This window comes from Daphnia magna, linkage group LG2 (genome assembly GCF_020631705.1).
Source record: "Daphnia magna isolate NIES linkage group LG2, ASM2063170v1.1, whole genome shotgun sequence".
In the NCBI taxonomy this organism is placed as follows: Eukaryota; Metazoa; Arthropoda; class Branchiopoda; order Diplostraca; family Daphniidae; genus Daphnia; species Daphnia magna.
Window position 1 is genome coordinate 17,374,283 of NC_059183.1, and position 67,608 is coordinate 17,441,890.

General features: G+C 40.4%; 10 protein-coding genes and 2 long non-coding RNA genes across 17 annotated transcripts in view; 6 read left to right on the top strand and 6 right to left on the bottom strand.

Moving 5' to 3' along the window:
• LOC116917208 (mucin-5AC) overlaps window positions 1-1,345 on the bottom strand; it is a 1,662-nt gene extending 317 nt beyond the window's left edge. The window contains exons 1-2 of the mRNA XM_032922584.2: window positions 1,251-1,345; window positions 1-1,088 (exon numbers count right to left, since the gene is read on the bottom strand). The exon at window positions 1-1,088 is cut by the window's left edge and continues 317 nt beyond it. Of these exons, the coding sequence (XP_032778475.2) occupies window positions 1-1,088; window positions 1,251-1,277 (1,115 nt within the window). The 5' untranslated portion in view covers window positions 1,278-1,345. The remainder of the gene's footprint in view (window positions 1,089-1,250) is intronic.
• A 2,816-nt stretch (window positions 1,346-4,161) lies between these two features.
• LOC116917209 (putative fatty acyl-CoA reductase CG5065) lies at window positions 4,162-10,971 on the top strand. Its single transcript, XM_032922585.2, has 10 exons — window positions 4,162-5,061; window positions 5,480-5,918; window positions 6,657-6,923; window positions 8,119-8,367; window positions 8,443-8,588; window positions 9,066-9,235; window positions 9,314-9,446; window positions 9,513-9,756; window positions 9,830-10,080; window positions 10,154-10,971. Exons 3-10 carry the CDS (start codon window positions 6,723-6,725, stop codon window positions 10,260-10,262), a joined length of 1,503 nt encoding a protein of 500 aa, XP_032778476.1. The 5' UTR covers window positions 4,162-5,061; window positions 5,480-5,918; window positions 6,657-6,722; the 3' UTR covers window positions 10,263-10,971.
• Window positions 10,972-13,232: 2,261 nt separating this feature from the next.
• LOC116917211 (serine/threonine-protein kinase Nek7) lies at window positions 13,233-16,858 on the top strand. Its single transcript, XM_032922588.2, is given in 11 exon segments — window positions 13,233-13,555; window positions 13,724-13,825; window positions 13,827-13,847; window positions 14,492-14,610; window positions 14,895-15,001; window positions 15,277-15,326; window positions 15,328-15,359; window positions 15,514-15,561; window positions 15,659-15,731; window positions 16,069-16,182; window positions 16,252-16,858. Coding segments are annotated over 11 exon segments (945 nt in total). The 5' UTR covers window positions 13,233-13,402; the 3' UTR covers window positions 16,378-16,858.
• Window positions 16,859-17,804: 946 nt separating this feature from the next.
• Window positions 17,805-22,604, top strand: LOC116917210 (putative fatty acyl-CoA reductase CG5065). Of its 2 annotated transcripts, XM_045169474.1 has the most exons (9): window positions 17,805-18,422; window positions 18,599-18,847; window positions 18,958-19,103; window positions 19,277-19,446; window positions 20,835-20,967; window positions 21,065-21,335; window positions 21,456-21,709; window positions 21,848-22,091; window positions 22,169-22,604. In XM_045169474.1, the coding sequence occupies exons 1-8, from the start codon at window positions 18,228-18,230 to the stop codon at window positions 22,065-22,067; spliced, it is 1,638 nt and encodes a 545-aa protein (XP_045025409.1). In that variant the 5' UTR covers window positions 17,805-18,227; the 3' UTR covers window positions 22,068-22,091; window positions 22,169-22,604. The 2 variants fall into 2 exon arrangements, with proteins under 2 accessions (XP_045025409.1, XP_045025408.1); XM_045169473.1 differs by having other exon boundaries at window positions 21,848-22,604.
• A 4,573-nt stretch (window positions 22,605-27,177) lies between these two features.
• Window positions 27,178-35,376, bottom strand: LOC116916571 (general transcription factor 3C polypeptide 1). Of its 2 annotated transcripts, none has more exons than XM_045169476.1 (27): window positions 35,226-35,376; window positions 34,969-35,162; window positions 34,766-34,908; window positions 34,462-34,708; window positions 34,281-34,403; window positions 34,101-34,220; window positions 33,995-34,034; window positions 33,560-33,935; window positions 33,330-33,498; window positions 33,030-33,221; window positions 32,847-32,968; window positions 32,505-32,786; window positions 32,222-32,450; window positions 31,828-32,145; window positions 31,596-31,747; window positions 31,238-31,457; window positions 30,846-31,170; window positions 30,616-30,779; window positions 30,215-30,501; window positions 29,784-30,146; window positions 29,557-29,723; window positions 29,347-29,483; window positions 28,090-29,288; window positions 27,909-27,997; window positions 27,734-27,837; window positions 27,572-27,662; window positions 27,178-27,489 (listed from the first exon to the last, which is right to left on the bottom strand). In XM_045169476.1, the coding sequence occupies exons 1-27, from the start codon at window positions 35,302-35,304 to the stop codon at window positions 27,341-27,343; spliced, it is 6,081 nt and encodes a 2,026-aa protein (XP_045025411.1). In that variant the 5' UTR covers window positions 35,305-35,376; the 3' UTR covers window positions 27,178-27,340. The 2 variants fall into 2 exon arrangements, with proteins under 2 accessions (XP_045025411.1, XP_045025410.1); XM_045169475.1 differs by having other exon boundaries at window positions 29,347-29,486.
• A 264-nt stretch (window positions 35,377-35,640) lies between these two features.
• Window positions 35,641-39,566, bottom strand: LOC116916574 (putative fatty acyl-CoA reductase CG5065). Its single transcript, XM_045169477.1, is given in 10 exon segments — window positions 35,641-35,871; window positions 35,935-35,946; window positions 35,948-36,186; window positions 36,248-36,364; window positions 36,428-36,554; window positions 36,632-36,937; window positions 37,006-37,151; window positions 37,261-37,509; window positions 37,747-37,997; window positions 39,312-39,566. Coding segments are annotated over 9 exon segments (1,518 nt in total). The 5' UTR covers window positions 37,942-37,997; window positions 39,312-39,566; the 3' UTR covers window positions 35,641-35,744.
• Window positions 39,567-40,769: 1,203 nt separating this feature from the next.
• On the top strand, window positions 40,770-45,051 carry LOC116916573 (serine/threonine-protein kinase/endoribonuclease IRE1). The gene is given in 11 exon segments (XM_032921833.2): window positions 40,770-41,701; window positions 41,703-41,875; window positions 41,956-42,227; window positions 42,301-42,641; window positions 42,708-42,925; window positions 42,998-43,151; window positions 43,213-43,453; window positions 43,514-43,911; window positions 43,968-44,153; window positions 44,225-44,272; window positions 44,274-45,051. Coding segments are annotated over 11 exon segments (3,303 nt in total). The 5' UTR covers window positions 40,770-40,948; the 3' UTR covers window positions 44,793-45,051.
• Window positions 45,052-45,066: 15 nt separating this feature from the next.
• On the bottom strand, window positions 45,067-46,838 carry LOC116916576. The gene is made up of 2 exons (XR_004390689.2): window positions 45,773-46,838; window positions 45,067-45,690 (listed from the first exon to the last, which is right to left on the bottom strand). It is a non-coding gene; the product is annotated as an uncharacterized LOC116916576 (long non-coding RNA).
• A 160-nt stretch (window positions 46,839-46,998) lies between these two features.
• On the top strand, window positions 46,999-49,543 carry LOC116916575 (putative fatty acyl-CoA reductase CG5065). The gene is given in 9 exon segments (XM_032921835.2): window positions 46,999-47,449; window positions 47,520-47,768; window positions 47,841-47,986; window positions 48,056-48,225; window positions 48,293-48,425; window positions 48,504-48,747; window positions 48,831-48,953; window positions 48,955-49,085; window positions 49,145-49,543. Coding segments are annotated over 9 exon segments (1,506 nt in total). The 5' UTR covers window positions 46,999-47,254; the 3' UTR covers window positions 49,260-49,543.
• A 3,308-nt stretch (window positions 49,544-52,851) lies between these two features.
• LOC116916577 (putative fatty acyl-CoA reductase CG5065) lies at window positions 52,852-55,251 on the top strand. The gene is made up of 9 exons (XM_032921837.2): window positions 52,852-53,166; window positions 53,242-53,490; window positions 53,547-53,692; window positions 53,762-53,801; window positions 53,880-54,015; window positions 54,088-54,226; window positions 54,303-54,549; window positions 54,603-54,856; window positions 54,941-55,251. Exons 1-9 carry the CDS (start codon window positions 52,972-52,974, stop codon window positions 55,017-55,019), a joined length of 1,485 nt encoding a protein of 494 aa, XP_032777728.1. The 5' UTR covers window positions 52,852-52,971; the 3' UTR covers window positions 55,020-55,251.
• A 470-nt stretch (window positions 55,252-55,721) lies between these two features.
• On the bottom strand, window positions 55,722-57,919 carry LOC116916580. Of its 2 annotated transcripts, XR_004390692.2 has the most exons (4): window positions 57,426-57,917; window positions 57,016-57,240; window positions 56,456-56,903; window positions 55,722-56,389 (listed from the first exon to the last, which is right to left on the bottom strand). It is a non-coding gene; the product is annotated as an uncharacterized LOC116916580 (long non-coding RNA). The 2 variants fall into 2 exon arrangements; XR_006643378.1 differs by having other exon boundaries at window positions 56,456-57,240; window positions 57,426-57,919.
• A 3,680-nt stretch (window positions 57,920-61,599) lies between these two features.
• On the bottom strand, window positions 61,600-63,022 carry LOC116916579. Of its 3 annotated transcripts, none has more exons than XM_032921839.2 (3): window positions 62,872-63,022; window positions 62,368-62,539; window positions 61,600-62,205 (listed from the first exon to the last, which is right to left on the bottom strand). In XM_032921839.2, exons 2-3 carry the CDS (start codon window positions 62,468-62,470, stop codon window positions 61,724-61,726), a joined length of 585 nt encoding a protein of 194 aa, XP_032777730.2. In that variant the 5' UTR covers window positions 62,471-62,539; window positions 62,872-63,022; the 3' UTR covers window positions 61,600-61,723. The 3 variants fall into 3 exon arrangements, with proteins under 3 accessions (XP_032777730.2, XP_045025413.1, XP_032777731.2); XM_045169478.1 differs by having other exon boundaries at window positions 62,893-63,021; XM_032921840.2 differs by lacking the exon at window positions 62,872-63,022 and adding an exon at window positions 62,671-62,810.
• Between the last annotated feature and the right edge of the window lie 4,586 nt (window positions 63,023-67,608).

Sequence of the window (67,608 nt, forward strand, 5' to 3'; positions counted from 1 at the left end):
GTCAAGATGGTAGACGACGGTTTAACTTTTTGTTTCGCATTGGTCGATGCCTGAGCTGTGGCCGGAACTCGATTTTGGTACATCGTCTGGAACTGTTGCTGCTGTTGGAAGGCAGGATTGCGCACCATTTGCTGGACCATGGCTGGATGTTGCATCATAGGTTGATGTTGCTGCACGTTGGGCACTGCCATTGGGGCGAAATTCGGTACCTGGACTTGCTGGCGTGGCCAATTGCTCGCGGCTGTTTGCACCTGATTAGTTGTTTGCTGGATTGCAGTGGCACCGCCAACCGCCATCTGCTGTTGCTGTGGTTGATTAAATACCACGGCCGGCGGGATAGCTGATGGTGCTTGCTGTTGGCCCAATCCTGTAAAGTTTGGCTGCCACTGTTCATTAAAAGGTGCTGGACTGGTGGCGGTCTGTTGCACCAAAGTAGCGGCCGGACTAGGAATCGGTTTTTGTTGCATCGTAGCCGAGCTGGGATTGGCCGTCGTTTGAGTGACAACAGCCGTAGGCTTTGTTTGCATATCTGTCTTTTGCGATGTTTCAATCTCGTTTAACCCGGCCGGTTTGTTTATGGCTTGTAATTTTTCAACGGAAGCCACTGGAGTAGCAATAACAGGAGCCGATGTTTGCTCTTTTTGGACTCGAGGAAGAATTGTTGTCGTCTCTTCGATTATTGCGGGAGTCGTGTTAATAGCTGTCGTAGGTTTCCTAGTAGTTGTCGTTGTCACGGTCGGGATGAACTTGGCGGTGGCCACGCCAGAAGTTGCGGATACGTTGTTTACGATGGAAGGCTTCGTAGTAGTCTTGGCTGACGTCGATGGCGGTAGAGTCGAAGTCGATGGCGTGTTGACTAAGAAACTCTTGGTAGATGCCGCCACGGTCGGCATTGCTGTGCTCAAGCGGAGGAAATCGGTCATCATATCGGGATAGTCGCTGTCGGCGAATTCATTCAATTGTTCCAGTTCTTCCACTTTCAAAGAAGGACGCGAGGCACCTGTGGTTGCAGTGTTGCTACTATCAGGCACCGGATGGCACCAGAATGCAGCGATGCACACAGCTAATGTTAGCCAACATTTGGCCATCTGGCATGAAAGAAAACATAAACAGGCATTCACATAACCACACTTTCCATAGAGATGACAAGCGCTTCAATAAAGCGATAAAGAATACACTAATCGATAACAGATGTCGGACGACTGGCCACAATTAAAAATATAAAAAAAATAAAGAATAATAAAACTTACCAGACGGGAACTGCCGAGTGGTGACATGTTGATAGAACCTGTGAGAGATCGTCAGTTGAAATGATTCATCATCTGATCAGGTGCTGTGTCTTAAATACAAAAAAGATCCTGGACCTACCCATCCTCATCAATTAAGCAAGGCCAATGGGAAACGTTTTGAATGAGAAGACCTTCCAACTCCGGGTCAAAGCAGTTCGTCGGGGTATGTCCCATGGGTAGTTTTGCCAACCCTCGCAACGATTAGGAGATCCACGTTTAATCCCGTAATTGACAGGTGCACTTACATTCGCTTTATTCATGCTAAACAGCAATCGCTTGCAGCCCTTTCAGTTCGTGGTACGATTGTTCTTTTCCCCTCTCTCGTAATCGGATTATGGTGGCGTAATAACCAACCAAGGATGAATTCATAGTTAATAGTAATGTGGAAGTGGCGCGCACCTGATAATGCTCGATCAGTTCTTTCCTTAATCATTAGCAAGTTATTAAACGGCCAATCATCGGATCCAATCGAGCAGGAAATGGGCCAGTGTTTTCACCATTAAACAATAGGGAAGAGAATGCTCTTAAAACAAAAATTACATTTACAATTTGGTATTCATTTGTTTTCTTTTTTAATTTTAAAATTCGCTTGAAATCCATTACTGGTGTGTTCGTGATTTCACCCCAACATCTGCGATTCGGCAATGTTCCGCGATATCGCCAACAGTTCCAGGAAATCAAAGTGCTATTTTAAATATGCATGAAATTTCCGCAGGGGCTTTCCCTGCATCTCGATTGGCATTGTCGGATAAATAAGACGCACCTCATCCATTCTTATCGTTTGCGTATTCCAAAGTTAGTCCAGTGTGTTACAGCCATCTGGCTTGAAGCCACCACCCACCGTGCGGTCGTACTTGTTCAGCAGAACGATGATGAAGTAGCAGGCCAACTTCACTCACTTATCAAAAGAAATAAGAAAGAGTGGGCGTCCTGAACAATCCTGAACAAGAAAGAAAAAAAAAACGATCGATTCATTACCAATTTTAATTTTACGAACTGCGCAATTCAGCTGAGAGGCTAAATTTGAATGAACGAGTCGGTAACTAACTCCTACACACTGTGTCGTGCGCAGGTCGTTTCACGCCTGACACACGCACGTTTATAATAGCAATACACGACAAAACTAAATTTTTTTACAATATTTATCATTCAAGTATATATTGTCCCAAAAGTAGTTAATGTTATTGAATTAATTTGCCTTTTTATTATTCGTTTTTATTGGATCTATATAACTTGACAGATTCGAGCTCTCTTTTTCTTTTATTGCCTTCCTGCACGATGCAGTTGCGAGACGTTGTGTAACAAGACAACAGTATTTATATTGGCTCGTCCTTTCTCTCTGTCGCTTTTAGCAGCTATTGTTTGGCATCGCTCAATGCCCAAAAGAACATTTAGAGGATAGCATTCACGAACCACGTAAGCCAGTCAATCGTTTTCTGATCGGATAAGAAAGAACGAGGGGAAACAGGAGAGGCAAGACCCTATATACATCGTTTAAAGTTTTGCGTGGAATTCAATCTCTTCAAACTCGTTTTTCTTTGAGTAAATAGTCGGCCTAAGTACTTGTCTGTTTGCTTCAAAAGAACTGCAACTCACGTCTGTAATTGAGATGTTTCTTCAGCTAACAGTATAATGAGATTTTCAGTATTTGCCTACGTCTAATCCATTCACTTCACTTGGTGCTTGATCATGTAGGACGTCATTTTTGCTGTCCGCTTTTAAATGGATGCCAGAACATTTTTAGAATAAAAGCACACACTGTTTTGTTAAAAAAAAATGAACCCTAATTCATTTCTTGCTGTCGATTTATGGTTGGTCAAAGGAGGGCAAGATGGAGAGAAAGAAAGTAGAAGGAGAAATGTTGGCTGATGGCATCCAGTATGGGATACGGTGCCAAGAAAGCTATCGGCATGCGATAATTTTCCCTACGTGATTTATTCCGACTGTCATCGTGGAATTGTCAATTCTTTTTTCGGATGAGATCCTTTTGCTTCTTTTCTCTTAGCACGTGTTTTTTGTTTTGTGGTCTGGCTCTATGTTTGTCGTTAGGCCAAATGCGGATAAGAAAATGGTAATATCGTAAACACCTGTTGAGAAAAACAAAAAGAAGGAAGTCGAACGAAGCAAGAAGAGAGAAAGGTGAGAGGCCTCAGGGCTATCTGCCTACTCCAGAGGCGAAGGTAAAAAAAAAAAAAAGAGAAACGAAAGACCGAACCGATATTCAACGTGGAAGAGAAAATATGTTTTGATAAAGAAAAGAAAAAAAAGAAGAAGAGAAAGGCCGAAAAGGAATGAAGAAGAAAAAAAAAAAAAGGAAGAAGAGAAAGAAAGAATTCATATGCCCCCCTTTTTCTTCTCTTCGTCTCTCTCTTGCCGTCTGTTTCGGGCACAGGTATTTGCTTTTCTCTCTCTCTTATTTCGTTCTACGTGTAGCGCTCACACAAGGCGCCACGACGACCTGCAGCAAACGTACGGTACATTGGGCGTGTGGGGTGATGGGAGCGCACCAGGCCTCCTTTCATGGTATCCGAAGAGCACATTAAGCGCGCGCGCTTATAGTTTTGGGCTCTCGTACGATACGAGTGTGCCAACTTTCTTTCTTTCATTTGTTCTCTTGTCTACTCGCTATCTTTACTGTAGTTCTTAATTCTTTTTTCTTCTCCCCCTTCTTTACCTCTGGCTAAAATTGGCCATCCAACGTCCTCCTTTTCTTTCTTTTTTGAATTCTTCTTCGCTGTGTTTTCTTATTCTCTTTCTTACTTCTTCCAGGTTCTTCTCTCTTTTTTTTTTCTTCCGTTCTTCTTATATAATTTTTAGTCGATTCCTTTTTTTTTCGTAGCATCGGGTTGTGGCGTGAGTCGTCTGAACACTAGACTAAGGCAGTTAAGAGCCAGCCCGGGCCGTCGACGGTCACGGTTCATTGTCGATTGTTGTGCTGTCCAAAAACGGTGAAGAAAAATCCAAAAAGCTTGGACAAAACGAAATCAAGAGCGTGAAAAATAAAGAAGGCTATTCAACTGAAAATCAAAGTGAATTCAAACACGTTCATCAATCAAGATTCTTGTCGTCCTTTGTGTTAACAGACAATTACGTAAAAAGAGCGGACGCAAATTGAGTGTTTCAAAAGAGAACAGGTTTTTCTTGATTGTCTGCCTTAATTTGCGTGTTGGACCAATTGGCAGCACGTCAAGTGGGAGGAAGTGAAAAATAGAAAAAAACAAAAACAAAACAAGAACAAAACCACAATCACGGAGGAAAAGTCTGTCGGCGGGATACTGGAAAACAAATGAAAACAGTCCATCCTTTCCTAATGTGGCCAAAGTGTCAGCAAAACATTCGGGCCGAGAAACCGTGATCGATCCTGCTTGGTCCAATAGACCTTCTCCATCTTTCGACCGAGAAAACTAGAACTTAAAAAACACAAAAATCATAAAGAAATAAAAAAACCACCCACCCACACAGGCCTGCCCCTCCCTGCTTTCTTCCTCCTACCTTGCCCACTCCTCCTCATTGGAGAGAGAGGAACTGGGACAAGAGTCGTGCGCCGTGCATTCAGACGACTGAGCGCCACTGACCGAATAGCGCGTTCAGCATACCGCAGTCCCGCCCGCTGCTACCGCAATCGTTCATTCACTATTCGTCTACTACACTTGATCCATGGCTACAGGATCTGTCGGCGGCGTAGGATAAGCTTTCCCTCTTTTCTCCTGCATTGAAAAATTGAGACAAGGCGTAGGCATTCGAGTGAAAACAGTCTGCCATTAAAGAAAAGGTATACCGAAATTGTGGAACAGTTTGGAAAAAGAAAAAGAAAAGAAGCGAAAAGAAGGAATAGAAGAAACAGAGGAACTTTGGGTTTTTGGTCTGGTTGGAATCGCACCTCCCCCCCTATACTTACCTACCTACCTACCTACCTACCAATTTTGTAGTTTTTCTTTCATTCTATCATTCTTTATAGTTTCTCCTTCTTTCTCCCTTTTCTGCCTTCCTCTAAGGGGAAAAAAAAAATGAAAGAAAACGAAGCTTCCAAATAACTTGCCCAGGTGCCCAGTATCCACTACTATCCCTCCTCGTCTCTCCTATCTGTGAACTGCGTCTGTTTTTCTCTCTTTCATTCTTTCTCTTTCTTTCTTCGACGTCACAGATGGTATTAATCGTCCTTCCAAAGCTAAGTTTATTTCTCTCTGCAGAAAAGAGTCGCAGTTCAAACGCAGCTCTCAGTGGTGGACCAGACGCACTCACAGACTCAACACGCCTTCGCGACATTCCAGCCAGCAGAGTTTTACGACGAGGACCGGTCGCAACCAGTAAAAGAAGAGAGGATTGCAACATCGTTTAGTGCCATCCAGCCGATTCCTAATACGTCGTTGTTGGTGTGCGTCAATTTATTTTTTGTTTTGCCTGACCGCTGTGGCCCGTTCCCGCGTCTACATGCGCTCGAGTGCAGTGTCAGTTTCGTGAGTGCACCTACCGGTTGGTGAATCCCCGTACCAGACACCATTTTTTTTTTTTTCACTATAGTTAAACGATCTCACGATCGCTCACGGTCATCGTGAAGGTGGCTCAAGGTTTACTGAAACGAGATAACATTTGATTGGCTGCCAGAAATACAACTTCAACCTTTATAAGGTATGTTTCAGAAAATTTGCATTGCAAGAAATAAACTTGGAATTTACCGACGAGTGCGTAGAACAAAAAAAAATGGGCGTTTTTGTGTGTGTGTGTGTGTGTTCTATCCTTCCTGTCCTTGTGTGTATATATTTTTGTATCTTCTTTCTCTTTTTGACTATGGGGAGAAAAAAAAAAGGAACAAATCCTAAAATTTCAAGATTGATGGCGGGACGGAAATAGTTTGGGGGGGGAGGACAATTTTCAATTCCAGCTGAAAAAAAAGAATACACCCTCTATAGCCCCCCCTCCAATTTGCATCTTCAAGATTCACTCCTTTCCTCCTTTTAGCTGGATTTCAAATCACGTGCTGCACCCTACCTTTTCGCATTGGCATTCCATGTTTGTTCGATTCGTTTCTATCCTTACCCCACCGATTCGTCTTTTTTTTTTTTTTTGCTTACCTCCCCCCTGTCATTTCCTTCCTAGTCGTCATTGTCTGATTTTCCCGACCTTTTTTCTTTTTGCACCTGGCCCGTGATAGTAGATGGATCATCGAGACAGGTCTTGTATGGTAAAGAATTGAATCGTGATTTTCCATTTCTTTCGGCCGCCAATTTCAGCAGGGTTTGATGCATTAGCGAAATTGCTTATTCATCACGATCATATTTGATCTATTTACCTTGTCCTTGTTGAATTTTGGTTTCTTTTCGAATAATTTTTTGTTTTCTATTTGCTGTTGAACGTCTTTGTGTCAAGGTTTAACAGAAAGGTCGGCTGTGTCTAGCGTTCCAGTCAGCCTGCGAATTTTCATTAGCCGCCATCATGGAGACGGAATTATCCAACCTGGTAGAGTTCTACCGTGGCAGAAGCGTGTTCGTCACAGGTGGAACAGGTTTCTTGGGCAAAGTGTTGGTGGAGAAACTACTACGCTCCTGCCCGGATATCAAGGCCATCTATTTGCTCATCCGACCTAAAAAAGGCCAGGATGTCCGCAGCCGAATTGAAGAATTCAACCAACACATCGTAAGAAAAATTTGATTCTTACATTTTTATTTTTTTTTTTTTAAAGAGAAAGCGTTCGTGAAAATGAAATGATTACGTCGGATGTTTGCTACATCGCGGTCGAACTATTGGAACTAGACTCTATATTTGCAGACAGACGGATCTTTGATCACGCAATATCCGCTTTGCCATGGGTGCCGAGTAATAATGGGCCAACCAATTTGGGTAAAGGTGGGGAACGTCTATGGGAAGCTCAAAGAGAAAGTTTGTTTGAAGGGTATGTTAAAAAAAAAAGTAAAAGACGGACGTGGGATGGTGCAACAACAGCACACAACATTAACTGGTTGTCTGGGTTTCGGTGCACGTGCACCCGTTTTCTTTGCTCGCTAGTGGGTTGTTGAGCAAGTCAGTCAGGCAGGTGGATCTCATCCATTTGCAATTTTGTTCCGTTCCATCGAGTTTGCATCACACCCAACAAACGCTTTTCTTTTCTTTCTGTCTGATGAAGAAACACAGGGTACTCGTATTGCTGCAACGCATTCGTTTGCCTAGCAGCAACGTCGCCATGTTGGCCCGTTGCTGCTTTGGATCTAAGTTAGCGGTCGAGACGCGCTTCCCGATGGCGAGAGCTTGAAACGTTGGACGAAACATATGAGGAGGGGAGACTCACATGCGTGCGCAAGACATAATCTTTTTTCGAGATTGCCTCAAGTTTCAACTGCTCAACCGTGGAGCCCCCATTCCGAACGAATGGCGTCATTCGTGCCGGGTTGCGCCGCGAATGCGTCCGGTCATGGCCAAGCGCAAAGAAGGAATTATGGTGTTGTCGATCCCGGTGGCTATATACGTTGCGTGCCTCAAGCTTACGCCCGGGAGAGGGAGAGAGAGAGAGAGATAGGAGTGACCCACTGCACCAGCGAGAATGTAAGAGGAAGCCGTGAGAGAAAGGTTACCGGCGGGCGGTAGAGAAAAGGCCAGAACAGAAAGAATCAAAAGTCACGATGACTCGTCAAAAATTATGCGCACTAAATCACGTGTGTGTTAAAATTCACGGACTCGGGGAGAGGACAAAAAAAATTCATTAAGACATTGTTATAACGTTTTATTTTTTACGATCCAATTTATTCGATTGATTTGAGGTTGTCACTACTAACCAACTAAGCGAAAGCGAATTAGAAAAAAACACACAAATAAAATGAATTGAATGAAATAACAGGTTTTTGAAAATTTACGGCGTGATCGGCCACAAGCCATGGACAAAGTGATTCCCGTGGCTGGCGATGTGACGCTGCCGGATTTTGGTATTTCGCCCGAAGATTTGAAACTCCTTTGCGACTCTGTTTCCATTGTCTTCAACTCAGCGGCCACTGTCCGCTTCGACGAAGATTTGAGGACAGCCGTCGAGCTCAATGTCAAAGGACCACAAAGACTCATGAACGTTTGCCATCAAATGAAACGTTTAGAGGTATACAAACGGCTTGTTCTTCGTTAGTCTCGTCACATGCTAACCAACGTTTGTCTCTTCATTACTATGCAACAGGCTCTCGTTCACGTCTCAACGGCTTATAATAATCTGGACAAAGAAAGTATTGAGGAAATTATTTACCCGACGCCCATTACGCCTCGTAAACTGCTTGAAATCGTCGATTGTTTGGACGAGGACATGCTGACTAGCATCACCAGCAAGTAAGAAAAGAATAAATTGCCTGCTACCCACAGACGCTCAATTATAACGTGCATGAGAAATGACTAAGAGACTCTCTTCGTGTTTTTGATCGCCCTTCTTGTTGTTTATCACATCTCCCTTAAAAGCGAGTCTGACAATGTTTAAATGTTGGGTTTTCTTTTTTCCCACGACAGACGCACGGCAGCTGTTTGAGGCTTTCGCCATTTCTCTCAGTAGATAGTAGCATAGTTAACTAGTATTAAGAATTGCTGGCAGTTGCGACCTAATTGTTGCGTTTTGAGACCGAGGAAGACGAAAAGGAAAGAGCAGAAAGAGGTTTCGACTGTAAAATTTTCTTTTTTGCAAGCGTCAGCTGGTGAAATCAACTTGTAATCGCGGAAGTCACTTATTCACGCATATGGCAGTCAGTTAAAATGACTGATACTTTATGGAGACTTAACAGTTTGTTTTTTTACTTGTCTATATTTTCAACACAGGCTTGTAGGTAAATGTCCCAATACATACGCTTATACCAAAGCCATCGCCGAACAGTTGTTGCGCGAAGAGCACGGCGACATTCCGCTGGCCATCGTCAGACCCTCAACGGTCACAGCTGCCCTGTTTGAGCCCATGCCTGGCTGGATCGATAACATAAATGGACCAACTGGTTCGATATTTTTCATAAATCCTCTCTTTACAATTCATTACAATTGGATTCATTTTGATTGATTTGGAACGTTATCAGGTATAATCGCGGGTGTAGGGAAAGGTTTCCTTCGAGTGGTACGATCCCGACCGGACTTGGTTGGCGATATGATTCCGGTGGAATTCCCCATCCATTTGATGTTGGCCGTGGCTTGGTATACGGCTACTCACAAGTAAGTTGGACACGTACCTTTTCGAAAGTTCACCTTCGATTTGATGCTTGTGATTTATTTTGTTAGATCCAATGAAGTAAAAGTGTACAATTGCTCAACTGGCGATCAAAATCCGCTTAGCTGGGGTGAATTCCGTACCATCGCGTTCGATGCGTGGATGGAAAAACCTGGCGGAGATATCATGTGGTACCCCAGTATCAGTTTTATCAGCGGCGAGTGGAATTACACAATCGCCGCTTACATCTTTCACTACATTCCGGCTTACCTAATCGATTTCCTCGCTCGATTGCTAGGCAAACAGCCTAAACTGGTAAAAGAACCACATCAAAATTTGTGGAAAAAATCGTGAAAATTTTGATTTCATGTTGATTTCACGCGTTTAGGTTCGTTTCTATAGCAAAGCCGATAGGGCTATGGCGTGTCTCAATTTTTACACGATTCGACAGTGGCGGTTCATCAGCGATAATGCTATCCTCCTGCTGGACAAAATGTCGGCTCAGGATCGTGAGATTTTCTACTTTGACGTGCGTCAAATCAACTGGCGGCAATACATCACCAACTACGTGGCGGGTACCAAAAAATACATTTTGAAGGATAACACACCGGTAGAAGAAGCCAAAATCATCATCCAAAGGTTTTTAATCATTTTTCATTGATTTCGGTACGCTCTTTATTTATTGATTCTTATTTATACATCCGATAAAAAGGTTTTATTGGCTGAAAAAGGCTACTCAAGCAATCCTTTTGCTCGTCGTGTTCTTCTTCGGCTTGCACTTGTTCACTTGGATATTTGGCGGCGCACTGCAGGCCACGTAGCCGCTCATTGATATCATTAATCGCTTTTTTTGTGTGTGTAGCCATTGCAATCGTGGTGGATAACCATTCAATTATCATTTATATCAACATTTTTTTTTCTCTCGTCATTATAACCCTCTTTACACACAGTATAGAAACGTAGTATCTCTTCCAACATCCATGAAGTACAGAAAGATGAAAAAATGAAAAATCAGAAAATTCTCAACAAAAAAAAAAGGAAGTGTTAAAAGGAATGAGTAGTTGCACTATATGCAAATAATAGTTTAATTACAGAGCAATGGAAACCAATACGTGCAAGGATATGTGATGACATTGTGTGTATGTGTCGTTTTTTTTTTCATGAATGATTTGTTTTTAATTCCCTCAGTTTTGCCTTATATGGACGGGGGAAAAGAAACAAGATAAACAACAAAAACATTGTCAAAGCCGATCGAGTTCTATATTTTATTTGATTTTGTTTTCATTTGAATTTCGGGCGGTTCTTTTATGATGTCAATGGTCGTCTGACTGCTAAGCGGTTAATTCTCCCATGTTCCCCATGCGCAATTTTTTCTTTATTACACCCCCTACCTTTATTCCTCCTGCAGTTGCCCGTGTTCTTAAGCTGGTGGCTGCATGCAAAAACATTCAAATATCCATATTATTTAGAAATATACATCGCATCTGCTCATTTCACAATAAACGACAATATTGTTGTCTTAGTACTGTACTCAAAACACTTGTCCTACCTGCATTTTTATTTTGGCTATTTTAAATTTCGTTCCATAGCAAAGTGGAAGCCAAGATTCTTCCCGTGGGACTATCCAACAGATGGCGATAGAGGCTACCAAATGATTCTATATCAGCCAAAGATGACGATGATTTTAACGCGAGGCTCGTAACAGTATCAGAACGAGGGCAACCGATAGTCACGTTCTCTAAAAAGAGCAATCAATGACCTTCATTTTCTTGTTAATTGCAAGACCTTGGCCCCAACGTTAACTATATGGTCCTGCTATACAGTATTTTAGGTGCAGGTGTCATCCACTATAATATAAACTCACGTCCATCTCTTAATCAGAAGCGATGACATGGCGAAACGTGGCAAAATATCCTTGGACTTATAGCCATTATGGATGAAAAATACAAGTAATAACCAGAGTCATCGTTACCAAGGTTTCTTGCTTGAAGAAGGTGACCGTCAAAAATGTCTTCATCTTTTCTTTGAAATTTTCCTTTGGACCTCACCAACGTCAAATGGCACATGGTCAAGTCAAGAAACCGCTAAAAAGACGTCGTAGAAATTTGTATGCGTGAAACGAACATTTTTCGCTTCACGACCGGAAGGTTTAACAGATGAAAGCGGCAACAGAGTACTTCCCCAAATCTGTTGCAATAATCTCCAGTTGGGAAAATACGGCGAATTCTAGAAGGTCGTCCTGAATTTGCACATTTCAAAAGAGACTCAGAAAAATTCTGGGGATCTCCCGAGAAAAAAGCTTACCAAGTAAACTATGATTCACAAAATGTTTTTCAGATATTTGCACGTGGTAATCCCGTATCTAGAAAGGCGTGAAGCAATCACGTGTTGAAAGTCAACCACGCAGTCACGCTGATTGATACAACTGACTCAAACCGCGTCGATCACGAGCGATCAAGATTCGATTTTCTTTCCAATTCGGCAGTCATCAATAGATTCATTGAGCAAAGCGAATGAGACAATAGGAGAAAAAAGGATGTGCAAGAACGTCATCAATGGTGAAATGTGTGCATACAAATGAACGAAATAGGAAAGAACTAGCACTAGCAACTCGTTGTAGCTGGTAGCAAACCACATTTTTCCGCTGGGCAAGCCGTGTCGGAGACAAACCACAACCAGCTGGCCTTATCGCGCTTCGTATATCTTTTTCTTTCAATTTTAAACAGAAAATGTCGAAAGAAACAAAAGACTTATGTTAGCGAAAAAAGCGAAAAATGTCAAAACACTCTAATATTCATAAGTGTAATGGCGAAAGTCTGAGGGATAATCACGAGAGTTTCCATTTTTTATTTTCTTTTTTCCTTTTAAATGGTTTACTTTCGCTTCGTTTAGTTCGCGTGTATTTTTCCGATGTGTACCAACTAACCGCAGAACTACGTAACACACCCATACGAGCTGAGCCTCTTTTGGACTTGAACGCCAAAACTAATAGGCCCATTCTTTTCTCTTTTTTTTTTTTATCGTTCTAGTCTCTCTCTTGTCGCGATGCAGTAGCAAAGGAAAGTGAATTAGAGAAAAGGGAAAAGCGATTGCGGGATTGAGGTCATGGCGCACTAGTGGGCTAACCCACTTGCAATATGGTGCGGAATCACCTCCGTGTGGCACAGGCACGCCTCCTTATCATCGCTTGGCATGCATGCACAAATTAATATCAATTCAAAAGTATAGAAAAGACGTCTATTTTGGTCTGATGGATTAGCAGCGGGAAGCCGAAACCACGACACTCCTCGAGCGTTTCACGTCTCGTTCCGCAAAAAAAAAGAAAGAAAGGAAAACAAATATGGAAATGTAACTGGTTTGCTGAAACTGAAGCAACAGGAAACGGAGAGAAAAAACACCTGCAGTAAAATGTTGATATTTTAGATCATGTAAGCGCGGAACTATCTACATCGATACATAATTGTCACCGTACATCTATGGTTATTTTCCTTCGTCTGTCCAGTGTCACGAACAATTGGATCGTTGCGTCATTTCAACGGCTGTTACGATTTTTATTGCGTGAGTCACTTTCGTGCTCAAGTTCATTCGACCGATTTAACAAAATAAAAAGAATGAAATTTCTTTGGCGACGGATTTTTTAAAAAAAATAACTCATAAAATGGGCAACCCGATGGTAGTGACGAAATATCTATGACGTCGTTGGGTTGTTCCACGACGAGACTTATTGGCTTTTCTTTGGAGCCAATTGCGTCCCTAGTTTTACTGTCGAGTTGGCAATTTGTGACGTCACAAGAACAACCGCAAAAGGTGTCATCAGGGGTAATGAACCGAGAATATTGGTCAGTTCGAGGGTGACATCGGTCACCAAACATGTGCTTTTTCTGTCACGTCATCGTCAGCCAATAGACTTTGTTTTATCGTGAAATTACGCATAAGGAAGTTTCTACGTTTGTTTCGAGCCATGGAGAAGAACACTGAGTTTCCGTTACGTCCAAACGATCTGGCACGTGACGTCATTTTGGCCAACGACGACGGTCTACTGGCAGACGAGGACACGCTGTCACTGTCACAGTTTGCTGTGGGTCATGAAATCGGCAAAGGCCAATTCAGTCAGGTACAATTCACAACCCTTGCCCACCATTGCCCCAATGGAATGCTATAGAAAATGAAAATGCAAATGAAATCTAAACACTTTTTGATCCTACGTCTTTTCTCTTTTAACAATTTCTTGGTTGTATTCGTGCTGTGTTTATATTTGAACGTTATTCATCTCAATGGAAAGGTGTATTCAGCCACGTTCCGACCCTGCCCCGAACGCCAAGTTGCAATCAAACGTGTCGAGCTGCTCGAAATGGTCGACTCCAAAGCACGGGCCGACTGCGTCAAAGGAGGTTCAACTGCTTAAAGTAAGAAAACATTTTAGTTTTTAAGCATTTCCTTGTCACATATGCCTGCCGTGTAATCAGAGAACACCCCTCTACCATCCAAAATAGGCTACAATGTTTGGTCTAACGGGATATTGACACACAGTCGCGAGTCTGAAAGACTCTGACGGCGGCCAAGAATCTTAGCTGAGATAAGATTTTTCTTTTTTTGTGGAAGGGTGTTGCGTAAGGTCCGACTGGGTTTTTTTTTGCTCACCAGAGCCTTTCGTGGCCTTTTAAAAACAGTTGAGATTAATTTTTGAATTCCTGTTTGGTATTTTGTTAATTTATTCGGCATCCGGTTTGAAAACGCAAACAAACAAGATGACACAGCAACATAAATACGATTAAACTATAAGTGGAAAATGTGGTTGATGGTACAATTTAACTGTCTCTGTTACGTAATTAAGTAAACAAAAAAATAACCAATAGGCAAGAGACAATTGTTAGAGAAGCATAAGGGATGGGTCTAGTAGAAAATGTGGCTGGTAACGCGTGTTTAGCATTTCACGCACTGATTCGGATGGCAACTAGACTTTTGTTTCTTCGTATTTTCTACTTCCCAGTCTACCTTTCTCTATATCGAAATTCCAAAACAAAAACAACTTTCGGTTTGTGTGTTATAGCAACTGAAACATCCGAATGTGGTGCGCTACTTGGGTTCGTTCGAAGAAAAGCAATCCGGCCAGCTGCTGATCGTGCTCGAGCTAGCAGGTGCGGGAGATTTGGCCAAATTTCTCTTCAGGTCCGTCTGTGAAGTCTTTCTATGTACATTTTTATTTCCCATCAGAGATAAGATATGCCTATTATTACTAAATGGTGTTAATCTTTTATCTCTCTTTATGGGATCTGATTCTTGTGTGAAGGGAGTTTCAAATTGGAACAAGGGCATCGATAGCTGCGCGGTGCCTTTTTCGTTGCTTTTTTCGCTTTGTCATGTGTGTTTTTTTTTTGTTTTGTTTTTTTCTCTTTTTCTTTTTCTTACATGACGCTTTTGGCTTTTTCTTGCCTCGCAATTTTTTTCAGCAGCTGTCAACGTAACTCCAGACTTATGACAGAACCAGCCATTTGGCGATTTTTCGTTCAAATCGCTTCGGCCCTCTCACACATCCACGAAAAACGAATCGTTCACAGAGGTAAAACAAAGATATTTATTTAACTGCAGATTACCATATTATCCTTTAAAATGATGTTTGTAGTTTTAAGCGTCACTCAAGGTCAGGTATTGATCATGCACCGGTTACAACGTGTGCAAACCGGTTTGTGGTTCTTAACACGTTTAGCTGTACAAGGGGGGGCAATGTTCTCTGTGCGTTTTATGTTTGCTCCTCTTCGGGGAAATGCATCATTTTTTGTTTTTGTTGCAACAACGTGTGTTTTAACTTTCATGTTAATACGATATCGTTTGTAGACATCAAACCAGCCAATGTCTTCTTAACTTCGGATTTGACCGTGAAACTGGGGAGACTTGGGTCTTGGACGCTTCTTCAGCAGGTAGGATTTTATATTATGTAAATATAGAGGTTTTTCCCCTTTTTTTTACTAAACATTTACGCCTCTGCTGCGGAATGGCAATTCGATGATTTTGTTTTTCTTGTTGGTATTCCCCTTTTCCCCGTACGACAACAACATTCATTTCGTTGCCTAGCAAAACATTTGCAGCGCATTCGCTCGTCGGAACTCCATATTACATGAGGTAAACTTAACATTCTTTATTTGCACGTAGCATTCTTGGCTTTTTGGCTACACCATGCTCTTTTTTTTTCTTTTCTTGCTTTTGCACATGAATCCAGCCCTGAGCGACTCAATCAATGCGGCTATGATTTTTCTTCGGACATTTGGTCACTTGGGTGTCTTCTTTATGAGGTTGTGTATAATTTTATGATATAATAGCCGTATATTCAAGTGATTTAATAAGCATTTTATTTTCTATGCTTACTAGTAAATAAAATGCACTGGGCTGATAAAAAATGCCGTACTACATTAATAATTGTAGACGGATACTATTGAGTCAGCTCTGCCATTGTTTAGTTCTTACTAGTCACTGAAACTGAGAACATCCGAGGTTATTGCGGCTACCTGTCCTCGTACTCATACAAGGCTTTCATTGTATTTTTAAAATATTAAGCACCGTCATCCTGTACCTTTAACTATAAAAAATTGTGTATGTCAATGTCATTATTGGGCATTCTAATTTTCTTAGATGGCAGCACTCCAACCGCCTTTCAATTGTTTTAAATCCAACTGGAACGCACTTCGCCAAAACATCGAACGCTGTGAATACCCACCATTGCCATCTGATCGCTACAGCGATGACGTAAAGCCTCCGTCACTTTTGTTTTTCTTCTCTATCCTGGTATGTTGAAATCATTTTTCGCCATTTCAGATGCGATATTTGATAGGATCCTGTTTGCAACGCGCTCCTACCGAACGGCCAAACGCCCTTAAAGTGTTTCGTATTGCCAAAACACTTCATCTGCAATCGTCAATGGATAAAATCCCAGGTAGCTGATCCATCATCTCGTCGCCATAGTTCGTGAACGAGATCTGGTATTTTCGAGAAAATCATTTTCCACTCGCAGTCGTAAACTGTTTTTCGTGGGAGATGTGGCGTAGAATTTGAAATAGTCCATCACAATGTCAAACATCCTTCTCGTGCAAAAAAACAAACAACAACAGACGGTAAGCCAAAGCTTTCTTGATGTGGTCATGGAAAATGAGGTGAAAGCTCGAGCGGATTAGTTTCTCCGTGTCTTGTTCCGAATGTCCATCCACAGTGAGTAGTTCCGTACCGCACGATTTCCTGATTTACGATCTCTATCGGTCTTCGTATCGCTTGTTTTTTTTTTCAAACTTCATGTCATTCTTTGTTTTATTATTATTTCTCCACGCGTTCCACACTCGTATTATGTCATTTTACGGAAAGGCAGATGCGCTATAGCGCTCAGCTTGTTTATATTTATGCTGTATATTATTATATGAGTTCTTCCATCTTGCACGGACTCCTTCAAACGCAATGGGCATTCAAATGGAAATAGAGAAAAGAGAGGATGTTCTAGTGTGCTGAGCATTAATGACGTATCCGGCTGGTGCTATGTCTTGCACAAAGGCAATAGTGGACTCTGGTTAACAGACCACATCACCCAGCCTGGTCGTGATCCCTCCTTTTTACTCGCTCAACTTATCCAGAAAGACACGCATGCGCGAGAAAACGAACCGTCTGCGGTGTGTTGATGAGGGTTTGGTGGTGTGGGCGGCCCAGAAGATTCACCCATTTCTCCAGGTGTATGCCTTAACTTTTATGTTGTTTTTCGGTTAACTTTTTAATTTTATTTATAACTTTTTGTTCACTGTCCTTTTTCTTTCTCTTTCCTTCTTACTGCCGTCTAAGGAAGCTCCCTTTGTTTTCCAAACAAGAGGGTAGGACTCAACAAGAAAAAGCCATACGGGAAAAAATAATACTTTCATCCCTGAGGCCGTGTTGGCCGTTGCGGTGAAATTCCAGAAGAACAAGAACAAGAAAAAAAAGAAGAGGAGGAAGAAGAAGAGATGGAACAACTCCGAGGGGCGGCTCCGGCATTTCGAAGAGACCTTTCCCTTATTTCGATTTTCTCGCATAGGTGTAGGCTATATGTGCATTGTATACTGCCATATGTATGTATACGCATATACTAAGTTATCTTTTTTTCTTTCGGATTTTCGAGTGACCCCCAGGTTTTCCATTTTTCACTCCCCCTGCTGCTGAGCTGCCTTATAGCGATACTCTCTTTATCTCTCTCTCTCTCTCTCTCTGTTCCTTTACGGTTTTGTGGTGCTCACCAAAGGATCAGCCTACTCGGTTGGGGCGTGTGTGTGTCTTGAATGGGCGAAAGAGAGACGATGTACCAGGGCAACGTTATAAGTAGGTGGGGACACACTGGTTACTATCCCAGACAAGACGGGTACTCTCTGCAGGTCACATGCACGCTCCTTAGACTCTCCCGAAGGAAGACAACCTAACCTTCTGCGTATCGGTCAACATCTAGTATCAATTCAGTTTATTCAGCATTAGTTTCTTCGAAAAGAACGCGCACACACACAAAGAGTTGTGATTTTACGTTTTAACACCGTGAGTTGATTACATTATTATTACGTATTGGTCGTGATGTGAAGTGTTCTGCTTGATTTTCGTAAACTAAACGATATCTACAGTCTGAGAAAACCTGCGTATTGCGAAATTCAAGGCTGCCAAACGGTGTGCGTTCAAGTGTTTATCCGTTACGTAACGTTACTCACCTTGCATTATCCCGCCACTCGTTTATTTCTTTTATTTTACGTCATCATTTTGAAACGCGGGCAGCAGTCTGCAAAAAACGATATAACATGGAAGAATCGAGTATCGCCGAGTTTTACAAAGGTCGATCGGTGTTTATCACCGGTGCGACAGGTTTCATGGGTAAAGTGTTGGTGGAAAAGCTGCTCCGCTCGTGTCCCGGAGTCGATCAACTCTACTTGTTGATGAGGCCTTCCAAGGGCAAGGACGTCAGTACTCGCCTACGCGAATTCATTGATAATCAGGTACGTTTAACTAACACAGAAAAAAAAAAATGATTGTAGAAAGCAATTTTCACTTTTTACTCTCTCTGCTGGCGCGTGAATTTCGTGTTTATCCAGCACACTGTTTTTTACACTTCGTGTGATCTTAATATTTTTTCTTCTCGTCTACTCCATTGTCCTCTGCCTCTGTTGTATAGGTGTTTGAAAACCTGCGCAACGAACATCCGGAACAGTTAAAGAAAATTGTTGCCGTGGCGGGTGATGTAACCTTTCCCGGATTCGGCCTCTCATCCGAAGATATGCAGCTCATTATCGACAATGTGTCGATCGTTTTCAACTCAGCCGCCACTGTTAAATTTGATGAAGAACTCAAAACGGCTGTTCAGCTCAACGTCAAAGGTCCAAGAGAATTATTGGCCATTTGCCGTAAAATGGAAAAACTACAGGTGTGAACATCTTCTGACTGTTTTATTGGATGGATGAGCTTTCAGACACTTATTGAGTAACAATGATTCATTTCTGATTGTTTTTTTTGTTTTTTTCGTACTTCCCGTAGGCGGTCGTTCATGTTTCGACTGCGTTCAACAATCTGGACCGCGAAGAGTTGGACGAAGTGATTTACCCCGCCACCATCGACCCCATAAAATTGATTGAATTGATTGACTGCCTTGACGATGGACTCGTCCGAGCCATAACGAAAGAGTATGATGCGTTACATAAAATCACAAAATGTTTATATAAGCCTGAAACAATCGTAAAGAAGTCGATATGGCGTATCGAAACGATTGCATGCTTCGCTTGTGAAAGCGATGATGTTATAAATAAATAAGAAAAGAGAAAAACAAAATAACCGGTTTGATTCGTTGCTGATTTAGGTTGGTCGGCCAGTGTCCCAACACTTACACTTACACGAAAGCCCTGGCCGAACAGCTCTTGGAGAGAGAATGTGGTGACATTCCACTAGCGATCGTTCGACCATCGATCGTCACAGCCGCCGAGCATGAACCCCTTCCGGGTTGGGTCGACAATCTGAACGGGCCAACAGGTAAGGTTCGTTTTTGTTTTTCTTCCAGTGTCAGAGTTCAGTGTCCCTCAACCCCCCAGTCCCTCGTTGTTGATATTGTTCAGCCCTATTCCAGCTCTCTTCTCGAAATACGTTTCGAGCTTCTCTTTTTTCTTTTAGTTTGTTCTTTTGTCTCCTCATTTTCATTCTTTCCCACACCACCGTTTCACCACACGAGAGGGTAGAGAAACCCGGTAGTGGAGGGTTTATCGGTGAAGATAATCTCACAAAAAAAAAGCCCCAGGTCCGGGATGCCAATCAATTCCGAATGGCGGTTATGGTAACCAACAGACCCACCTTTCCCCTCTTGTTGTCCGTCAGCTAACGGATTGCTGGATCCTTTTTTCGATCCATTTGGCTTCTTGTAAAAAAAAAAATAATAATATTTCAAAAAATGTCTTCGTCGTGAGCCCCGTCGCAACCAGCAAACTTCACGGAAGCGGACCGCTAGAGAGCTGAAATCGGTAACGGTAATGAAGGCCGCCCATCTCGCTTTCCAACCGTCAGGCGAAGAGGCCGCATTTGCCCTGAAGGGACCACCTTTTTTCTCTTTATTTTTTCTTTATTTTCTTTTCCCTTGTTATGTTGGTTTTTAATTTCAAACCAACTTTTTTTAGCATGTAAATGTGCGCATTTTATTTTGGGATTTGCTGTCGAAACTTTCTACTCTGCAGTGCTAAATTAAGTAATAGTTAACGAATAGCGAGGTGCGGGTTCCCGGATTTTGCGCATTTGTTTTTAGGGACGACTTGCGTCCTTGTATGAATTTTGCCGTCTTTTTTACACAAAAATGATAAAGTACATATACAGAAGAGAAATTTGCCACGTGTGCCGCTGTCCGTTTTCATGAATTAAAACCGAGTGATTCAAAAATGATTTACATGATGGGAAGGACTGGACTATGGCCCTAGCAACACATTTGATGATAGCCGTAACCGACAAAAAGAGAAACAAACGACTGGGAAGATAATTTAGAAACCGAGAGTTGAGAAAAAAAAAAGGATAAAGTCTTAAGTTGCCAAACTTTCACTCGTCGCTGTAAATTGTTACTCATCGTTTGAATGCCCGTCGAAATTACGTAGGAAACAAAACACTAGAGTACATGTCCATTCAAGTGCTGCTCGTTTTCTTCATAGACTACGGAAGATGTTTCCCTTTTTCTTTTTGCTCACTGTTTGAGGTAGTATCAAGTGGAATTGGATGCGAAGACGCATCACGTTTAATTTTTAACTTTCTCCTTCTAAATTTTGTGTCCTCCTTCAAGTTCTGCGTCAAATGTTTTAAATAACTTTCGCTTGGGTTCTTTATAGCCATTTTATCGATCCATATTTTGCATTGCTCATGAGTCGATCTTTCTATTTCACCGTTAGGATTCGTCTCCGGAGTCGGCAAAGGTTTCATTCGCACTTTCAAAATCAACTCTCAACTGGTTGGGGACATCATTCCTGTCGACTACCCCATCAATCTGATGATTGCTGTCGGTTGGCACACGGCCATTCAAAAGTAAGAACCAGTTTGTGTGCAAAATGTTTCCTTTCGCTAATTCGATAGCTGTACGAAACCTTATTTCTTGTTTTCGTTCTTTTTTGCCCATACATAGTAGGCGTTTGGATAAGACCAGCGGAATTCCCAAGAAGATCGAAGTCTACAATTGCTCGACTGGACAGAAGAACCCTCTAACGTGGGAGATGTTTCGAGAGATCGGCTTCAAGTATTGGCTCAAGTATCCAACTGTAGAAATGATGTGGTATCCCAACTGCAGTTTCACCAAGAACAAAACGGTGCACAAGATTGACCAAGCCATTTCCCATTACCTACCCGCCTATGCCTTAGATTTAGTGGCCCGTCTAACTGGCAAACGTGTCAAATGGGTACGTGACTTGCTTAGATTTGTTTGCATTACGTAGAGTCTTTTGGTGTGTGCGTTTCAATTGCCGTTACGGGACTTTGACGTTTTATTTGATTTTGCTTGGAACCTTTTGACGGTTTAGGTGCGTTTATACGATCGCGCACATCACGCCATCTCCTGCTTGGATTTCTTTATGACTCACCAATGGCGATTTGTCAGCGAAAATCAAATTCGTCTTCTCGACTTCCTGTCGGAAACTGATAGACGCACCTTCTATTTTGACGTCCGCCAAATCGACTGGAATACGTACATCGGAACGTACGTGGCTGGTGCCCGCCGTTACATTTTGAAAGACGACCCTAGCACACTACCAGCTGCGAGGAGAAACCTCAAAAAGTAACGTTGCTTTTCAAGTTCAAGTTTGTTTCATACCCGTTAGAAAAAGAAACTAGTAACAGTTGTAGTAGCCAAACGGGTTTCGCCCGTCATTCAACGGTTTCATTCATTTATTTTCCCGTTTTCGCATTGCAATAGGCTTTACGCAGCAAAAATGCTGCTCCGTCTGACACTGCTGGCCGTCTTCGTTTTAGTCTTGTCGTACCTGTGGCAGCACCTTTCTTCGTGGGGAAGCACCATTCCTGGCGAATATATGGCCAGCGATAACATCACTTTTCTCCATCTGCAGAGCGAAGTGGAGAAGGAAACAAGCAATCAAGGCATCAATCCTTATCTAACGAGCGGCATCAAATCCTAGCTGCATTCCTCTTTTTCTTTCCGCGTATGTTTTTCCTCTTTTTTTTTTTTTTGTATTTTTTGTTTTTGATTTTTTCTGTTTTTGTTTGGCAAAAATGTCAGACTTAATTTCATACTATTTTGACGTGTTTTCCGTCACAAGAAATCTCGACAAAAGAGTATATTATTGTTACATAACTTTATATCTTGGAGACAGCCGCAACGGCAGGTCTAGCAAACTGAATACGGACACAGAGAAGTGGACGTTGGGCAGATTTAATTTTTTACTTTCACGAACCATCTATGTAGCCGGAACCACCTGCACAGTCTCTTTTCAAAGACTGTGTGACTCTTTGTGCAAAACCAAATTCATCGAGCCATGGTCATAAAAAAGGACCTTTTTTTTTAAAGATATCCTTGGCTATAGCTGATATGACAACTCGCTGTATTATTATTCAATAATCTTTACTATCCATGTAGGCTCGCTGATTGTTTCGTTTTTCTCCCTTTTTATTTCTGTAAGAAAACATCCTACAATACAATAATTTTTTAAAAACTACAATACATTACTCATTCTTTAGTTAATATATGTGATTGGTACAAATAAGAACAACATGTTGTTGATAGCAGGCGCAAAGGTGGTGAATAATGCATTCTACTTTAACATGCGCAACGTGCCCTCGCCGTAGGATACATCAAAGTCTGGCGAGTTCACCCTCTCTTCGTCGGATCGCGTCCGTCTCGAAGTTTTGAGTTCACTTTTCCTTTAGACGTCCAACAGTTTCGAGAAGGAGGGACAACAACAACAGAATACGGCGAGTAGCAAAGTTTCTACGATCACTTTCTCCCAGCCGTTTACAAACGGAGACCTTCTTGATGGTTTCAGTATAGTTCGTGAAGCGAATTTCTAATGGGCTGGGCTCAATCGAATCGGCAGAAAGAGAGAGCCCTTTCGCATTGGTTTTGTGCCAGACTTGAGATTGGTATTCAGGTGGCTAGTGAGTTGGCACACAAACAGAAAAAGGTTCACTATAAAAACCTAAATAGAAAACAGAAGAGTCTTATTAGTGAAGGAGGTTGGTTCATCACACCTTTCCCATATCGAGTGTGTTTGTCCGGACGTCTCGAATGCCACACGACCCACTGACCTCTGTTTTCTTGAAGAGAAAAGTCCCACACACAAATACCGTTACATTCCTGGAATGACGACAGCCCTAGCGGCTCTTAAACTCTGGATGGTAGTCAAACTTCGACGAACAAAATTTGAATGTTGACTGTTAAAACAACCTTATGTTCCGGGGACATGCAGACGAGTTGGTCCGGTTTTCTTTCAGAAATTTTCATTTTTCAATTCAAATACCATAATAATTTACTTCATAACTTTCTCTTACTGTTTTATGTCAAGGCTCTTGACATCGTAATCGACAATACCCTACATTTGTTCCTCATATAACTCGGCGAAATAAAAATAGCTTATTTCAAATCTAAACTATCGTTCTGCGCGCAAGAGAAGCAAGCCACGGGATCTTATCCATTGCCCTAAAGGGCAAAGACATCATCAATTATGGATCAGCACACCTGGCTCATGGACGAAAATGGCTAGACAAAGTCAGATGAAACGAAGTGATCAAACAGCCGCACTCGAGTTCAAATGAATTTAGCCGAAGGTGGACGATTGCGACTCACGCTATAGCATATTAATGCGACAATCTTCACATTTACAACCCGAACTTCTTCTCCCGTTAGTTTAACACGTGGGATGTGTATAAAAGTGTATAAAAGATGACGAGCATGTCAACAACCGAATTAGTGCAAATTGGGGTTAGACAGACCTTGAAATGAAAAAATCAACATGGATTTTTTAACCGGAGGAAACTAAGAGAAAAGAAAAGCGGACTGCAAATGTTGTAGTCTACCACATACAGGTTTAGCTATATTTACGTTTTTAAAATTTAGCAAAAATGTTGTTTGTTTTTTTCACGAAAATGTCGGGCTTACTTTGTCGGGCTAAAAGTTTTGACTTGGAATTCGACAAGATCTGACTATTAGAGCCACACATGAACGCTGGTTACGAATAAAATATTGGTTTTCCCATTAATTTTGTAGTTTTTGAATAAAACGCAATCAAAGTGATATTAGGGCAACCACTTTAACTCAAATAACTCAAGAACTATAAGTATTGCGTAAAAACGAAATTGATTTTCATGATCACCGTTTAATTTTGTATCGAAATCATGCATAGTTTGCTATAGTCTACTTAGATTTTAGCAAAAATCGAAGTTAGCCCTGACTGTTTGTACAAAAAACGGGCTTAAAAATTTGACTTGGAATTTGATGAAACCCAACCTCCTATAACTAAAATTCAACGCTGATTTCGAATAAAATATTGGTTTTCCCGTCAATAATTGAAATTTTATATACTGTTAGTTTTCCAGCGAGCGGATAGTATGTGGGGAATTCGTATGCCTGACTCTTATAAAGCACTCATCTCAAATCTATTTTCCGTACGTTAGTTTACATAAGAACTCGAAATTAAAACGAAAAACGAAACTAAAACAGTTTTTAAAATGATTTTGCCATTCAGCCCAAATTCAGCGTACTGAAAGTTGACGTGGACCAAAAACATCTCAAAATCTAACGCCGTAGCGGAATATTGAGCCGAAGGCACTTCATGATGCACTGCGTCGAAGCGCAGAACTACAATAAATTAGTTGGAATAGGTCAAAGTGAAAGTTGAAGGACACACTCTCTCCTGTTCATTTTTTTTCACCGGCGCAGAAAGAGCATCAAAATAACTGCGTTTTCGTTTTTCTTTTCCGCCATTTGGGTTAATGGAATTGACCTACATATTCTTTTATGTGCGAAGAAGCTGAGGTTTCTGGCGCCATGTTTCGACTTTCCATCCGGTTCTCCTCCTACTACATGGTTGCTTTTTCCTCATTTCACTGCAGGCCACATTTATTATTTCTTTTTATTTGGTTGTTTCATGGTCCAAAGATGAACTTTAGTCCTAAATAGCTTGTCCATCAAAAATTTAGCCACATATCGATGCGGGACTGCCAAACCCAAAGGAGAGACGGATCTTCAGACTCGGACCGATGCTGCAATTTCCCGATTTAGGGATTCTATCAAAACTCTTTGCTCTATACCCAACATTCCCCTACCCTTTTACAACGACCAGTGGACCGACCGACACGTTTTCTGAGATTTTGCCCCGTTTCTCGATAGTGTTTCTATCAAAACTCTATTTTCCCGATAGGGATTCTTGCAAAACGGAATGGCATACTACATGTCTCCTCATGAGTCATGTCGACCGACCCAACATTTTTCTGAGATTTCTCCGGATAGATGGTGTTTTTTTTCCGCAAAGGGGCTGAACGGTGAGAGATTTCCAGCAATTTCGACGGCCGACCAAGTTTCGGGTAAGATTTTTTAAACGATAGATGGCGTTTAGATGAAACATTACGAACACAAGGCGAAATTAGGCCGCGAAGCTACTTTTGAAGGCCGGGCTTCCGACGTCCCCTAGTAAGACTCCATCTTTTTTTTTTTTTAACAGGTGGTTTAACGAGAAAACAACAACTTAATCGAGATCAACGTTCAATTTGGTTTATGCCGTGTGATTTTTGTCGAATTCCATGAGATGTCGTTTTTGGCCGATTTTGACAAAAGTGGGAAGGCTATACCCTTCCCATTTTTTCATTTTTGGCCAAATTTCAAATTTTGCTTAAAATACATGATTTAGATTCAGAATTGAATGAAAATCACGGAAATCAGGTTTATTTTTCTATTGGTCTTATAGTTTTTGATTTAAACGTTAAAAACCACAAATTAAGTTTGTGCGTTAACAGCACTGTTTTCGTTAACTTTTAAAACGGCTAGTTTAACGAGAAAACCAATGACTAAATCGATATCAGCGTTCAATTTCGATTATGCCGTGTGATTTTTGGAGAATTTAAAGACATGTCGTTTTTGGCCGATTTTGACAAAAGTGGGAAGGCTATACCCTTCCCACTTTTTCATTTTTGGCCAAATTTCAAATTTGGCTTAAAATACATGATTCCGATTCAATATTCAATAAAAATCACGAAAATCTGGTTTATTTTTCTATTGGTCTAATAGTTTTCTATTTAATTGTTAAAAACCATAAATTAAGTTGGTGCGCTAACAGCACTGTTTTCGTTAATTTTTAAAATGGCTAGTTCAACGAGAAAACAAATGACTAAATCAAAATCAGCGTTCAATTTCGATTATTCCGTGTGATTTTTGGAGAATTTCAAGAGATGTCGTGTTTTGCCAATTTTGACAAAAGTGGGAAGCCCTTTCCTCTTTTTCATTTTTTGCCAAATTTCAACTTTAGCTTAAAATACATGATTTCAATTCAAATTGAATGCTAATCACGGAAATCAAGTTTATTTTTCAATTGGCCTTATACTTTTTTTAATTAACGTAAACAACAAAATATAAAGTTGGGGTGGTAACAATACTTTATTTTCGTTTATTTTAAAATCGGCTAATATAACGAGGAAACCATTTACTTAATCGAAATTAGCGGTCAGTTTTGATTATACTGAGTGGTTCTTTTTTCTCCAACTCTATCGAAAAATTCGCGAACAGCGGGAGCCATTGAGTGTAATCAGAGCATATACGGTTGCCGCGATTCAAGAGCAACTACAGCCCAACCCTATCGGGAACTTCCCGAACAGAGCGAGGGCCCCTAGTCTCTACTCGGAATTCTTATTGGATGATGACATGAATAACTAAATGGCAGCCTTTGCGTGCGTGGCGCAGGCAATTATAAGCTATTATTCAAAGCTGACCACCACGAAAAAATCACGGTCAGGCGAAGACCTTTTGCTTACCTAATGGCATAAAGTAATTATCTACACACGAAGTTCGCGAGAAACTTTCACGAGTCATTTCATCTTCCCGGCGTAGCGGGATCAAGGACAATTTTCGAGAACGATGTACATTTTGCGTAATGAATGGAACGTAATTACGAACAGCATGACCAACGACGTGTTCCCTTTTCATCCTCAATCACTTTCTTCTTTCTTTCATTTTAATTAATTTGTTCTTTTAATGATAGAAACAAGGACGAAAAAGGGTAACAAAGGGTTTATACATGGTGATGAGGGACGAATGACTGGCGTTTATTCAACAGGAAAATCCAATAGAGGAAATAAATGAAAAAGAACAGAAAAACTACATGGAATTCTTCTTGCATTCGGAGATTCTCTTGCCTCTCAAATTAACCATTTAAACAAATGTTTATTCGATAAACTAGAATGTCTTTTAGGTCTCCACGTTGTTGTGACAGCTGCATTTGGGGATGTAATCTTTCTCGTATTTTTTTTCGCCGATGAATTCACCCAGTCGAAGAATGGCTTCACTCTTCGGGTCAACATAGATGTCTTGATCCCTTGCAAATCTATCGAGAGGAACTTGAAACGGAAATCACCAAGTTATAATTGAAAATGTTTTGGGATAAAGGCATCAGATTGATCTACTTGAATAATAACTTACCGATTTCGAGTGTGGTGCGTGCAGCGAACAGTCCCGCTTTGCCCGTCTTCCTGATGCCATAGAATTCCACGCATCCAATTTTTTCCAATAGCTAATAATTCAAAGTAAATTCCCGGATAACATAATATAAAAATATCTCAATAGCTGTATGTGTTTCTATACCTCCAACAGTTCTCTAGTCTGAAACGGCTGTAGTGCTGGATGGAAACGCTCGGCCAACTGTCCCATGTTGGATCCAGGTTTTAAAAGCACATGAGAAAGTAGACCTAAAAAACGGACAACAGACAATTTAGGTATAAACAGAACTGCACAAAATAAATAGAACAAAATAATAAACCTCCAAGCAAGCGATCTAGAACACGTCGATTGAGGCCTCCGTCGATTTTGACCCACGGTTTGACCATTACTAAAAGGTCGACGCGATCACTGTTTAAGTGGACATGCGTTTAAATATTTACAACGAACAATAAACTTGTGAAAGGAAATCAAGTATTGAAACTAAAACATGGGCAACTTACTTTGATCCTAGGCTATCAACCGTGCGTGATTTCTTGGAAGAATGATGAAAAGACGGGAGCGTTCGCTTTCGACGGCCAGGGACTACCTCATTCGCAGATTCTGAAACGGTGCCAGCTGGAATAACTGATGTTGTTCCTTCATCTCGACTTTCTCCTGGTTGGCAAGTTTCCATTTCCTCTTCCATTTGGCTTTGCTGTTGGGACTCTCCTGCGTTTCCTTTAGTTTCAGCTGGCATCGAACTTGTTTCTTCTTTGCTGATTTCTTCCGACACTGAGATTTTCACTTCTTCTGTTTGAGCCTTTGGTTCAGATTTATCATCATTTTGCTTGGCTACCATGTGGGCGCTGTTAAACGGCTCCAGTTTTTCTTTTCCACTTCTCAGCAACCGAAATGATTTAATAACCCATGGATCGATATGCTGAATTGCAACAAACCGCTGGGCTACAACGCCGACTTTTTGTATAACACGACTGTCCACCATGAAAGAGATGTGTTGGTCCAACGTGCACGATGAATCGCTGAGGCTTCCTACTATATATGGCAGTTCTGAAACTACGATGCCCATTTCTTTCTTACTCGTAATCAACTGCAATACTCTGATGGCATCTTGTTTTACGGATTGGCTGAGCTTATGTTGATCATACAGATCCAAAAATGATTGCTCCGAAACAGTATCGGCGAAAGGAACGGTGGTAGGAATGGAATCAATAATCTCTTGCTTCTTCTTAGGACTTATGAACAGCCAACCCTCATGCTCAGATTCCGGTAAAATCACGTCGACGAATACTTTGCAAGAGTTAATGACGAAATGTTCCTGCTGGATGTGCGGCGCCGACTGACCAGGTAATTGAGAATCCTGCGTCATATCTTCGCGTAGCATGTGAAGACCAATTCGCGAGGCGGTCCGCATTATCAACTGATTTTGGGTTCTGTCCATGCTTAAGGTAGATACGCTTTCACTGCTTCCTCTAGTGCCAGTCGGAGCTTGGTTAGATTCTTCATTGTCCATAATCATTGTTGTACTCATTAGTTTTGGGATTGCGGCAACTGCATTGGATGCGGCGGCTGAAGTCATGCCTAATCGACGCCGTTGTATTTGTGCTCGATCTTCTTTGCTTGCGTTTTGGGCTGCAGCGTCGACATCTTTGACCCAGTTGTTGTAACGTTTAATCAGATTATCGAACTCTTCAGGATGGTCCTATGTTAACGTTTTTTTAACTAGATTTATCTTGAGTTATCAAGATAATATATGTTACCTTCAGTTTAGGATCAAAGATAATGATTTGTTCTGGAATGGTAAAGCGAAATCGAGCCATGCCAATAGCAAAAAGTGAGACTACCATAGCAGCATTTCCCCCCTCGTGAATGCGGCTGACTTCAACTCCGGACCAGTCTTCTAGCAAAGCCGAACATAACATAATATAAATCAGTAATCGAAGGTCGTATTTCCATTTTTAACGCGGTACCTTGGTTGTCTTGAGGAACTTTTTCCTTTTCAGCTATAATGGAACGTAGACGCTGGTAGGAACGATGGAAAACTGGGTACTGGTATCGCGAGAGGAAAAGATGGATGTATGTAATTGATAACTTATATGGAACTGCACTCAATGGCATCTCAGAAAACTTCTTATTCCTGAAAAAATACGAAATTTATTATCCTGTAACTTAAGCAACATTGCAATTTTTTTCTCACCTGACTAGAGAGCGTTTTCGCTGTGCGATCATCATATCATTTTTCATTTTGGCAAGAGTTGAGCGGACCAGATTATCAGGATACTGTTGATAAATGTTGAAAAGGTGAAAGCCCCAAGCTGTTTTGTCTTCCGTCGTGCACATTGAACTGTGAATAACGTTGTAGACCACATTGCAGTTTACGTCCACCACGTTGTTTACTTCCAAAATAGGTCGACGGTGTCGCAGATTTGCAAGCGAGTACGTCAACTCATACTGCTGGTGGAATTCTTCAATAGTATCAGGCAGTTTTAGGCCAGGTATAGCACTAGAATTTCCTCCTTGTGAATAGCGGGGTTTCAAGTACTCAAGCAGCTTTCGAAATCTACATCACAATTGAGTATACAAATCTAAATGCTTGTCTTAAAAAACGTTCATTACACAACTATGTACCTGGTAACGATCAGTTCCTCCGTCTTTTCGACCCCATGTTTTCGATCCTCCTTAGTTATTGGTCCTCCACCTGAAACCGCCTCAATTTCGGGATCCTGCTCAAGTTCTTGATAAGCGTTTACGACTTGGTACTCTGTGGTGGGGTTTCGCATCATGTAAGCTACTCGGCGTTGGCAAGCCCGTGAGGTCTTATTCCGAGATTCTGGGTAAGTTTCATGGAGACAATCACGTACAACAATGAAGGGTACGCTATGGCGTAAACTTCCGTGGATGTATGTACCAGCGACCTACAGGAAAGTTTTTAAAGAATCAATTCAGTCTGTTTCGGTTTGATTGCCTGCCCCTCAGTGAATTAGTTGCTAAAAGCAGTAAAAACAGCTTATATGCATTTATCTACGTACTTTACACATGAGAAGGAAGCTGTCCTCCATGGCTGACCACGTTACTCGTAATCGACGCATCAGAAGCAAAGCTTGCCTGTCCTTTTCATCGTAATAAGGCCGTCGTGGACCCTTTTGCTTACGAGGTTTGACTACTCTGGTCTTTGACGCAGGTTTGGTGGAGACTGAAAATGAAAATTAACCGGATAATAAACAATTCCTGAATGCCGCAAGGAATAATAAGGGAATACCTCTTGTCTTCTTCGGACCAACTTTTGACCAACCGACAGTCGGAGAAGATTTTTTACTATCATGTCGCTTTCTTTTTTGACCTCTGGTAGGATTTGCGTTGTCCACCAATGTTACGGGAATTGTTAAATTTGTTCCATCTTGCGTGGTGCACTGAGTAAATCGAATAGCGTTGTCTCTTAAACTGGCAAGGCGGCCCGGAGCGGCGGCTAGGTTGGAAGTTTTCGTTTGCGGTGATTTGTCTGCTTTACCTCCAGTTCCTGTTTTCTTGACTTGCAATTCCAACCTGTTGATCATCGTCGTCGCCTTGTTGTATGTCCAGTTTCTCTGAAAAAACGCATAACCAGTTTTTAACCAAAAATTTTTTTACTTATGAATGTAATATTTGTTGTACTTTCAAGTGTGCGAAAAAGGCAGAATCAAACCCTGCAGCGCCCAGATGATCGCCAGGGACTTCTCCTGTATCTAAAAGCGGCGCTTCGTGTGGCTCACGCATTCGCATTGCTTCAATCATGGCGGGTTTCTTTCTTAACATTTCTAGAGTTATGCTTTGCCCGGCTACCGTGCTGACACTGCCTAACAGAGTGTTGGAACAAATGGTCCAAACTTCGTACCTGTTGTGCGATGGAGGCAAAGTGGTACCAATCATTAGAAGAAAAATGCAAGGACTAGGCTTTGGTAGAGAAATTTCAGCATAGCAGCTATGACAGAATTATGTCTCTTATTATAAGCAATTAAATTTAGTGCATTACCAGTATTTTTCCACGTCTTCCATAGATTCAAAAATAAAAGTTTTCTTCTCATATTCCATGTCACGTGTAATATGATGATATCCAGGGTTAGAGGTAGTTGTATCCATTATAGTGGTTTTCCGGTTCAAGTAAATGAAGACTTGATCTTTTTCCTTTTTATCCAATACAAGAAATGCTATCAGTATTAGCATATCTAGCAGAAATTAAATAAACAGCTAGCTGTATACGTTACCTTAAGGCTATGTGGACCAAATTGCGCAAGTCCGAGATAAACCATATTTGTGATGATTTCGTGGACACTAAAAATATACTTCCGAGCATAAATAAGACCTTGCCGTATATCCATTGGTAGGTGTTTAAGTAGCACGTATTGTTTAATCGGATGTTTGAGATAGGTTTCGAGCCCCTCAATTTGATAGGTGATGTTAACCACTTTCAGGAAAATTGAAAGAGGTAATCGTAAAAGTATGTCGCAAAGAAAAGACCATCCGGAAGGCCATCCGCTGTGTGCCGGCAGAGGTTCGATGAACGTCTGCCAACCTAATTTAGTCTTTAAAGATGACAACGAAAAAATTGTGTTAGGATGCAACACAGGAATACATAACGTATCTATCGCTTTATGATACCTTGTAAATATCTGGAAGATTTTCAAATGCTTCATCGTCTACGCCCTCAAGAATGGGGTTTTCATTTCTGAGCGCTTCCCTCGCCTGAGCTTGATCACTGAACAATTCACCATCGTATCCATACACGAGATAATATAAGAGGGTATGGATTTCTTTCACGCGGATGCACTTAGGCTCAGTGCCGTACACTCGTCCACTGTTGGTGGCGTGAACAACTTTGAAAGGAAAACTAAAAAAACATATGAAACATAAAATGAAGATGGGAGATCACTGCAGCTACTACCTTTTCGTTCCTTGGCCTTGGCCTTTAAGCAATTGTTCTTTGACCTGTTTGACACTGTCACACAGAGATGGATCCAACTGAACTGACGTATCATTAAATTCCAGTTTTTCATTCTTCAATTGGGACTTTTCAGGTTTCGCAGAAGTCGAACGACTATATTTATGTTTAGATAAACAAAAAAGTTTCATCTTGGCTTGGTCGATTGCCGAACGAATAACACTGTTGTTTTGATCAACACCAGGTTGGCAGATGAAATTGAGAGCACGCTCACGATCGCCACACCTTCAAGTAAAAAAAAAATCAAAAATGATGAAATAACTAACAAGGAAAAACTGATTATACCGAAGAACTATTCGCATATTCTTCAGCTGCCCTTCATTTGATAAGCGGGCTAGCAATCGTTTTAGAGATCGTCTGTCCATTCGAGCATCAACACCTTCTTTAGCCTCTTCAGCTGTAACTAGCTGTAAATGAATATTTAGATTTCTATTAAAATCAACAAAAAAATTCGAAAATGCGGCATACCCTAAGTAAAACACCAATCTCTTCTATCACCAAATGCTGGCGAATGGCTTCCAGAATAATATTTACTCGTCTTAGGCTACGATGTGTTAAATCGGAAATTGTTTCGCCTTCAGCTAAAATTCCTCGTGGGACGTTTGGTCGAAATAGTCCATCATCCTCCGCGACCTCTTCTTCCCTCAAAGTGACATCTTTCTGCATAAATAAATTTAAAAATTGTATCCATATACTAGTAGTTGAGCTACGCATGGCAAATTGATGGCTATCATACGAATCCTTTTACTTTTTTTTATATTTTTTTACCTCCAATTGTACATTTGTAGACGATGCTAAGGATGGGGTTGAAGTTGTTGTTTGATTGTAATCGGTAACAGATTCATTGCCGACTTGCATTAGTCCTTTAATTTTTTGCTGCTCTTGTTCGAACTGTGCTCTGATAGCATTGGCACCAAAATGATTTTTCGAAACATACCTATAAATTAAACAGAAATTAAACGAGACTCCACAATAGGCAGATGTTTTTTTCATCTTACAAAAAAACACGATTTTTCTTCACTTCCTTTACAACACAGTGTACCATCATAAGACGAGACAGTACACGGATAGTTGAACGTGCATCAAGCTGACTGAGGCCAAGTTGCTCAGCTAAAGCTCCTTGTGTCAATCCTTCGGATCCACTTGCTTCCACGAATGCATAAGCTTGTTGTACAATCGAATGATGGTGTCGTTGGATGACGGCATTCGACAAAATTCCAGAAGACGAACTTTCTTCTTCACCTTCGCTGTAAAGAGACCCGTCATCTGGAGGAGCTTCATCCCCTTGAAATAGAGCCTCAGGATCGATGCTTGGATCGATTAGCCGGACAACTTTTACTTGTTTTTCATTGTCACAATTCCGCATTTTCCAATCTTTGAACAGTAATTCTGTTGGTATTACAATGTGCTATTGATTGTATTACAATTAATACCCTTTATCGTAGCGTCCGGGAAATAAAATCGATAAGGTACCTTGGAAATGCAAAAAACGATAAAGATGTAAAATAAATTCATCGCTAACTAGAGAAGGTAATTTACTGATTCCACTACTGCATATTGTCGCATTTCACTTGCCGCAAGAATTTTTTTAAGCTGAAGAGAAGTGCTTAGCTTGGTTCTTATCGTTGGATAATCAAGCATATAATGAGGAGGAGAATCCTATACAATGCAAATGTTATCAGATTTTGTATCCGCATATTGCAGTATTTTAACAATTACCTTTAGAATCTGTATGAGACGCTTGATCAAATAAAGTAATTTGGGTAGTCTTAGGCTGTAGAATCGTGATAAATGAAGAAGTGTTCCAAGTACATTTCGATTGCTGACTCTCATTGAAATAGGCTAGGAAAGATATTTTAAGAACATAAAACTGAATTGTAAATTTAGCAGTTCAACCTACCTGTTTCACAATGAGACCATCTGCTAACAACCTCTTTCTGAAGTAAAAGGCAGATTTTGGTGGAATATTCAATCGGCTGAGACCATATCTCCCCTGAGTTACATCTCCATGTTCCCTTGACCTACCAATTCTTTCTAGCATGATGTAGGAGTTAATTGCAAGAGTTTCCAAAACACCAGTTTGAACTCCAGCCAAGGCAACATTTCTTGCTGCTTGGCAAGCCACTAAAACAAGCTGTTCACCATATCTATAAAGGGAAAAATTGTGAAAATGAGGTAATTAAGAACACATTACTGATTTGTACTTTGAGACTGATTCTTCCAAACTAAGAGTTTTTGCTTCTGGAGTGATATTTTTCCTTGTGTTGTATGTGGCACATGATCCTCGTATTCCATTTACTTTGTCCTCAACAGCGGCAACAGGATAAATGTCTTCAGGAAGAGTTTCCTACAATCATTAAACAAGGAATGAGGGAAAGTTTTGCATATTTGAAACCAATTGTCTCACAGGTTCACAAATGATTTCAAGTTCTGGATCCAGGTTGTCATATCGATTATAGTCTATCAATAAAGGCCTGGGAACCGCCAACTTGAACATTTCAACAGCATCATTTTTACAAATAATTTTCCAGATGAAGCGTTTAGATTGATCATCTAAGGCAATGGGGAAATTCTTTCGCTTAGTTAATCGGATCCACAGTGCTGCAAGAAATCGTTAAAAAAAGTTGTCATTTCGGAAAAAAACTATCTTGAATTAATACAAACTGGAAATAGTCAGTCCTTCGAGTCCTTCTAGAGCAATTTCGTCTAATATGCATCCCGGAATGTTTTCTGGAAATTCCATTTCTAAAATGTAAAAACCAAAATACTGATCAACAGTTGCTTCGTCTGCAACTAGACAGCACAACTACAGCGATGCCAGTTCTACGGGGGGGAGTCTTTTTTCATTGATCAAATACGAAATACCAATGCAATTATGCAATCAATCATCTTTAATTCTTTATCAATCATCATCATTCATCACATCATCAGATATTCGTTGAGGTTGGCCAATTTTTATCATAAAATCCCGGTTTATGAAATTTTTTTATTGGTGACTACCCGGGTAGGAAGTGGCAGTTCAGGCGTTTTTTGTAATCAATTAATTTTAAGTTGTATTGAACATACAAATTAGGCTGTCTTCATTTAAGTTAAATTTATTTTCAAAACGGGTATGAGGCAACATTTACAATGAGCTTACGTATGTTATTAGCACTTTGCTGTTTATTTGTATACAAATTAGTTCTACAAATCACTTATTGCAATGGCTCGCCCGCGCAGAAGGAACTTGAAAAAATTGAAAACAGCTGAAAACCCGAGGATGGAAGCTGCAAAAAAGACCATGTGTACGCAGTTCCGTAGTAAATACAACCTAAATGTATATTAAGAGGAGTTAGACACAGCAAACTCGTAAAAAGACTGTTCGTAAATATACTTTGTCACATTTTTTTGCTTCTGGTAGAGTACTGATGTCATCCTTGAGAATAAATCGACGAATTCCCAAAATGTAGGTCTCGAAGTACGCGTGCCAGTTAATTTCACGAACATTAAAGTAAAATGTTTGACGATCTCTCGCTGACAATGTTGACCAAATCCCATCCGAGTTCTTACTTACGAATTTCCACTGTTTACTAAAGAAAAAATCGAACGCGGATAGTGCGCGAAAAGCTTTTTTGTACAAGCGAACCTATTAAAAGAAAGTAAAGTTCATTTTAAAAAACTTGTCGAAAGAATTGTACGTTATTTACCCTGTTTGCACGCTGGCCCATAAATCTAGCATAACAGTCAACTAAAACGGCGGGCATAATATGATAGAGGAGAACATTGAGCTGATAGTACCAGTTCTTATTTGTGATCTCCGATGTCTAGATGTCAAACATTTTAAATGAATTATGCGGTACAAGTATATGAAACATAATTAGACGTACCGGATACCAGAGCATATCTTTAGTTGGATATTTTCTCCAGGCGAACGTAGTAAAGGTCTCAAACTGGCCAAAAGTTATAGGATTGTCGTAACTGGTCGAACTAAAGTAGACTGATGAATTCGCTGGTCTTTTAGATACAACAAGTTAAAGAGTTCAGCAAAATTTTGTCAAACCTTGACAACACTAAACTACATGGATTCTTACCGATGCGTGGCTGTATGCCAGGCTACTGCAATCATAAGGTTGATTGATAAATCGACAGGAATAAGGTCAGTAATCAGGTCAGGACTCTCAGCTTTAAATACTCGAATAAATCCCTTTCCTCCACCAGCAATCAATCCTGTTGGACCATTTAAGTTATCTATCCAGCCAGGAAAAGGCTCTCTAAGAGCTGCGGTGACAATTGACGGTCGCACTATTGCTAGCGGAACGGTACCACATTCCTTTTCCAAAATTTGTTCTGCTAACTTTTTGGTGTAGGTATAGGTGTTTGGATATGGGCCAACAAGTCTATTTGACAAAGTTTATCGTAATCTCTTGAATATGATAGAAACGGTTTCTTGAAGTTTCATACGTACTCTTTGGTAATGCCATTAAGAAGTGAAGCATCGGCCTCGTCGATGAATTCGGCTAATTTAACTGGATCCATCGCAGATGGATAGATGACCTCGTCAATTTCTGGTCGGTCGACGACACTGAAGGCCGTCGAGACGTGGACAAAGGCCTAGGGCACAATGATCAAGGATGACGGTTTTAGAAATTTTTCAAACGAGCCACAGAATGACCGTTTGATATGGAAATAATAAAGCAGTCAGGTGTTGTAGATTATTTACCTCCAGATGTTTCATCTTGCGGCAAATATTGAGAAGGTACCTAGGGCCTTTGACGTTCATTTGAAGGGCATCCTTGAGCTCTTCATCAAACCTTACTGTTGCGGCCAAATTAAAGACTATAGAAACATTTTCAATGAGCAAATTCAAATCCGATGGCGATAACCCAAAGCCTTCTCGAGTCACGTCTCCTGTTACGGCCACAATTTTCTCGAGCATATTCGATTGCTCTCTTCGGAGTGAATCAAATACCTACAAATTTATTTTGTTATTACTGTGTGTCTACAACTTCTGTTCAGTTAGCTTCATCTAGAATTCGAATGCAAGTATGCTAGAGTAATTTATTTAAGAAAATTGTAATGAAAGTAACGTTTTCATTTATCCGCTTCCGGGACCACATCACATTGAAAGCAAAAGTGTAGAATCCTTCTTTATAATCGACATCTCTACAGAACTAGTAAAAGCAAGTTAGAGATAATTTTTAGTTACCTCATTGCTTATAAGTTCCTTTATGCGAACAGTAACTTCTTTACCCTTGGATGGTCTCATCAAAACATAGACGCGGTTGATACCTGGACATGATCGTAGCAATTTTTCCACAAGAACTTTCCCCATAAATCCTGTTGCACCAGTGATAAAAATTGAGCGATCTTCGTAAAACTTGACGATGTTAGATTCGGCCATTTCAATGTTTTTGTTTGGCTGGAACACTTAGATATTCTCGCGCGTACGTTGCGTACCTACGAAGGGCAAAAAGTCACTGCAACTAGAATCTGGCAAAACCTAGAGAATAAAAATAATATAAACCATCTACGAAAACGGCCAGCTGTGCACGTATCAACGATAAGCACACACTTCACCGCTCAATTACGTATTCGGACGTAAAAGGTGCGTCAAAGGACGCACGTTTTATTCACGAGGTTGTGAACGTGTGCGGAATTGTTAATTTTCATTTTAAAGACTACGTGTAATATTCGTTTATAACATGGTTGTGGTAAAGTAACAGACGGGCTGAAGGTAGTATAGTTTCAATTGAGTTTGTTATGTATACAATGTGTTTGAAATTCCACCTTATTTGGCTTCTTTCCATAACTTATTGGAGATGACCATTAACTTAAGCGGGAAAATCCCTATCTGTGTCTTTTAAATGTAAGGCAGCAGTTGTATTCTGCTTTTCTAAGAGGCAGCTAGGGTATGTGTATTTCCAACATTTCATAAGCTGGTAATATACACTAAAATCGTTGGTGTGGAAAAAACGCCCTTCTATAAATTTTCTTAGCGGTAATAGTGTGAAAGAATAGGGGACTTTTTTTCCCCAGTTACAACAACATCCTGTGATCTACGGATGTGGTCTGGCCGGTAAGGTGCTTTACAGGGTTTAAAAGGGAGTTACCCTTCTTTTTCTACGAACGTAATCATGCAAGATGACGCCAAAAATGGGATGTTACACTCGGTTACACTCAATGCTTTTCAAGGTTTTCGTGATTAAAAATTTTTAAATAAAAACATCGCGTCATGACTTGCACAGAACGTATTTGCTCTTTGCCGTAAATGCTACACCCCTTGAAATTTCCACTAGTTTTCGTTTTCTCTGTACTTGGTCCCGAAACAGCTGTTCCAAGGAAGCTGTTCGTGTCACTGTTTACGCCTGTTCTCAGCAGGCACAACGCACACTTAATACACCCCCTTGACAATAAATTAAAGTTCGCTGAACTAACAGGTTTTCCATGGTTTTTCTAAACATAAAAACAGAAAACTTCTGATTTATAAGCCATCCATGTTTTCGACTACTAACCAAATGTCATCCTCAGAGAGAAGTTATTGTTAACGCCCGCATTTACCGCAATAAAGTAAACGTATGAAACCATTAAATCCCAACAGGAATTTAGTGCAGAAAAACGTTTAAAAGAAAATGTAAAGGTAATATTCATTTATCAGACAGATCACATGGCGGAAGCAAACCGTTGGTTGTCCTGACAAAGCGGCAAATATAAAACTTTGATACCACGCACGCGTTGAAGCACAAAAAAGTTTCGAAATTTACAACTGTCTACCTGCGTATAAAAATAATCCTTTCCTTCTTCCAGCAACGAATGTATTGTAGACACAACGGTAGATCACGAACACATTGTATTCGTGTAGATACAGAGAGATAATAGCCGTACCACTGAATGAATTGCACTGAATTGAAAAAGTCGAGCACAGCATATGAATCGGTGGAGACGACGAGGGGGGCGGTGTCAGGTAGCCGTCGGCATTCGACCGATTAAATTCTAGCCAATCAAGTTCCAAGACGTTTTCTGGACGAAGTTTGAAGGGCACGTAGCATCCTTCTAGAATTACACGCATTCTGTTGTATATTTACTGTTTATATATTTATTTTTATATATATTTTTACTAGCTGTTAGTAGACGTTTCAGTTACCGCATCAGAGCAACCAGATATAACCAGAAAAAAGGGAATTATGGGCGAACCACAATGGTGAAATTTTTATTTCTAATGTATCTTGGAGAAACGCTGGGATAAGCAACACGAACCCTGCGGTGTCATATGCGAGGGAAGGGTGATCATTTCCTTATGCACCACCGTAAAAACAGAAGAAAAGGGAAAGACAAGAAAAAATATCTAAAACTACGCAGATAAAAAATACTGGAAGTTGGGGAAGAACGACAGCCCTTTTTTCTATGGCTCGAGTTCGACATTTGCATAGGAATCAAGTGCGCAAGCTAAAACGTGCAATTTCCATCCCAGTTTGAGGGTCTGATTTCTTAACGCTATACGCTATACGCACTAACGCTTTAAAAGTGTTTCGCTAGAGCTATGATCTCATAGAACCCGCAAAAGTATTAAACCATGAGAACGACATTAAACAATTGGACGGTTGCAACTTCGGTGCGGATGCCATGGCAACACTTTGTGGCCTTCAAGCCTTCCGATTCCTAGACTCACGTAATAGCTATGTTTTTGATTGTGAAAGCGATATGCGAAATTCATGTGTTACCTTCCTTCTGGATGAAGTCGAAATCTTAACTGAAAATTCTGGTCAGCCATAAAGTTCAAGTTGAATCTAAGGGTCGATCTACCGTTTATTGACCTTCGCGGAACTTTTTTTTGTGTGAAAAAGTAGTCTCAACGACCCACGATGGTCAGTTTTTGTTAAACCACAAGGTATTCCTTTTAGGAATAGAAAGTCTCTAGAGAAAAGATAAAAGCTGAAGCTTTTCTCCAAGTCTTTCCCCACATCGTCCGAAACTAACGCTTGATTGTCGAGCAAAGGCTGTTCGACTGACAGTTGGCATAAATCTGGAGAAAGGAATATGCTACGGCGGAAGCAAATCCAGAACCATATTCTCAAGGTTTGAGCTCTATGGTTCATTTACCAATATAGTTTTAAAATCGCGGTACTCAAATTTCCTGGTGGAACGAAAAGTACGTCCACGCCATCTTATGGACAAGGAGGCTCCTTGTGTTTTAGAAGAAGCATTGGCCGTTAGATGGCTTAAATCCAAAACATTTCCCAATTAAATGACGACATGACTGACAACACGTAGAAACACATGAATAGTTAAGTTATCGCTCTCTGTTACTGTAGCCACTTTGCGCAAGTTTATTGGTCCTGTCCTGGCAATCAAGTTGGTAAACAGATTTGCGATCGGGTGTAGTGCTCCATGTCCGAATACACAACAAAGATATGGCTCGTTGGGAATTGTTTTGGTTCGTTTCGTTCATTGTTTACCACCATTACCAAGTGAGTTGTGAGAACCAAAGTGGGCGGCTCTTGGAAGAAGATCCCATAGATACTCCACGAGAAATCGTAGGATCAAAATTCATACGGGACGATCTTTTGGTGTTAGTGTCAACATTGGAAGGGAACCTAATAGCAATTAACAAACGAACTGGAGTTGTGAAGTGGATGTTGGAAGATGAACCTGTCATCAAACTCTCTAAAGAACTCTCGAAATCATTTAATCTGTTACCTGATCCAAAAGATGGCTCCCTTTACATGTTGGGAAATAGTGGTGCAGAAGCCTTAACAAAGTTACCATTTACCATTCCAGAACTTGTTTCAGCTAGTCCATCTCAAAGTAGTGATGGAATGTTGTACATGGGAAAAAAGTTAGACACATGGTTTGTTATTGATCAACTTACTGGAGAAAAACAGGAAGTTTTAAGTTTTCAGGGCTTGGAAGCTGCTTGTCCCCGCAATAAACCCTTGGGGCCTTCCATTTTTATAGGAAGGACAGAGTATTCTTTGATTTTATTGGACAGTAGGACTAAGGAAAGACACTGGAATGTAACATACTTTGATTACACATCATCAACTCTTGGACAACAAGATCCCCAGGAATATGACCTGGCTCATTTTACCACCAGTTCAACAGGAAAAATTCTTACTCTAGATAGACACTCTGGGGACTTGCTTTGGCAAAACGACTTTAATAGTCCCAATAGTGGGGATGTATAGCTTAATTCATGACGTTTCAAACCCGTATGACAGTATTGGGCTCATGCCGATACCTTTCACCAGTCTCTCGACAGACACTTTAAAAAACCTTGCATCGAAGCTCAGAGAAACGTCAGAACAGGAACGGCGAATTACAGAGGACACCAAACTTTTGTAAGATCTCCAGACAAAAATACAGGTTTCCGGAAAAATTATACTGCATATTAGTCTAATTTTTTTCGAATTTTTAACAGCCAGGCCTTATACATTGGGCAATATAAACATGGCTTGTATGCCTTTCCATCACTGGTAGACGACCGCACCACGTTTGTCGCTTCACAAACTGGACGACTTCTTCTAGAGGGACCAGATCGGTCCACCGAAGCGACCGAAACATCATCTGGTACCTCACCTACAGTCAAAAGTCCTATAAGCGTCAATCTCCGATTGCCATCTGACATGAAAATCGGTTGGGCAGATCACGACAACACATTCAACAACCCCAAAGCACCTATAACGCTTTTCGGTAGAATGCCACTTGAACACACACACAAAAACAGCCTGAAATTCAGGCTTAAATATTTCTATTTATTTTACAGGACATTACAAAGTTCCGGAATCTGGGCGATTGAATCCTGCATTGCAGATAGCGGAAGAAGACCAAGCGAAAAGTGATCCTGATCCTACTGATGGGAAGCGTACTGACGGAGAAGGAGTTGACGAAGATACGGCGCTTCCCAGTCTATTTGGATTTAGTGTGTTATATGGACTTGCAGCATTTGCTCCTATCCTTGTCGTATTCGCATTTTCTCTTGGCGCGTTTAAACGAAGCGTTTGGAAATCCTTTGAAAAGGAAAGCCAACGAGACGCGTCATTCAGCCAAAAGCGAGAGAACATTCAATTCTCGACAGCAGTGGAACTAAAAAATGGCTTTGTTCAGGTATTGTGACATAGATTTTATTTTCTCAACTAGTTGAATTGGATATTAATCCTCATATTTCTGCAGGTTGGAAAGATGTTATTCAACCCGGCAGAGATCTTAGGAAAAGGTTGCGATGGAACTTTCGTTTATAAGGGGCTATACGACAGTCGTGATGTCGCAGTCAAGCGGCTGTTGCCCGAATGTTTTATGGTAGCAGATCGAGAAGTAGCTCTCCTTCGCGAATCAGATGCTCATCCGAACGTTATTCGCTATTTTTGCACGGAACAGGATAGGCAATTCAAGTAAGATTGTCTTTGTGGAAAGTATTTATTTGTATACTTTCATTTCACACTGTACCGCGAACACGTTTAAAGGTACATAGCGCTGGAATTGTGCGAAGCCACGTTGCAAGACTACGTAGAGGGACGCTATGCTTCTATACCCATTGATGGGGTTACTATCCTCCGGCATGCTACGGCAGGATTGGCACACTTGCATTCTCTTGATATCGTTCATAGGGACATCAAGGTTGTAATCTTCAGATCTTCCATCTTAGTGTTGTGATTAGTCAACTTTCCTCGTTTTCTAGCCTCCAAACGTTCTGATTTCTACCCCCAACGCTAAAGGAGAAATTCGAGCCATGATTTCTGATTTTGGGTTGTGCAAAAAACTGAAAATTGGTCGAATGTCGTTCTCAAGGCGGTCTGGTGTCGCTGGCACGGAAGGTTGGATTGCACCAGAAATGATGATAGAAGAAAATGCTAAACGAACTACCTGTGCCGTCGATATTTTCTCCTTGGGTTTAGTCTTTTTCTACGTTTTATCCAAAGGTTTGTGGCCTGTCGTTGTAGTTCAAAGCGAGTTACTTAACGATTTAATTCTTCTGGAAGGTAAACATCCTTTTGGCGACGTGCTACGAAGGCAAGCCAATATTCTCGGTGGCGATTATGATTTGAGTATTCTTCTCTCCAACGTTTCGGCGCATACGCTAATTGAAAAGATGCTCAGCACAGACCCGTTGGAACGCCCGCCGGCTAGGGCAATTCTCAAGCATCCGATTTTCTGGGCAAAAGAGAAAGTTTTGGCCTTCTTTCAAGACGTGTCTGACCGCGTAGAAAAGGACTCGACGGAAAGTGCCGTTTTGCAAAGTTTAGAACGAGCAGCGCATGACGTAGTTCGTGGTAGTTGGAGAACCCATCTAGAGGATGTCGTAATGGAGGATCTACGGAGGCATCGTACGTATCAAGGAAGGTCAGTCAGAGACCTGTTGCGAGCTTTGCGAAATAAGGTACATACTTGCTAAGAGAGTAGCATTACATGTCATGACTTTCGAAATTCTTATAGAAAAACCATTACCGCGAAGTATCCGAAGAAGTCCGAAGAGTTATGGGTCGGAATCCAGAGGAGTACTGTGACTATTGGACCAGTCGATTTCCTAAACTTCTGATGCACTCTTGGTACGCAATGCATTGCGTAAAAAACGAGCATATTTTCTCCCGCTATTACGACAAACAGTATGATTTCATTCAGGTAATTTGACCTTTGTGTGAAACTTGAAAAATAGCAAATAAGGGAGACGCGGGATTCAAATTTTTACATAGAAATACATCGTCTGGCCAACTCCAAAGCCGAAAACCGACTTCCATCTGGGCTTTGGAGACCGCATTCCCCGTGTACGACCCATTGTTTCCTAAGCTGAAATTGCTACCTGAGCCACCTGTCGCTACTAAAGTGGAAGACGACGAAAATGTCCCTGAAAGCTGGGATATTGAGATAGAGGAGCCAGAAAACGCAGATACTCCATGCAAAGAAACAGAGAGTGCTGGCACGGCTGATACCGAGGAAGTTAAAGAAGCTCAGTTATCGCTTACTAAACAAGAGACGCATATGTCTACGAATTTGATAGCAGCTGACGAAGCTCCTTTACATGAAAATGACACTGATGACAATATTGTGTTAAGTCCTGGTGGACAATGGGGATTGTTCAACGATCGCACAAGTAACGTTTTGCGGGCTCAAGGTAGGGAGGCCACGGACTTTGCACCTCGAGTCGCTGCATGGAGCTTACCTACACGTAGCCAACAATGGGAATTCAGCGAAATTACTCATCATGGCAGGAAAAAGCAAAAGTCACTTCATCGAAGGAAGAATAAGAAAGTAGGTGAATAAAATTTGTTTGACCAATAAAATTTATTACTTTTCACAAAGTTATGATGGACGTTACCACGTTCAACTGTGCAGCCTTATCTTTTACTTGATTTTCTTTTGGGAGATTGTTTTGTTATGGAGTTATGGGGTAAAACATTTGGGGTATGTCGCTTTCATCACTGTCTCTCTTACAATCGTTATGGTTAATTCTCAAAAAGTGCTGAACGGAGCGATGCCAAACTTTGTTTTAATAATAAATGATTATATTCTTATCAATCAAGTTTTGGTTGCCGTACAATTTGTTAATTTTTGTATTGATATTGTGTTGGTATAGATAATCAGACAAGACAGACATACTTGGATAGCAATAAGAAGCATCGCAAATATTTAGTTAAATCTATTGATTGATTCAATCAAAGGTTTGTGAGGTTTTGGCTAGCAATATGTACCAGAATTGTTGGCTCACGCGCGTTTCTGTAGCGCTCCAGAACTGCAGAAAACTTCTTTCTACTTGGTCACCAGAATGTTGACTAAGACTTTGAGCTTTTCAAATATTCCGTAGACCTAAACTATCCAAACTTTGTTTACGGTTCACTTTGTTGGTTAAACACGGGTTCACTTCCAAACTTGCATCTGTTTGTTAATAGATTTTGGAAAGTAGGATCTATTCATTGTGTACTTGTTAAAGTAAGAAGGAAAGCTTGTTATCGTCAAACGAGGATTCGGGTCAATAATAGGCTTGTGTGACTTTCTTATCGAGACCGATAACTGTTCAGGTAGAGTCGTTGAACTTTTTGATGGAAGTGGTCGCTAACATTCAAATATTTGAAAACCCTCCTAGTAAATTTTGTCCAACTTTAGCCGAAATAAAGCAAGATTATATACCGTATAACAAGTCTCTTTTGTGGTAGGCATCGACCTTTGGGGGAGTAATAACAGGGAAATCCCGAATAAGCCATAAGCAGTTGCATTTAGTAGAACATCCTGTATGTATTATATACCTTTCTCTGCTATCAAAGAAAATCTTAACGTTGACTTTCTCCGTACCTATCGCGAAGTGTTTTCCCATGATGTCATCTGAGAGCTTTACTGCGTCATTTTTAGGTATGCAGGAGAATGTTTTACACCTAGACGTTTACTGTGGAAACTTGCTGACGAATAGTTACTTTAGAATACGTTTAGAAATCTTCTTCTTCAGGTGCAAACTTTCTCTCCCTTTTCATTCCCCGACGACGTAATAAATCACATTGAAAGTTTTGTTGCGAATAATATGAGGCCGCGAAGACAAATCAGAGACATGACTAGTTGCTGTAACGTTCGTAACCGGATGACACTTATGCAATTTAATAACACAGCAAAGTCTCCACCACAGATTGCTTTGTCGTCGCTGTCGTAAAGCAAAATTTGAAAGAGAGATTCTTGCCCGTGGGCTACGTTTTTAGAAGTCCCATCCGCCCAATTTGGCTTCAGTATCTTACATGTGCCCAGCACTGCCCCATGCATTATTTATTTACCTTTTTTTCCCCACATATTTATGGAATTGGGTCTGTAGGTTCGTAAAAAAACCAGAAACAAAAACATTTTTGGTTGTTATTTTGTTGTCCTGCCATAGAAACACACAGATAGATTGCCATTACGCAATTTTTCTACAGTTTGATGCTCGTGCATGGTACTGACCGGTACTGACGACGTGAACTTTTACTGAGTGAATGATTGTTTCTGCTTCGAATGAGACTGCTTCACGCCTCGCAGTTTAATAGCGCATGAGAAAAAAAATGATTATCTTATATGTATATAACCAGTTTGTATACACATTCTTTTTTAATTCATGGATGATTCGGCGGTTTAGCAAGTATGTGGTCAAAGAAAAAAATATACTTACCTTGAGCCTTGACATCAACACCTTGGCCATGTCTACAAACAATGATAGAAAAAAAAAAAAAAGATACTTTCACTTCGACTGCGTACTCCGCCCCGATTTCCAGCCGTATCCCTTTAGCTTTTTATTTGATTTTTCTAGAAAAAAAAAGGAGGAAACACCAAGAGATATCACCGTCATAAAACCAACATGCGCTAGACACGCGTGCCCCTCCACTCCCGAAAAATACTATACAGAGATTTTTGTCGGGCTAGGACTGCCTCTATTCGGGGCATGCATGGCCATTGAGCAACAGGTTAGAAAACAAGGAGAAATATATAAGGCGAAAGGCGAAAGCTGTAGTCTTCAATTCACGACAGCTTACTTAGAGAAGCGGTTCTGTTTCTCGCCCTCTGTTCTTACTCATCCATACTCATCGACCTCGTTTCAGTGGGATAAGTCAGTTGCTTTGTCGCTCCGTGCAGTCCAATTTTTACGTTACACATTGCGGAATCTGTTTTAAAAGACCGAGAACTCAAATGTCATATTGACAAGGAAAAAAAAAAGTCGTGTCGTTTAAGTTCGAATTAATCAAGAAGAGAACAAAAAATAAAAAGTTCAAAAAATGGAGCATTCCAGTATTGTAGAATTCTACAAAGGTCGCTCTGTTTTCATCACCGGAGCGACTGGTTTCATGGGGAAAGTGCTAGTGGAGAAGCTTTTACGATCGTGTCCTGGTATTGAGCGTATTTACCTGTTGATGAGACCGTCAAAAGGCCAAAGTGTCGAATACCGTCTTCAAGAACTGATTAATAACCAAGTATGGCTTATTTAAAAAAACTAAATGGCAAATTAACAATTCAACAAACGATGCAATTTTTTTATTGTAGATATTTGATGAAGTCAGGAGGCAGCAGCCGAATGTTATGACCAAAGTTACAGCCGTGAAAGGTGACGTTACCTTTCCAGGGTACGGACTCTCGCCATCCGATTTGCGACTATTGACTGAAAACGTTTCTGTCGTTTTCAATTCGGCCGCCACCATCAAATTCGATGAAGAACTCAAAGCAGCACTTGAAATGAACGTTAAAGGGCCCATGCAGTTGCTTGAAATCTGCCGACAAATGAAACGCCTTGAGGTTCACTAACTCTTTAGCTTGCCAATTCCCCCTTTGCATACCACTAACTAGTAAAACTTAATTACATTACAGGCTTTTGTGCATGTATCAACTGCTTTCAACAATCTTGATCGAGAAGAAATGAGGGAAGAGGTTTATCACTCGAAAATCAATCCGGTAAAACTGATCGAACTACTAGACTGTCTCGAAGACAGTGTGGTGAAAAACATTGCGACAGAGTAAGAGCTGGTTACAGCTGAGACTTGTTTAGAAAAGAAATTGGCTAACACCGTAATTAATTACGTCAGGTTACTGGGGAACTGTCCAAACACATATACTTACACAAAAGCATTGGCCGAGCAGCTGCTCGAACAGCAATGCGGAAGCGTTCCTTTGACAATAGTGCGGCCATCAATCGTGACAGCAGCGCTGAAAGAACCCATTCCCGGTTGGGTTGACAATATGAATGGAGCTACAGGTAAAAAAGATTTATCGGCACGTCTTTTGTAAGTAACCTTTGATATTGACAAACGAGTTGTATTTAGGAACGATCGCTGCCGTTGGAAAAGGATTCTTTCGCGTCATGAAAATTAACGCTGATTTAGTCAGCGACATCATTCCCGTGGACTACCCGATCAATCTGATGATTGCCGCCGCTTGGCACACAGCCACACGAAGGTAAACACTTAGCCCACGTTTGGCTTTGCATCTCAACAACAGAATTAAACATTAATTGACATGTTCATGGCAAAACAGGCCGAATAACGTCACCGTCTACAGCTGTACCACTGGCCATCAAAACCCACTCACTTGGGGTCTTCTTCAGCGTTGGTCTTTGGATTCGTGGTTGAAGTTCCCTACAAAGGATATGATGTGGTATCCTAGCGCTTATTTCACAATCAACGACTTGTGGCTCAAAGCAAACGAGGTTGTGTTCCACACCATACCCGCCCACCTATTCGATTTATACAGCTCCATGACCGGCAAACGCGCTCGATGGGTATACAGTCAACAGTTGTGTGTTTTCGAAAATAGAAATTTCACCTTTTCCTTTCGTTCTCTATTTGATTTGCCGCCGTACAGGTGCGGCTTTATGCCAAAGCAAACAAGGCTTTTTCGTGTTTGGAATTCTTTACAACGCATCAATGGCGATTCATCAGCAACAACCCCATTCGCTTGCTGAACGAGATGTCGGCGGAGGACAGAGAAAACTTTCTACATCGATGTCCGCGAGATAGAATGGAAAAGCTATTTTGAAACTTTCATTCTTGGCGCCCGTCGTTTTGTTCTTAAAGATGATCCCAGCACCCTACCACTTGCCAGAAGCAATCTACAAAGGTATGATTATGAAAGTGAAACAATCGTCGGTGACACCCATTTATTTCATTCGTTTTTAGATTGTACACCATTCGACTGCTACTACGTCTGATTTTCTTCTCCTGTTCCTTACTCGCCGTTAGGAGCTTGAGAAATTTCGGCCGCTCTGCATTTTTGAAGTCCTCAAGCATCTGAGTTTAAAGAGATAGATACGCATATAATAACCAGAGTTCGACGAAGAAAAAAAAAATCAAATATTTGTGACCTTATTCGTATTTGTGTTGAAGCCTTTGTTATCCTCTAATTAGAAACAGCTATATAGAAGAGAAAACCTGCTGGCTGCGCCGTTCGTCGAATACTCAGCACTGTTTCCTACCAGTTTCGGAAGGCTCGTAGATTTGTTCTACTGTTACGCTTACACTTTCGTTTATGTCTTTGCATGTTGTTTGCCGGGAAATAGAAAAAGGGAAAGGTTTAAATTTTGGCTCAATTAATAAATTCGTTACAAATCCCTATATTTCCTAGGCGATTAAAAACCAGATTTTCCTTATGAGCTAGAGTTTTTTAATTATTATTATTTTTTTTTAAGGTTTTATTTCCCTAAAAAGTCGTATGTGCATGCGTGCTTGTTGAAAAATAGAACAACGTTAGAAAACCTGCGCATTAAACTTTCTACACCGGTCTTGTAAGAGAAAGCGCTGAGACAGTTATTCCCAACATGCTTCCTGCGTTTGTCTGGATAGATAACCAGAGCCGTATATATTCTAGCACAGTGTTTCGAATCACATTTCAGAGCACAAGAATTTACGTGAATGCGTCTTAATGTTGTTGCTTCAACGTCAATCAAAAATCTACCATCCAATAACAAAAGCTCACCACCTTCTGGAAATATTTATACTAAGGGCACCTTTGAAGCTATTCAAATCCGCTTCGTGAGTTCTCTCCGGTCATTAGACGTGTGTTTGCATAAGTTCTATGTTTTATCAGGTCAAGGTAATTCCAGCAAAGAAGAAGGGAAATGCTTATTCTTGTTATCAACGGTCATCTTGCCTTCTTGATCCGCCATTCCATAAAAGGGTCGACCACAAAAAATTTACTATTTAGAAAATACCTTTCTTTTTTTTTTCTCTTTTTTTTTTTTGTCTGGGGCTATTGGTTTTTCTGGAGAAAGGGAATGTTCTTTGAAGATAAAATACTGAATTCTTTTGTGCTTAAACTGCAGTTAAAGAAGTTGTAGCGTCTATATGAAAGAAATGAAAATGACGAGAGAATATGACGAGAGAAACGAGATTATTAAAAGTTAAGTGTTCATTATAGCGGAGACAATAAAGGTTTTAAACAGCCTTCCATTTTTGCGTGATCGTCATGAGTTGCAGGCACATGTAATTATTTATATGGTTGTGCCTAGAGATAGTCAGCTAAAAATGTCTTCCAGTTTAGACTAACGAAAACGAAGGTCTTCTTCATCTGAAAACCGGGTTCTTTGTTTTGATTCTTTGTTTATTTTTTAGTATTTTATGATGAGATATACCTTTTTCCTTGCAAAGGGTTTGGGGTGAAAGCAGTGAAAAGCGTGTCAAGGCTGGGGATTTCCCTAAACTTGTATAAATTAAGGTTTTACCTTTGAGATGCTCAAAAGCTTACACAAAAATAAGGATATGCGTCAGCTTTCCTCACGCACTGGATGGGCTTGGTGTATAATCTTTCCTAATAGGAAAGACCCCGATTTGTTCATACCAAATTCCAATGTAGCAATTCGGATATTTTGGTAAGCAATTTGATCCACTCCGTCGAATTCTGAAGAGAGAAAACGATATAACCTACTCGATTAGAAACGAAAAGGAAAACTTATTTGTGTAGCTAGCTCCCAAAACAAAAGCGGGAGAAGATTTTTGCTGTTAATAGAATTATTTTACCATTACACATGAATATTTGCATCAAAGGACAAAGGCTTTTGTTCGTACATGTCCACGTCCTTAAAATATCATGTATGCATTTTATTTTGAATAGCCGACCGTATATAGCCGACTAGACTCGGTGAAAGTGGTTGCCGAGATGAGTCAAGTTAAACGTTCAATTTAGTTATGACGATAACATGACACTCATTTTCATATCTACATAAAGGATAGTGACAATTGAAAATACTCTTCGTTTTATCTTGTTTGTTACCTTCGGAGTCGACCGAAAGCATTGAGTTACACGGCGCATTTTATCTCGTCTCTTTCTTTCGAAGAATATAGGACATTGCAAGTTACCAAAGGGCCAGAACATTTAATTCTGATGACGCGACAGAATAATCGAAGACACCGTTCCCATTTAAAGGAAGATAATGCCTTTGTACTCTTAACTATTCAAGGATAGAGATGTTAGAATAAAGCTACGCCACAAAAATTAACGCATCACAAAACAAACTAGGTTACTAGGACAAATGTGTTAGGGATGGATGCTTGATGTAATCTATTTTACCCTGTAGTTAATTTTTTTATGTAACCACACGGGCTGACTGGGGAGGAATTGGGTTTCGTGTGGGCTACCTGAAGTTATAACCCACCAACACACAAAAACAATTTTAAAATGATGCGCGCTCTCTAACTAAAGTGGTGAAAGTAAGTTATTTATGAGAAGAACATGTTAAAATTGACTACTGGCATTGTTGTCTTCTCCATGTTTAGCCAAATTCAAGGAGTACTGAATATTTGAATGGGGATAGAACTGCTTGTACTGCTTGTACTGGCCAGGAGCTTCATATCCCACATAAAATATGTAATTATTTATTTTTTTTGGGTCGATTACGGGAGAGCTCTTGCGCGTCTAGTGCGTCTTGGGCTACATAGCGTACGCCACAGCGACAGAGCACAACTGAACGAAATGGAAAAAAATGGGGCGATAGGAGAGAACTAAATTTCTAACATGAAGAGGAAACAGCTGTAGCATGAGCTTTCCCACCAAAAACTGGAATTTGAAAACACTAATCGATTTCTGTCTAACCACTACATGCTCCACACTGCTGCCCTGTACTGTTACCCGACTGTTACCGCATCGAGAGCTTGTATTTTTACTGTGAAACTCGTACAAGGCTTTTATTTTCTCCACATTTGCCTCCACTTCCGATGGAGTCTTCGTAAAGTCAATGCTACCATTTAAATAAATTCCCTAACAGTTCTCAAAATAAGTAGAAACCGAATTTCACGTTTCAATATGCCAACAATAACACGTAAGATTCATATGAAAAGAATTCGTTAAATGTCTCCCGTTGGACTGCAGCAAATTAAAGTTTTCGTTGATACAGTTAAAAATACAAGCAATTGTCAATGGTTGGTTGAACAGGAACGTTGCGGGAGAAAGTGTGGATAGTGACGTCGGCTTCTATCTAGTAGCCTAGCTGGAAAAAAAAAGTACAGACCGAAGCAACAATAAAAACGCAACACGTGTTCTCATCACGCTTGCATTTGAAGATGTTGGATCCAGCCTTTCTCCGACCTATATTTCCATGGTTCTCTGAACTGCCTAAAAGATGATGATGCTTTGTATCCGAACGAAGAAAGTCGTACCCAACGTATTGAGCAGAGGCGGGGTAACAAGCCTAAAGGATCGAGAATCGAAACTAAAAACTGTGAAGAAAAAAAATGATGAAATAGGTTACAAATATGAAAAAAGAAAAAAAAATACGCAATATATTGAGAAAGAAAATGACAAGTATTTACTTGCACAACTAACGTTTTTACCCCACTGGCCTACTTGGGGCAGGGTTTTCCTCTAAAAGCAGAAGGGATAAAAGCTAGATCGCCATTCTGTGAGCAGATGCCAACCCGCAATTGTAACGCGAAAAGTATCTGTCTCTAAAGCTTGTCTTACCTTGTTATTCTATTTCTTACATTTTGATTAGTTCCGTAACACAAAACCAAAAATGAAGGAATCAAAAATTGCTGAATTTTATCAAGATAAAAGCATTTTCATTACCGGTGCGACAGGATTTATGGGAAAAGTGCTTGTGGAAAAACTGTTGAGATCCTGTCCAGGAATCGAACGCGTTTATCTCTTGTTGAGACCTTCGAAAGGAAAAGATGTCACTTGTCGTCTCGAAGAACTCATCAACAATGAAGTACAAATTGAATCAGTTTCCTGGATTTGATTAACTTTAACGTGCAAGTGACTGACGATGGGAATTTTTTTGTAGGTGTTTCATGCCTTGCGACAAAATCAACCGGAGATTGTTAAGAAACTGATTCCCATGGCTGGTGACATTTCTTTAACATCCCTTGGCCTATCCGCTGCTGATCAGGAGATACTGAATTCTTCCGTTTCCGTTGTCTTTCACACGGCTGCACGCATCAATTTTGATGACAATCTTCGTGAGGCGATCGACGCGAACATCAAAGGTCCACAAAAAGTCATCGCATTTTGCAGTCAATTGAAAAAATTGCAGGTACGTCAGTTTTGCATATTGATAGTTGATGAAATACGTTGTTGATTGTTTCACAGGCTTTCGTTCACGTATCTACCGTATTCAATAATTTGGATAAAGGGGAGATAGACGAAGTCGTTTATCCGTCACACCTGGATCCTCTGAAGTTAACGGAATTTGTAGACAGCATGGATAACCAACTTCTTGCCAGCATAACCAAACAGTATAGCTAGTTCCATTACCATCGATATCCGTCCATGCAATTCTTAATCGGTCCAATATTCAAATGCAGGCTAGTGGGAAATTGCCCAAACGTTTACGCGTTCACGAAGGCATTCCGTTTATTAATTACCTTTTTCTTTTCGTTGCTAGAATAGCCTTATTTTTTTTAAATAATTTCTTAAATTCAGGCATTGGGAGAACAAGTGCTTCAAAAATACTGCAGTGAAAACAAAATCCCGTTGGCTATTGTGAGGCCTTCGATTGTTACGTGTTCGTTGCAAGAGCCCATTCCGGGATGGATTGACAACCTTAACGGACCTAGTGGTAAATAAAAAACGTATTAAATAACAAGGATATAAAATTTTACAACAGGAAACTTGATGGCGTCGATTTCAGGCTTCATCGTTGGTGTTGGAAAGGGATTGTTACGAACTGCGATAACAGACTGCAATCTAGTTGGAGATATGATTCCAGTTGATATTGCCATTAATTTGATGATTGCTGCAGGCTGGAAGAGCGCAATTGGTGGAATGCAGTGAGCCTCATCTTGTTAGAGATTACCACTTAGTAATGTGTTGAACTAATGATGCCATTTTATTGAAATCATTAAGACAAGACAACGAAGCGAAAGTGTACAACTGCGTAACAGGATCGCATAATCCTGTCACTTGGCGTATGTTTAATCAGTACGGCATGGCCGGTTGGAAAGAATATCCAACAAAAGACATGGCATGGTATCCCAGCATCAATTACCACACTCGTCAAATACCCTATAAACTTGAGCAAGCAATTTATCATTATTTGCCGGCTTATTTCTTTGACTTTGTTGCTCGAGTCATCGGGAAGAAACCTATTATGGTTAGTATGTTATTTACATTTTTTAAAAGCCATATGTAAGAGAATATTTAAAGGTCACCCTGTATAATAAAATCCATCGAGCATTAACATGCCTGGATTTCTACGTGGTGCGTGAATGGAAATTTGTCAGCAACAATCCAATTCAACTGTTGGATGAAATGTCTCCTGAAGATCGGCGCCTGTTTAATTTTGATGTCAGAGACATCAACTGGGAAAGCTACGTTACCAATTACATCCTAGGATGCAGGAGGTTCCTGCTTAAAGACAACATACAGACGTTACCAATTGCCAAGAGAAATTTGAACAGGTATTCCAGTGTCTTCTCGCATATAGTGTTACTTTTCAGGTGTACTTCTATTGGTTAATTATGCACATATTTTGTTTACCATAGGTTATACTGGTTGAGGATTCTACTACGCTTAATTCTTCTAGTTGTGTTGGGATTTATTTTCTACAAATTTTTCTTTTAACATTCATTCACCGAATCCAATTTAACAAGTTACTAAGAAAAGTATTATATACGACATGGTAGAACCATTCTTCGTTATTCCTATAGCATATACAGGAAGAAAATCACACCATGTTCATCAGCCTTTGCGGGTTTGGAGGTTTGTTCAGCTTTTCGCAATATACATGACATGCAAAACATTCACGTAAATACTTAAACGTTTGTTTTGGCAATAAAATTGTGTTAAGTTCCAAGGTTCGATTGACGTTGAATTAAGTGAATCTGTGATGGCAGTCAGACTTGTCCTAATCATTGAATAGAATTGGTTCCGCACTCGACAGTGTATAAAAGAGAACAGGAAAACGTCACTTAAAGCAAGTGAATAATGCTTAAAAAGAAAAAGAAAAAAAATACCGTTACGCAATTCGAAACCGGTGCTGAGCATCCCGCGTTTATGAATGGAGTCTAGGAACGAAAGCAGAAATTTCCACAACGAGTCACGCGTTTATTATTTACGATTGACAGAAAAAAAGAAATTATTAATGGGGATTGTTGAATCAACCGTAAAAGGGCCTGGTTACTGTTGTCGAAGGTCGTGATATTAACAGTGACCCACTGACACTCTTTCCTAGAAAGAGAAACATCTCTTAAAAAGCCAGACAAGACTTGCTTTCAAGCTTACGTAACGATTGCATGCTAACTATTGATACTCCACTCACATGGCAACATGTCTGACATTGTATTCTTGCCAAAGATTTTCCGTTAAATTTCTAATAGATGCTTCTTTACATAATAACCAATTGCAGCAATTGTTAAACGAAAAAAAAGGGCGGCAATCAAATAGTCAGAAAAGTAGGGCAGAACAGAAACTGGATGTGAGGAAAGCTGCGGAAAGCTACAATCAGATGAATGTTAAAGGAATAACATTAGTTAACATTAATCAATGTGTCTCGGCCGGCCACTGGGGCGAGATTGACAAGGAACTCTTTTTCTTGGTATGGCTATTTGCTATGGAGTAGGACGGTTTTGCCGAAATGGGAGCCGCAACTTGTTTACGTTCTTGAAAAAATTGCAGACATTCTCGGCTGGTGCCCTTATTTCTGGTTTGAGCGACGTTGAAAAGACAAGTTAGCTGTAATAGGGAATTCTTGACGTATTCCATTCGAAAGTTGAGGTTTTCCAACTGTAAACTCAAATCTTCGAGGAATTCGTCGACATGTTTTTCGTTTTTCTTGTCCCTCGTCTCCGCAAAGATCCAGATGGTAAATAAAGCGCTCACAATACTAAGCGACCTCATCATCACCTGCCCGGGTTTCTCACCTAAGAAGCGTAGGTCACGATCGCTGATTGTTTTTGGAATTAAACTGTTGCCATTCTCGGGACTGATCTTCTCTGAAAAACATTAACAAAAACAGATAAAACGAATGTTGTTATTGCATTAGCTACATAAACTCGCACCTTCTTCGTTGGCTAAAAGGACGAATGGAAGGATTGGTTTCAAGTAGACCAGGATGGTAATGAGCCAAAACAAGTTTCTTAAGCTCAAATCGATCGTCATGTCAAAGACGTTTCACAGTCACGCTCACAAATCACGCAGTGCAAAAAATGATCTCTACTGACACGTATATATATAGCTCGGGATTCGTTTCTTTGCACAACGGGAGTGTCATACATAACGGAAAAAGCTAACGTGAAGGAGTGGACTATTGACTTAGACCAAGGCGTGATCGGTCAGAGATCAGTAGTCAGTAAAGACATTGTACACGATCGGCGAATTTTGTTTTTACAGCACTCGAACTGACCCAGTAGGACTTGTAAATAAAAAATAATGGAACTTCTCATTGTTAAGGCCATATTACATCAAACCCGACTTCTGGCGTTCTTAGCGGATGGTTTCTTCACGAAACTGGTGAGTTTTGTAATAAAAATTTGATGCATCAACATTTTAGGACAAGTATTGATCACGAAAATGTTTAAGTGTGGTTTTCAATTGCAGCTCAACTAAGAATTTCACTTACTGCTGTGAAATACGAAGGGTGTGCCTCACTCTGAAGACTCGGTACACATCGAGAGAGGTCAGGTATGTTTGAACCTCTCCAGTGAAGCAAAAGAAGCTCTGGCACCGTTAGTCTTGGAAGTCAGTTCTTTTCATTGTAACATCGAGTATAGGGTATATAGTCTCTTTCTTCTTTTCAAGATGATTTCCTCCTCAACAGTTCTTCACTGATTGTTCAAATGCAAGCCTGGTTACAAAAGTATTGAATGTCAAGTATAGTTTTGGACCCATCCTGATAAAATATCTATTCAGATTGTCATTCTGTGTATGTCTACACGATATGAATAAGAAATATAGCCAACGTGCGAGTCGAGTTGCAAAATAGTACAAGCATATGGTGAAAAACGATAACGAATTTATTGAAGTTTCTACCTGGAATGTTGTTAACGAATTACCAGGAACGTCCTTTTGATTTAGGTCCAGCTTTCTTCACAGTAGTACATATTGGCATAAGAACAGAATGTGACGACAGAGTTCTTGCTTCCCCATATAGTCTATATACAACAAGTCTAGTCCATAAAATTTGTTTATATTTGTGGCAAAAAACAGTGCTACGACGTCCATATTGTTATTCCAGACACAAGTTAATTTAATTTCTATAGATGAAGTCTCGTTCTTGGTAGATTCCACCTTCTTCTTGGGTATGACCTTTCAGCTTTCTTATTTTAATTTCATAGCCAACTTGGCCATGGATTACGGGTATCCTGTTGTATCTGGAACACTTTTACTCGCTATTGCTAAACAGCCAATTTTCTTTTTCCCTTTTTTAAAATCTTTTTTTCTGCGCTAGTGGGACATTGAGACATGATGTCCCTTCGCAGGAAGAGGGATTTGAGCTTTTCGTTAGTTTGACAGCACAAAAGAGACTGCAGAAAAGATAGACAATGTGAGGAGGGGGCAGAAAAGATCACTTTAAGCGCTAGACTTTTGTGTGTGTGTGTGTGTGTGTGTGTGTGAAAGAATTAGACCCATCCTCAAACCTTTTGAAAGAAAGACAATTTTCTGACCGTTCCTCTTGTTAACGAAAATACGAAAAAAATGCAAATTCCGCTTGCATTTGTATTCGCAGATAAATCTATAGTAAACATAAATTTTTTTTCCACACTGTGCTGTAAAAACTTGTTTATAGATGTTTAATTATACCAATTAAAAGTAGGAGAATAAGTAACCAGAGGCATAAGTAAAAAGTACGAAACCCTAAAACCACGCCTACGTGGTTTACATCTAAAAATGTATTTCAACAGCAAGAAATATTAAACGAATAAAATTCACCAAAGGTACGTTTCATTGGATTGTCAATTGTCCGTTAATTGACAACATATTCGATTCGTCGACAGGATTAGTTTTGTAACGGGAATGTTTCGCGGATAGCTTTGCGGAAACTTGACTGTACGGCCGAATGAATTGCAAACAATCTTGATCGATGCCCTTATTTTTGGCGTGAACGGCGTCAAATCTGCAAATTAACTGTTTTAGAGAATGACGGACATTGGCCATTTCCTGTGCAACTCTGGAGTGGAGGCGATCCAGTTTCTGTATAAGTTTCTCAAGCAGTTCCATTTTCTCAGACTCATTTGTTTCCATGCAGCCTACCATCTCTGTCGCTTCTTTTATGTCGTCTCTTGTTTCTATAAAACTCCAGATTGTAAAAATGCTGGATACAACCGATAATACGTTAATGAAAATTGCGCTGGGGGTGTCTCCTAAGAAACGTAGTTTGCGACGAACGTTGACGTTTTCTTTCGTTACCGGATCCAGCTCGTTCTCCGTATAAAAACGGTGGACTTTTTCTGAAAAACCTAGAAAAATGAATGAAAAAAAAATAATAATTTCGATTGTTTCGTTTTTCTTTTGCGTGAGATACGTGGATGGAAAATGTGGATCCTACCTTCGTCTATAAATCCATGGGTGTTTGAATGCTGAACACAGAAAACGATCAAGACCAATGAAGACACGTTAACACACCGAAAAATGATATTGTTCATTTTGAAATTTTGGTATTTTTGTCTTGGATAAATAATTGTAATTTTGCTGAATTCACGGTTTCAATGCAGCTATAGTTAGGCAAATTGATTGTTATCAGTTAACAGAGGTTATTTATTAGATCAAAGGTAGTTATTAAGCTTTGCTGGTTGCCTAGTCAAATGATTACTGAACCCTGTGCTCAATTTTTTGGCACATATATAGTAAACGCCCTATGAGTTTCCGTTTCGGTGCTTGTTAAGGAATAGTACGACATCCACAAGTGAAAGAATGAAGAAGTCGGCTGAACGCCCTGTTAACGGCTTGACTCGTCGAATTATTCAGGAGAAGAAATCAAACACGACAAGTTTTTAGAGTTCACGAACCAAAACGTTTTGAACGTGAGATACTAACAAAAGAAAACAACCGGAGGTGATGTTTTAAAAAAATTATATCCTGCTCTGCAGAGACCCTTGTGGTTCAACTTGTACCTATTGAGAAACGTCTTCATCCAAAATTGGCCATTGGCAGTGTCAAAACAAATGAACAAGCGATGAATGTATGTTTGTTTAGTATAATATATGCTGCCCGATTTTACGTGCTTCATCTGGACCTTGTATCTGTATAGAATATAGTGTGACACGCGTTGCAAGTAGATAAAATATGACACAACATTGCTTACATCAGCACAGTCAGACAAAAGGCTATTGTACAAGGCACTCATACTACAGAAGGAAAAAGGGACTCCTAAACTCCTACAGGCGCCTTATTGATGCATGGCTGTTTATGTTGCAGACTGTCAACCGTGTATCGGAATAGACACAAATTGCCTTTTTCAAGTAATTTAGTAGCATAACACTAAGCAATTCTCGAGCTTCTTCGATACCTTATCTCTGCTTCGATATCATTCATAGCTTGAATTCTTGAATTGAAAGCAACGTGCTACTGCGACGTTAATTAACAAGATAATTATCAATATTTTTATTTTATTCTTCTTTGGCTTTGCAACGCAAGGTGAGATATTAAGGAGAGAACTCGGAATCTGGAACCTTTGGAGGCGGCAACAGCTGTCGGTACCAACTTTTGCAAAATGCCGCTCAAGCAGTTCCACCCCTTCAGTTGATCATGTCGCTTTTTCTGAACTACCTCCACGAAAATCAGGCTACCTAACCTGAAAGGGAGATTACGTTAAATTAAGATGAGGCCAGATGGACCTTGGAAGGTACGATCATCAGCACGTCCAGTTATTAGACTTGGAAAAGCCAAAACTATTATTGGATTAGAAAAAAACGAAGGTTAGCCAGGAGAAAAGAAATGAAACTTTTTGTGCGACAGAGATGCGATGTCCTTTCAGGCTTATATAACAGATATTCAGAACTAAACCATCGTGTATGACATCTCTTGTCAATAATTCGCAGTAGGTCTACGTTTAAGCTTCAATAATAATTTTTTAAAGTGTAATGTTCAATAATATTAACAGCATTAAGATATATTGATCGAAGGTATAAGAAAGAAATTGGATTTCAGGTTAAATTACGTTAACAGTATCGACAAGTTTATTGAAATTTACTTATTTTTTTGTGGCCGAGCCCTCAAACCACAACATTAAGGTTGGCGAGGGAACTGTTTTTCTTGATTTGTCTATCCTCACAATTTATATTTACATTTACATTTAAACACGACGTATTAACAAAAGAATCCAGTCAAAAGTGATGAGCCCAAAATATATTATGATCTTCAGAGATTGCGGCGCCATCTATATCTATTCGGGAACGTTTTCATTTAAAATTGGCTATCAAACAAATAAGCGGTAAGTGCGTGATTTTACAATTGTAGACGCCCTCATCCGGACATATTCTGTACAGAATTTAGTGTGACACTCTTTATCGGTGTAGCACATGACGAAACAGAGCTTGCAACGGCCAGACGAGGGACTGTTTGACACTATAGGCAAATTCAGACAAAAAGAAAACAAGTAAATAAAAGAAAGAAAAAAAAATCATCACTATTTCCCGCTAGCCTAAAAAGATTCTCGTTGCTGATGAGACGTAAAAATATGGTTTAATCAGTGTGGATTTATCACCTGGGCAATAATAAGCTATAGCGGTAGCACTCAGAATCTTGAACCTTCAGAAACGATGGCAACTTTCGTTACCGACTGTTGCTAACTCACGTTCGATTTAGAATACTTCCCCCTCAGTCGATCGTTTGGTTTTTCCTGAATTGAAAGATGTCCACGAGAATCAGGCTACGTAACCCAAAGGAGAGGGTGACATAGACGAAAATGAAGTCAGGCAGACCTTGGAAGGCACATTTCGCGGGGAAATACGCCCAATTAGGAGACTTAGAAAAGCCAAAACCATAATCGGATTTGAAAAACGAAGGTTGGCATGGGGGGAGGGGTTGGAAATGCAAAAGCCATTAACCTTTTTTCTGCACAAATGATGCGATGTCCACTCGTGCTTTTACAAAAGATGTTTAGAACAAAACCACTGATATCGTTGCCAGCGGCCTTATAGGAAACTGTGCCGATGGCATTTCCAGTAAACAAAGAAAGAAGAAAAAATTGCAATAGGTTCAAACGTTCGCAAGTAATTTTTGATGTAATTTTCAATAATATTTACAACAGCAAAAAAATTAATTTAATGCGCGAAAGAAACCGGATTTCAGGACAAGACGTGTGATTAGTAGCAATAAGTTTATTGAAATTACTGATTATGGCCAAGCCACCCTATCAAGGTTGGCGAGGAACTTTGTTTCTTGTTTTGTCTAACCATCACAAGGCGTGACGGGTTTGCTAATTGGGGAGCATAAGTAGCAGCATGTTGATATTGCTGAATGAATTGCAAACAATTTCTACTCACGATTTTGCTTTTCGTCTGCACTTGGACGGCATCATAGAGGCAAGACAGGTGCAGTAAGGACTTTCTCACTTCTTCAACACGAACATTAAGGTTTTCAAGTTGCAAGTTCATCTCTCCGATTAACTCGTTGGTGGTTTCTTTCTCGGACGGCTTTTGCCTCGTCTCAACAAAGATCCAGATTGTAAAAATGGCACCTATAACGCCAAGCGTCCTGCGGACTACGCCAAAGTATTCTTCAAAGTCTAATTTGTTCGGTTTGTTCAAGGTCCACTTCCAATCGGGAACCAAATTCTTGCCACTCTCCTGATGGATCTTTCGAGAAAAATCTGCGTTGACGAAATACAGGTTTGATTTTGATTTCGCACAACTATATACCGACGCCCTTTCCAATCAAGCGCTTGAAATTTGAAAATATTCGACGCTCTTTCCAATCGAGCGCTTGAAATGTGAGAACATTTTTCCTAATTAACGAATGCTTTAGATCTCACCTCCTTCATTGGCTGCATGGGCGAACTCACGCTCCAAATAAGTCAAAATTGTTATTATTAACAATAGTTGGGGAAGATTTGCACGTGCGACTATGTTGGCCATTTTGTGGGTCTCGCCGTCCAACGCCTTTGTTCACAATTCTGGCATGCGACCAACGCAGAACGTGATTCCCTAGAATTTGTGTACAAGCTTAGTATACTGTTTGTGATCAAAAGCCATTGGCTAAATACAAAGGGAAAGCTAGTGTAAAGAAAGACACAATTTACAGAGACAAGCGCGGATAGTAAACAATTAGTGATTACTTATTTTTAGGTACATGCGAAATATTGTAAGCAGTTGCCGGCATAGCCGTTTTCTCAGTAGCCCTCAACATAGCACGATTACACGGGACACGAAAGCAAATTAAAGACACAAAAACCACTTTACTGAAATTATCCTGTTTTTGATAGAATCATGTTTAAACTATTTGGTGGGCTGGCAACTCTTTACGGCTTATGACTTACTCGTAAGTTTGTTTTCAACACCTCAGTATTTGACGCAGTTGTCGAGAGATTCCACGACATCACGTTGAGAGCACTCAAGTCGAGATGACACTCACCACCGCCAGATGTATGATTTTGTATTGACCATTTCCACGTGACCGGAATCTAGTTCACTTATTGGCTCATTCGATATGAATATCGATATCCGATCGATTGTTTTTTGCTTAGTCCTATAGTCAATGCACGAATTTTTCAGAAATGGGCTGTTTCGTAGAATCCCTTTTCAGAAAATAGACCAATTTACTATAGTTTCTTCGTAGTTTTAAACTGCCATCTGATTCTGAAATTTCAAAAGCAGAATCTTTCGTTACATTATATTGTGTTTCTATGTATACTTTGCTAACTAAGTATTATACTGGGGTAAGAAAGTTAGGTGAATAATTGAAAAAAAAACGTGAAAATGAAAGAAAAATGTCAATTAGTATTATTTCTGTATGACATTTCTTTGTAAAGGTTTCCTTATATTTTCTTTGTTAAGGTTAAATCAGCTTTCTGTTCAGCCTATATGGTTCTTTTCCCCAATGACCATCTAATAACAACCATGCTCTGTGCTTAAACTAAATTCACATTTCAAACAGGCTAATCTTAAAAAGGCAAATTCTGAAAGGGCAATTTTGTTTTACTTTAACTTATGATTCCAAGATTTTTAGGAAACATGTCTATAAACATAGTTTCTCTTTACATAAAATACAACTGTCACATCTTAACTTATGTAAGAAACTATCCAGCTATCAGATGATGAAAGAAATGCAGTCTCATGTTTTCATTGTAGTTTGTAGTTTACCACTTGCATTGTTCTCTGTTATCGTTACTCTTCTCAGAATTTTTCGTTTTTTTTCCTTCAAAAGCTGTCATGGGTATCAGCCACTAAACTTATTTGTTTAGTTTAGGAACCATTATTGAATTGAAAATATCTATTGCATCAAAATTTTAAGGAAATGTACAGTATGTTTATAAGTCGATAAAATCTATTGGAGTCCGGAATCCGCTCTACCTCTGGTGTCAAATTATGCTATGGAAGTCCGGAGTCAGAGGGCTCTAGTGTCGCGTCTAGAACGCTCAGTTTTATAATGAAGAGTACAGATCGACAGACGAGCGAATGAAAAACAATTTCTGATTTATTCTCAATAGGAGCATTTATTAAACCCACAAAGAACGAAAAACATCTGATCTCTGAATTAAACATGGTAAATGTTAGGTAACGTAGGTTGTTTTGAACTTCAATGACTTTGGCGGCATTTCTTGTCACTAGAGGGACCTGCGGGCTCCAATAGCTCATTTTGACGCTAGAGGGGTCTGGATTCTGGACTCCAAAAGCAATATTTGACATTGGAAGAGTCCGGATTCCGGACTCAATAAATGACTAAGTGTGTTATAAGTGAATAAGTCGATTCCCAAAACGGTCGGTTGCTAGAAATTGAGAAAAAACACCTTTGGCCGGCAAACAACCAAATGTTTTAACGCTAGATGTCTCTTAATTCTTACGACTACAAAAATATACCCGGTACTGTGTTATTGTTTAGTTTATCTCATGTACTGTACGGTTTATACGTACGTATGATAGAACGTAGACCATAGAACATAAACAACATCATAGAATGACATCATAGAACGTATGATTCCATCAGACGTTCTGTCCCTCATATAGTCGTACTATGCTTTGCTTTGCCGTCATATCTTCGACTTGTGCCTGCCCACTCATTAGCTCCAGTTATGGTTAACACACAGCAACGGTGTCAAATTCAACCTCGTTTGTTTCTAGGACGACGGGCTATATAGTTCATCTCCTTTCCTACAATCACTATGTACTCTGCTACGTGGCATGATTGGAGCGGGTCCTTTTGTGTACGGTAATCAGAGTCATCCCCTTTTCTTCACGGATGATAGACGTAACTAGAGGGAAGGAAAAAAGAGCCAGTTGAACCGCACGCTGGAGGGGCCTCATAGATGGAAACTGAAAGCCTAATGAGATCGTCATAACATACAGCGTCCTCTGTCGGTTTCAGTGCATATGTTGTACTAAATAATGAAAACGAGCACGACGTTCGTGCTTCACTTTCAGTCCGTGGCAAATCCGAGTCGAATTTTCATGACGTTATGGTGCTTTGAGTTCCTGTCTCAAAATGACTGTTCTGCAGTTTGTTACAAATAATGGGCCTTGTCTAACTTTTGAAAATTTGCCTTTCGTGAATGTCAAAATAAAATGCATGCGTTATTTTTATACTATACATCAGCCCGTTTCGTATAATGCAGGCCAATTGGCATGATGTGGCGGAATGATTGCCTTCCCTTTTATTTTTGCAGCGAACGTGACTGTAGTGATCCCGCTTCCGTGTCTGCAACAGCGCGTTGCTGCGTACGTTAATTAAATAGTCTATTTATCTCATTTTTTTTAAAATATTTTTGCTGCGTTTTTGCGGCGTGCTGTTGTAACGTGAAATTGCAGCGACAAAAACTTGAAAATGTTGTTTTGCCTTTGTACCTTTGAACTCCAAGTGAGAAAAAGAATGAGAGAGAGAATAGACGATATCATCCGTTATGAACTGTTATTGCTACTGCTGCACCGGTGCGAACTCTGCGCTCCCTGAAAACCCCCCGCCGGTCAACCGTGTCACTTTGTCGTGAACGGGGAAGGTGTTCGCGGTTTACACCGCAAATGAATTGCGTGGAAACACATGCCGAGTTGCTGGAAAAATTTGCCGAGAATTAAAAGAATATTTAAAAAGCTGTGCGATTCTTGTTCATTTCGGGCATGGGAGTTCTCGGGGTGCTCTTGTATATATAAAGCCAATAGAATTTGTTTGGAGCCGATTATTCGCTGCGAGTTCATTTACACCGACAGGTAAAAGTGGAACACGCCGTGATTTTTTTTTTTTATTGTTGAAATTACTTAATGTCTGTTGGTGTATCCTCCCTCTTTTTTTTAGTGGCTAGTGCAGTGCGTGCAACGAAACAGAAAGAGAGGCTTTGCTCGGCGGAGCTCGTCTGCCTTGCAGCCCATGGGTCCGACGGTGTGGCATGCGATCGGCCGTGTAACGACCGCATTGTTTTCTCAATTTGTAAAGGTCCGCGTCATTCCCATGCCGTCATTATTGCCATATTTTACGCTATATACAGATGTTACTCCCCAGTTGGCGTTTTCTTAACCACTTTTCACAACAAAAAAAGAATGCCTTATACCTATTTATTGCGTTATGACCACCTCTTTTTCTGCATATGGCGGCCGTATTTGAGCAGCCACTATTTGTAATAATGGGATCTCATATAGTCTCGAAAAACGTCTGCCATCGCCTCCCTCTTTGTTTTCTTTTTGCGCTCCGCCATTTGTTTCAATTTGATATAGAGAGTTCATCTTCGTCAGCGAACCAGAAAGAGAGAGTGATTGCGTTTACTGGGGCTCAGCCTTTCCTTTTGTTGTTTGCCTTCGTTTATTACTGGCCGGTTTATGTTCTTGTATAGACAATAAAATAAGATAGACCGCATCATAGCTCACGTCAGTTTTGAAAAGCAAGTAGACACGTAAGGGGGGGGGGGGCGAAAGTCGGCCGTACGTGTGCATTTGTTCAGTTGGCTAAACGAACGATCGTTTCTTGAACTCAGTAGAATTGTCTACCCCTAACAATGCAACTATGATTTCCGTTAGTCAAGGGTAGAACACGATTTGATTTAGAAATCCCTCCCAACAATGACAAATGGCAATTGTTCGACAGAAAAAGTGTTGCCAGCATGATAAGTTTGCCAGGCAGAATTGAAATTACGAACAGCTGGTTGAACAAAATCCCGAATCGAGAATGTATTTGATTTGATTGCTTTAGAAAACGGCGTTTTACTAAGTTTGTTGTCGTGCCGGCTCTTGTATCGTAATTGATCGTTGAAGGCCAGCTCACGTTCTTGCGGTTCCTGATAATTCATAAAACTATAGAAACAAGATCAAGAATCGGTGGACAAGAATGCGAAGAGAGTGAGAGTGAGGGCGAGCAATCAGAGAACATGAAGCACGGCGTCGTCAAATAACGTAACCACCACCCTCTCCCCATGCAATCAAGAAGAAGAACTTGATTAGAACAAAGCAGGATTTACCTGAGCAGAGTATAGACTCGCTCGTTGATTATACCTGCTGAGAGCGGCTCTATCAATCACGGACGAACAAGACTGGAGAACTCTCTATGCTCTCTATAATGCAGATGGGGCTAGTGAATTAGCATCTTCGTGCTCGGCATATATTAAATTAAAAAATCAACAAATTTGTTTTTCTTTTAAACGGAACCGAAAAGACAAAAGGGAGTAGGAGGCAATACGATTGTGCAGCGTGCGTCCGTTGACGGATGTTGGCGGTGAAACTGGGTGGGGTCGAAGACACGTTTAAAAAAAACGACGAATAATTAGGGCGTGCTGCGGGTAGGACCAAGCCAGTGAGTTCAAAAAGGTCGGCGACGATATAACGAACTGTTGGAGGTTTTTTTTTGCTTTTCTCTAGTCCCACTCTCTCTCTCTCTCTCTTTTATTTCTGTGCATTTGTCGGTAATAGCCTACTGGCATATTACGTAAATGCTCGCAGCCCGTTGCAGCCCTTAAATATAGTACGTCCCACCAATATTCTAGACTGTAACTCTGCCTAATTTTCCCTTTTGCTTTCTTTTATTTTTGCAACCATCTCTACGGTCATCTTCTCTAATTTACGATTATGTCTTTTCAAGA

Excerpts from the sequence above, each read along its gene's own strand:
- LOC116917209 (XM_032922585.2), top strand. The coding sequence starts at position 6,723 with ATGGAGACGGAATTATCCAACCTGGTAGAGTTCTACCGTGGCAGAAGC. Across the intron at positions 8,368-8,442 it reads ATCAAATGAAACGTTTAGAG|GCTCTCGTTCACGTCTCAAC; the intron begins GTATACAAACGG and ends ACTATGCAACAG. Across the intron at positions 8,589-9,065 it reads CTGACTAGCATCACCAGCAA|GCTTGTAGGTAAATGTCCCA; the intron begins GTAAGAAAAGAA and ends TTTTCAACACAG.
- LOC116917210 (XM_045169473.1), top strand. The coding sequence starts at position 18,228 with ATGGAAGAATCGAGTATCGCCGAGTTTTACAAAGGTCGATCGGTGTTT. Across the intron at positions 19,104-19,276 it reads GTCCGAGCCATAACGAAAGA|GTTGGTCGGCCAGTGTCCCA; the intron begins GTATGATGCGTT and ends TTGCTGATTTAG. Across the intron at positions 20,968-21,064 it reads TGGCACACGGCCATTCAAAA|TAGGCGTTTGGATAAGACCA; the intron begins GTAAGAACCAGT and ends GCCCATACATAG.
- LOC116916571 (XM_045169475.1), bottom strand. The coding sequence starts at position 35,304 with ATGGAATTTCCAGAAAACATTCCGGGATGCATATTAGACGAAATTGCT. Across the intron at positions 34,035-34,100 it reads AATATGCAGTAGTGGAATCA|GTACCTTATCGATTTTATTT; the intron begins GTAAATTACCTT and ends TGCATTTCCAAG. Across the intron at positions 32,146-32,221 it reads ATCTTCCAGATATTTACAAG|ACTAAATTAGGTTGGCAGAC; the intron begins GTATCATAAAGC and ends TCATCTTTAAAG.
- LOC116916577 (XM_032921837.2), top strand. The coding sequence starts at position 52,972 with ATGAAGGAATCAAAAATTGCTGAATTTTATCAAGATAAAAGCATTTTC. Across the intron at positions 53,693-53,761 it reads CTTGCCAGCATAACCAAACA|GCTAGTGGGAAATTGCCCAA; the intron begins GTATAGCTAGTT and ends ATTCAAATGCAG. Across the intron at positions 54,857-54,940 it reads GCCAAGAGAAATTTGAACAG|GTTATACTGGTTGAGGATTC; the intron begins GTATTCCAGTGT and ends TGTTTACCATAG.
- LOC116916579 (XM_032921839.2), bottom strand. The coding sequence starts at position 62,470 with ATGGCCAACATAGTCGCACGTGCAAATCTTCCCCAACTATTGTTAATA. Across the intron at positions 62,206-62,367 it reads CCATGCAGCCAATGAAGGAG|ATTTTTCTCGAAAGATCCAT; the intron begins GTGAGATCTAAA and ends TCGTCAACGCAG.